The following is a 58207-nucleotide window of genomic DNA, read 5'->3' as shown; positions in this document are numbered from 1 at the left end:
AAACTATACAGCTTAATTCACATGCATGACAGAAAACTAGTTTTAGCAGGGGTTTTTGTATGGTATAAAGTTACAACTACATTTATGCTTTCAGATTTATGTTTAACTTGTTTAGAAAAGTTTTACAGCAGAAGCCAATTTAGATAAGGCACATTTGTCTGAGATCATTACCAATTGATCAGAGGCAAATACGAAAAAGATACCATAACTTGCGATTGGTATTATTTTTTTTACAATGAATACTTTGTTAAGTAAACCTGCAAATGGTAAGAACACTTTAATTCCAAGAGACACCACAAAATCAGTTTTATTTTGTCCAAGCCAAAGTTTTATTCTGTACAGCAGGATAACATTTGACGTGGTAAAACAGATGGGTGGTGATCATGTTTCTCCTTCAGGGCGATGGAGCACTTAGGAGTTGGCGTTGGGTCCCTTCTTCTTTCCGAAGGTGGGCACCACGTTCACAAAGCGCCTGTTGTACTGGATGCGACGCTTAGCGCGGCCAGTCCTCTTCTTCTTCTTCTCCTGCTTTTCAACCTGGACGACATGACATGAAGAGGCCCCCGTTATTTCGCCAAGATCATAATGTATGCTTCTTAAATCCAAAACATGGAAAAGACATTTCATTAAATAGTAAAAGGCTGATTGTTTTATTCTGAACACAATATGTTTGGGGGGGGGGGAGGGGCATAAACTCTTACCTTGGGTGTCTGTCCCCTCACTTTTCCGGCACGGGCCAGAGATCCATGAACCTTACCTTGAAGGTAAAAGGAAAGTCTTAATTATGATATTTCCCAGACAAACTAAAGCTTCTCCAATTGTTCAGATTGTCACCATTGCCTTAAGCAAATAAGCCATTTATGTATTTATCTTTTATTATTATCTTTTTGAGCCGATGTGAGGTCCCGGGACAGGGATGTTATGTGTACAGATTGTAAAGCCCTCGAGGCAAACTTGTATTTGTGCTATACAAAATAAACTGAATACAACCAGCAGTATACCCAGAAATCTAAATGTATGCGAGAAACACCGTTTTTTGTTATCCATCCCCACGGTGTCTTTAGTAGGTCAAATAATCCCAATTTGAGTACAAAACAGATTAGACAACACATACAGAGTTGTGTGCAGCATCTGTGTACTGACCTCCCAGCAGCCTGCCGGCTACATCCAGGGTGCAGTGCTCTGAGACACCGCAGGATGCAAGGGAGGCCTCATCCTCCAGTGGGCATCCAGCAAGCAACAGCACCTGATCCTCTACCAGGAGACCTTCAAGACCCTGGACATGAGCCTGAGAGACACACCGAAGAACAAGTGTTTTAGTCATTGCACCCCAGAGTATGCTGAGGGACTCACAGCGGGGGAAAGTAGAAAGGAAATTACAGTTTCAGGTGAAAAATATATATTTTCACATTTTTCCAAAAGAAAAGGAAGGTTAACAACATATAAGCTATGGTTTATTATATGAAATACAATATGAAGTTACAATGTACTTCTAACCAAGTGGAAGTACTAGCATCAACATATATTTTATGTAAGCTACTTAAAGTAGAAAGGCCCAGTTTAGAAGAATATACATTATACGGTTATGATCATTGGCACAATAATGGGCTTTATTAACATTAATCAGCACCGATTTTCATTTATTATTAGTATCTGAATCTGCAAAGTAACCAAGTACATCAAAATTGTAGCTCACATAAGCACAATACTCAAGTAAATGTACACATCAACTTAATTACATTCAATAACAGCTTTTCCAGCACTAGTCAATACAGTTGCCACGTATTAAGTAGAAAGTAGAAAATAAAAATCACAGTTCATAATGAAGCTGGAAAGTAAGCAGTAACCGTTTCTGTGTTGTTTTCTGTGCATCCAAATGAAGCTTGTGACACAATATATGGTGATTTCTCTCCAACTTGTACACATAATTACCTTGATCTGTCCAACAGTCTCATGTCCGGTCACCTCAAGGGTGTGTGTGTTCTGGGCACGCAAGAAGAGCTGCATCTTGATGCTGGAAGGGGGAAACAACAAAAGGGCACAAACCACTTCAGTTACTATCAGTGTTGCTCCTGCGGAAATCAACTTGTGGCGTTAGAATTGTGTGTGGAAGCTAACATTAGCCACCAAGCTAAGCGATAGTTGACCAACTTCAACGTGGGGATACATTAAGAAAGTATTGCCAGTCACAAAACGAGCAGGTAGAAAGAAGAAACGGTGCAGAGCAACATGCCGGGAGCTGGGACTCGTCTCTCTCGTTGCCTTGCTAATGCTACGTTAGCTTGACTAGCCGCATGGGACACGCGCTTCATAAAGTCGCTTAAAAATCCACGATATGTAGGTTTAGTGTTCAAATAAAGTACAACGTAAGAATAATGATTATATATGTGCTACATTCGGGTACCAAAAACATGCATGTGTTTCACTTAACTAGCGTTTTTCAGTTAAATCGCACAGGCCTTACCTCGTTTGATGCTAGTCGTTCAACGCTAGGCATAGAAAGGGCTTTTCGAGGGTCGACACTGCGCATGTGTGGATTTACGTAGGCAATGGCGGAAGCCGTGGCCACGCCTGCCACGCGTTGGAGGCTGCTACAATGACTTAAGTATGAATTATCTATAGTATGAACGTTGATTTTTTTAAATCAGTAACAACTCGTGTTATGCATTAAAATATCACCAAGCTCCAAAGCCCATCATGTCAGGAAACAATCATGTATTATTAGGTCGAAACAGGTCAAGCGAGCTGTGGCTTGAGCAGGAAAGTTTATTTTAAATGACAGATTCGTTTCTTCACGTGGCTCAATCCGTAGAAAAATAAGGCGTCAGCTCGTTAAACTTTTCAATACAGGTGAAATACGGTCTTGCCTAATTAGCCATTAGGCAAGACCAGGCAAGTTTATTTGTATAGCACATTTCAACAACAAGGCGATTCAAAGTCCTTCACATAAAACCATTAAAAGCATCAACGGGTAAAGTAACAGGATAATGAGCGCTTGAGACCGAATATGAAAAATTATAAAATGTATTCTGGAAACATATGGAAGAAATGGGTTGTGCCTGTAAATAATTTCTACATTAATGTTTTGTCTTTAAGAAATTGAATAACGGAACAGGGACACTTCAGGATATCAATCTCTTTATTATGAAATCAAGTCAAAATAAAAAAAAGGAGGAACTCTTTGTTTTCGTTATGTAAACATAACCATGACACATTAAAAATCGTTGAGTTTGGGTGGGTGGACGCGACTCAGAGGAACAGCAATGAATGCCTCCTTTATCAGTTTAAGTTTTAAAACACAAAAGAAAGAGACCAAACTAAATCATCCAATCTAAGAATTAAAAAGATGTAATCACACAAGAAAAAAATAGATCTGCCTTCACAAATAACATGCATTAAAGAACAAAAAAAAAAAGCCAGAGTTGGAGATGAATGTAGCAATTAATGGGTTATTTTGTTTAATTAAACATGACTGATCAACATGACTGTCAGGGAGGCCTGTGTGTTGTATTCCAACCAATTGGCTACAGTTTTATTAGCACACATTAAAGCAGAAAGAAGGAACAAATCAGCTTCTGTGGTCGGATTGAAACCCCCATGACACCATGTTAAGGAGCCCTGTTTAGACGTGTAGGCAGGTCAGAAAAGATGCTTTCCTCTGAGTCTCCATCTTAATGTCGGGATTCTGTCCATCATGTTGGGGGAGGGGGGTAGTACTGGTTATACTGGGCATATTGGTTGTACTGTCCCCAAGAGTTTTGTCCCCAACCGCCATATTGTTGCTAAAAAGGAGGGAAAGAGAAAACAACTTTTTAGAAATTTACCATGATCACGGAAATTTCCAACAGGCTTAAACAAAACATTAACTTATCTCTGCTCCTTTTGATCAAAATATCCTTATATAACTGTAAATGTCCATACATGCTTGGTTTTACACAAACTAAATGTAAATAACACTTTTTCAGTGCATCAACTGCTCAGATAAGAAACCCACCTGGTACCAGCTGTTGTATGCAGAGTTGTTTGCCTGAGCGTCGGTCGCTGCGTTGGGGTCACCCGATGCGTCGTCGTCCACACGCTGTCTCTTGGCATCGGGCTCCTGAGAGCTGGAGACAAATAGTTTCAAGTTAATAAAATCCCTTGTTAAGAAGTTCACCAAGAAAGGAAGATCGTTACATCCCTAAATGTAGTGCCAGTCACTGTGATTTAGTGACCAACTGCAAATAATCTTATCCTTAATTTGAGAGTTACACAAAGACAACTATGAAGCAAGGATTTTCCATCCATTAGTCTATTACAGATTATATAAATGGTTCATTTAATCTCTTCACATTTGGGTGGTCAAATTGCTGGGGATCCAAGGGAGTGCCGACTCAAATATGGGGCAATTTGCAGAAGAGGGGTGGGGCTTCAGGTCTTACTGGACTGAGTCCAGCATGTCCTCTTGCTGCCACATGCTGGACAAAGCCTGCTAATGTCACATGGATGCTTGATGAAACGTTGCAACCAGAATTGTATTCACTTCCTTGGTCATAATTTCCCTGTGAGTAGGGCTGCACTTCCTCAGAGTATTACTTGATACTACTAACTTGTAACAATCACCAGCCAAAGATGTGGTTTTAAAGGGTGGCTTTAACGAATAACTTCCTGGCATTCAAATTCACGAGGGGAGAAAAAGGTGACAAAGATGCAAAGTGTGAAATGTACGAGTGGTTTTTGAGAAAGCTGCAAGCAGCAACACTACCCGGGGCCAAACATTTGGCCTGTTCTGAGCAGGTACTGAACTAGTGAAAATAATGTGTTGATGTGACCCAAGCCCTGTTCCATTATCCACCTGTCATACCCGTTCTCGGCCTTCCTCTTTGAGGTTTCGCTTTCTTTCTGTAGCTTCTGGTGTTCCTCATATGCGGCCACAAGCCTATAAAATTAAATAAATAAAAACATGTCAAACATGACAAAAGGAATGAAGCACAACTTCTGCCATTACTACGTCTCTAAAAGTAACAAGAAAACTCACACATTGATGTCACTGCCAAAGTCCTCGAGGAACTCAACCTTGCGCTGGCAGAACAGGAGGCGGGATTCAAGGGGCATCTGGCTCTTCAGGGCTCGGTCGAAACAAGCCAAGATCTCCACCTCGTTCTGTATCACGTCCCCGCTGTATTCCAGCTCAAGCAGGTTAAGAAAGAGTTTCGGACTAGTCTGTAAAGCCACAAAAATATTAGTGTGCAACTAGTGTAATACGGCCATCGTGGAAAGTGGTACAAATCACAATATAAACCATACATGAAAGTTGAGTGGAGACCACCCAAATGTACCATATAGGGAAGCAAAACATTTTCATTTATGTGAAGACGCCCATTTCTTGCAGGAGTTATTCAGATAAGAGGTGATTTAATGATTTTGTTAGTGTGTAGACACTGAGCCAAATGGCAAAGCATTCCAATTTAATAAGGACTTGCTGACGGAATTCTCTGACGACCATTGAAGCATGCATCAGTTCTCACCTGATCTTTCTCGATGGCATCCAGCAGCACTTTCCTGGCCTTGCTCAGACTTCTCTGCACCTTCATCATCTGCCTGGCTAGCTTCACAGCATAGAACGATGTCTCAGTAGCACTCTTCGCAGAGTCCATGGCCTCCCGTAACAGGGCCTCCGCCTCCTCTAAGTTACCATGACGACGCTCAAGACTGACCCTCCGGAGACGCACCATGGCCAGACCCGGGACGGATTCCTCCAGGGACTTCAGGATGCTACGAGCCTCCTCCACATTCCCTTGACAAAGAAAAGCAGAATACTGTCAGCATGGCATAACACAAGTCAAATTATATTAGTCCGTTATCATTATGTTCACATATAGTCGCACACTCAGAGGTAATTTATTCATAACCATAGACATCCCATCAAAATTTCCTTGGTAATTGAACTGTATTCAATTTGCATGCTGGTTTTAGTTACACTCACCTTGCTGCTCCTCAAAAGCAGCCCACAGCAGATGGATGGTTGGTTTCTTGGGCATATGGATGGTGCACGCCTTCTTGTAGACATGTCTAACACCATCAATGCTGTAGCCCTCTAGATATTTTGCATACTTTATAGAGTGAAAAACAGAGAGCGAGTAGGAAGAAATGTAGGAGAAAAAGACCAGAGGAGAACAGAGGAGAAGAATAGAGGAGAAAGGCAAAAGAGACAATACATTTTAAACCTACATTTTCAGTTAACAGATACTGAATTTCTTCATTGACAAGATCGTTTTTAGAAATTTTCTGTGTAAACCCATCAGCACCTTCATGGAACCAATTAGATAAGTTTCTGTAAGGTAGTGGGAGACGAAGAAGATGCAACGTAGTAGTTGGCAAATGCTGCAGTCAAATCTTGTGTGGCAAGCTGGCCATCCCCTAATACAACAGATACAGTCAAATATCAACGTTACACGCAAAGAGAGTGCAGGACGATTTACTGTGTCGATCTGATATCATCGTTGGTGGGGGAAGTGCAGGGTAGTAGCGGGAGCGAAAAAGAGGTTAAAGGCCACGTTACCTTGGTCCAGAACTCTTCGTAGAGTGCACAAGCGATGAGGCATCGTTCAAAAAGAACAACCACGCGCTCAGGGATCCCATTTTCAATTTCAAAGTCCAAGTACTCCTTCCAGTTGTTGAGCTGGGTCTTCTCTAAGGCCTTGACATGGAAGTATGGTCTCTTAATCTAAAAAGATAGAAATATAAATGTTTAACATCGTCAAAGGATAGAAAAGGCTAAACATTTTCAACAATGGTGGAGAAAACGAGACACATACCCCTTCTTCAAAGGCCCAGCGCTTGCTGACTTCATGTTCGTTGTGGTTGAACACTTCCTGCCGCACCTCGATCACCTTGTGGCGCATGTTCTCGATCTCGGTCACCCTCTACATAAAGACACACAAAAAATAACATGGTCAACACCAACGTGTATTCTTGACCGATCACATTCTCCACTTTATGTAGAAACTGCAAGTCCTGCAGCCGAGGATTTACATCACCATGAGCTTGCCACAGACAAGAAGCCTGGGGAGGGGGGAGGAATGTATGCACCCTGCATATCAGCCACTGGGTGCAGGTGCCGGGCCTCAGTTGATCCTTTTAGTTTTAGGGCGATTCCCTGAGTGGATGCCAACTTGAATCCCCCCTTGGCATTCATTGGCTTGGCTGCTGACATAAAGACACCTCTTCACACCTGAACAAAGCTTTCCATCTCATGGAGAACAGGCAGGCTCCTGCAAACCCCTGAAAGCAGTGCTTTTGTAAATGTGTCTTCCCTGCAAGTGGATGCATACCTTTGCAGGGTCCACAAGATCATCTGTACCAGGTGGCAACTCGTCCTGCGCTGTAACAGGGGTCTCCTCAACTTCGCCAATCATCGCCAATAGGCTGGCTTTAGAGAGCTCGAGCCTCAGCTGAACAAACTCCTCTTCCGACAAGTAGTGCTTGGGGTTGTTGTTCTGCACATGATCTTTGAACCTGCAGAAATTTAAAACAGGTATATAAGATCACACTCAAAGAATGGTTTAAAAAAGTTTTACATGTTGGTGTTATTTGAGTCAAACTGGCTTAAGGGGAAAAAGATCAGGCAACAACTTTGACATGAATACATGTTGCAAATTATCTTTCGGGCTTCTTAATGTTCAGTATAGTATAATAGAATATAAGGAATTGGTGAGGCTTAGAATACTCAATATTACAAAGATTCAGAACCCAAGAAAATGTATTTGTAGTAAAGCTGTCGGATAGATATCTTTCTCGGACAAAGGACAAGCGTCTCTGGACTATAAAAAGGAGCGGATAGAAATGGACAACATTACTGCAACCCAAGTTTTATACAGTTTTTCCTCTACCTCTGGAAGTGCTGAGAATACAGCTGGGTTGGGATGCCCAAGACTCGGTCATAGATGGCAGTGACATTAGCCAATTTCTCTTGCTCTGTTTCCCATGTGATATAGGACTCCCACAGACGGTCTGAGCGAAAGTCCGTGCCTGCTGCAAGCACCGAGTGTTCAAAGGCCCTGATGGTAGAAAATAACAGGAAAGATTGTGAACTTTTTGTAGTCTCAAATATTTTGTTAAATCTAATCACTTACAGAAATAGGGAGATTAACACATACTATTTGTAACACAAGGAGGAGGAATATATATATTTATTTATTTATTTATTAAGTAAGAGTGTTTTACTTACGCTCTAATGCGTCCCTCGGTCTCTGGGTCAGTCAGGTCTGAGTTCTCTTTGATGTAGGTCAGGTAATGCAGCCAAAGATCCACACTGAGAGGGATGGCCTGCAAGCCTCTTCTGTATACCTTGACAGAGACAAAAACAACCTGTCAATGGCTTCATTTTACTGTATTCATATTTCATGCCTAATTAATAACAGTTGCTGTTTGAACAACTACATGGTCTTGAGTCATGTAGCCTCACCGAAGACTAAACTATAGAAAATATTTAATGTCCATAAGATTTTTATATTTACCTCTTCTGCGACCTGTATATTCTCGTGCTTTTTCTCAATATCAGCATACTTCTTCCAGTAGCCATAGCAGTAAGGATAACGTAGGAAGAATGCATCAAATGAGCTTCTCACAGTTGTAAGGTCATTCTGCAAGAGAGGCAACAACAAAAAGATGAGTTACTATTTTGTATAATAATCCTACTGTTCAATCTCAGCAATATACAAAGATATCTAAATAATATGCATGTTTTCTCTTACCTCTTGTTCCACAAACTGCAACAAGTAGACCCAGCCATTGAAGTCTTCTGGGTTGTCTTCACATCCTTTGAAGAGTTTTTCAAACTCACTTGGCTCTGGCTCTAAAGGTACAGTTGATTCTGGTGTGATCTCTGTGGGTGCTTCTTCCAGCTCCATGCCATCCTCTGTCACATGTGGTGCCTCAGTTCCATCTGGAGAAGTAAACAAGAAATCCCAAAGGTTTAATACGTGGAAGAGTAAGCAAGGCATTGGTAATAAAATCAGTTTAGTTAGTAGGCTTACATTTATGCTGTAAATCATCTAGTCATGGTCCATCCAACATCTTCCACATAGATACATATCTATTGTTGCCATGTAAGGAGAGCAATTTTGCCCTATTTATTGATATATATATATATATATATATATATATATATATATATATATATATATATAATACAAAGCAACAACTACACAACCATTTAGATTACTTTGGACTACTTGATTGTTTTTACCATGTGTCACTATTGTGTGCAAAGTTGCTGTAATCCTGCAATTTCCCCACTGCGGGACTAATAAAAGATTCTCTTATTTTATTACCTTGACTGAAATCCTGAACCGCAGCTTCTGGCTCTACGGTCATCTTCGGGCCTTCTAGCTCAGATTCTTGAGACTCTGTTTTGTGTTCAGCCGGCTGTTCTGGCTGTTCTTCTTCTTCCGTAGGCTGTGGTGGAGGTGGTGGCTGCTGCTCAACTTGGAATAGCTGAGCACTGGCAATCTGAAACTGTTCCACAGCTTTCTCCACAGATCTCAGCTCTGTGGAATCCATCTCCTCATTTGGAGACTGCTGATTCACTGGAGCATCCTGGGACGCATCCGAATCCTCAGGCAAGATGTTGGTCATTGGTTCTGGAGTAACCTGGTCAGGGGACCAGTCAGCAGTTTGGCCTATAACAGGAAGGTCAGGAAGAAAGGCATCCCCATTGCTCTCCATGGCTGGGGACTCAGTGTCCAGCATTCCAGTAATGGTGTCGTCGGAAAGTTGCAGATCTGTTGAAAAGCAGGATGGATTATTACAACTGTCAATAAACAGAAATATCAGCAAAACATTTTAAATAATTATTTTTTGGGGAAAAAGCAGTGGGCATGGAGGATTTGTAAATGGCATGGTTTCAATATTTGTTAACAAAAAAGAAAGTATGTTTAATTAATTAAATGTCAGATTTAAGTTTTAAACCAAAAAAAAAAAAAAAAAAAAAAAAAAAAAAGTCAGCTCGCTAGAAGCCGCGGCTGTTGCAACAGAGCATTTCCGTGTTCAAACATTAGCTTTAGCTTCGACGTCAGCTTACAAAACAAAAACAATAATGTAACGTTATGTTGTCCGCGTGGCCTTAAATCCAAAACTTAAACAGCAAACGTTAACCAACGTTCGTGTTGGTGACGTCGTTTCCGCCGGAATCGAAACGTTAGCGGCCATGCGAGGCCATGTTGCACCCGGTAGAATGTTTGCACAGTCAAAGTTCAACCAGAAGTTGGGCCCTGACTGCCGTCTAATTGCTGAAACGCCTCTCAAGCGACCACAGGTTTTACCGTTGGTCGTGAACTGGATTATGATTAGTTAACTAGTCCATCTTACCTAACGTTACTAATTTACTTTTACACGACAGCGTATGTCGTGGTATTTACAAAGTTCACCCAACAACGATCGATTAACTCACAATTTCGTTCACCTTAAACCAACTAGATCAACCACAACGTGCTACGTAGTTGCCTCCGTCTCCAGTTGATAGTCGGCACCCTGCAGTCTCCACGCTAGCTCGCTCCTAAATTGCCCCGATAGTCGTCGCGCGCATCAATTAATTGATAAATATACGTTTTAGGGTCTTACCTGTGTCTTCCATGGAATTTCGGTCAACCTTGCAAACTTGTGTGCAGCTTTCGAAGTCACTTAATTTAACCTACAATGGCCAGGCGCGCTTCGCCCACCATACTTATCTTAGAGGAAGAACCTAAAAAGGGTGTGCGCATGCGCGACGTAGGGCCCCGCCCACGTGTGACTGCGGCGAGAACGTTAGAAATAAAGTTTCAAAGACGCCTCACAAGATTATGAATGCGGAACAATTAGGGACGTATACTGGTGAACTAAGGAATTCAGTGTATATTATGGCAGTTCATATTTTGATACTCTTCGTGAGAATGACGTTTAAAGTCAACGGTTATGAAGGATGTGTAGACTCATTTATAAAGACTTGCATTCATAAATCTGCACAGGATGGCACGCATAATTTAACATATTCCACATGGTAATAATTGTACAATTACACATTACATTATTAAAGTCTTTTCACAGTGGTGATGGGAAGCATCTCTCTAGTCAAACCAGTGATTTTATTTTTATTTATCATGATATATTATCTGACTGAAATCAGTATTTTATGGATTTTGTTATTGCTCACATTGTTCACATTGTTATTGATCCTGCCTCAATGCGACATACGGGTCAGGCTATGTCCTTTTAATTGTATTTTTGAGTCAAGTTTCAATAAGCATGTCTCAAACAATAGGCTGCTCGCTGCAGTGTGTAACACTGTGGTTCCCAGAGACTGGTTATAAGAAGGTGGTTCCTCCTGGCTGCCCTTCTGCTCACAACCTCCACGTAATCACACTGGAACCGGTTTTGAATGAACATCAGACATGTCGGAAAGACCCGGCTGTAAATCCCCCTTTTGAGATCACTAGGCCCACTAAACCGTGGAATCTGTTTCATAAGCACAGCTCTTTATCTAAACAATGTGGCAGACGCAGTATTAGAGGCGATTTAATTCATAAAGAAAGCTCAAATGGCGTCACCGCTACAGCTACTAGGCCAGCCTGCAGTTCAGTTGCTTTCAAGCGCGCATGCGAAATGGCGTATGGTGCATTTAAGTACAGTCGCAAATCTTGAAATTTGAGTGCCTACCCTTGACTTTAGATGTTCACTGTGTTTAATTATTGTAAATTGATATATATATATATATATATCAATTTATATATATATAATATATATAATGTATTTATTGAATTACATTTATATTATGAATTATTAAGGTAACAAAAAGCCAACTAAAAATTGTGTCTGATTCTTTGATTATCAGCCAGCTCTCGTAGAACTGTTGTAGATAGATAGATAGATAGATAGATAGATAGATAGATAGATAGATAGATAGATAGATAGATGCTTTATTCACCCCCAGGTAGCAATTTGTTTGTGGCAGCAGCAAACAAAGTTACATAGGAGACATACACATATTAAGTATGAAAAATACTCAATATGTCCTACTCCTTAACCAAGGATGGGTCAAATGCAGAGAAGAATTTCCCCAAGGGGATTAATAAAGGATAAGTTATTCTTCTTCTTAAGAGATGGAAGTAAATCGGCTGGAGTTGTTATCTTGATGTTCATGAGTTCCTCTCTCTAAGACACTCACAAAGCAACTGCAGCAAACAATGTGTTTACGCTGTGGCTTAACCTCCTGTTGCTGCCTTTTTTGGCCATGGGTCATCATTGCAAAAGACTCAACTAGTTAAATAAAGATAAAATAAATAAAACGTATCACCTTGATGATGTAGAAGTGTACTCCAGGTTAGTGGCATCCCTGCTGGGTCCGGTCAAAGGTTAAGAAAGATACAACAATATATTCAACTCAAAAACTCAGCTAATCTACCTCATCGGGACTGTTTGGATGTGGTTTGATTTACAAGAGAGGATCTTCGAAAAGTAAAGAAATACAAAATATCTTAAATGTGAATTAACCAAGCCTTTTTAAAACTCACTTGTATATTGTGTTCATAGGATATCATCACACTGATTGAGAAAATAAGTTGTATTAGTTTTTTTAATAAATGTTCTGTTGACCAGTACCAAAACATATGTCCAATCAAAACACCTAGAAACCTATAAAATAAAAAAGTTATACGTTAATTAATACGTGTGATAGTTAACATATATTATTATAATATAGCCTACTATAATCACGAGGATTTAATGATTACAACATATATAACACGAAGAACCAAAACAGATCAAATATAACCATGTAAGAGCAGATTATAGTCGGATGTTTTTTTGTTTTTTTTGGCGTCTTCGGATCGCCGAGCTCATGAGGAGCCCCTGAACGCAGCACCAATGTGTGTGAGCAGTGTAGAGGAAGTGGCGGCTGATCTGGGTCCGCACCTTTTCCGGTAACACAGCACCGCCAGCGCCGTGACTGAACGGCTGAGGAAGAGAGAGAGAGAGCGAGAGAGAGAGAGGGAGGGAGGGAGGAAGGAAGAGAGAGACAGACAGAGAGCGGCAAGAGAGGGGAGAAACGGCCGGGGGACTGGGGGATGACTGCCGCAGACGTGAGGTATGTATCCCACATCTCTGTCTTCTTTGCTTTTGTTCAGCCTTTCCGTCCTCGGAGAGAATCTTTTAGTCGGATCCAAAGTTGTCCTCTGTACGTTACTAACACCCCTCCCTTCTCTGAACCGCTCTTGTGTCACAGGGGGTAGAGAAGAAAGTCGGATGAATCAATGACCTTTTGAAAAGCGCTTCCTTCTGGATGTCCCGCCGCAGAAACGAACCCGGGATCTTACGTTAGGGTGTGTTTTGATCAGAAAGAAAAAAAAGAAAAAAACACCACCGTGCTTTTGAAATCCATCGACTGGGATTGGCTCAGGGCAAGTGTGGACAGCCGGCAGCCAAGGAGGAAGTGGGAACCCCGGGCTCGGACAGGGCCTGATTTGTAAAGCGGGGTTTTCGTAGAAAGGAAGAAGAAAGAAAGAAAAAAAGCTACTGTATCAAGTCCACGCTGGAGAGTAAGCGGATTTTTGACGGCGGAGAAAGATTTAAAATGTGGATTTTTTAAGGAAGTCCGTGCTCAACGTGCTAGTTTTGAAACCAGAGGGGGATGTGATATTTTCTTCCTGCATCGGAGGGCAGTGGATCATGAAAATATATCCCCACCCAATACTACGAGGACTCGCACTGCTCCCATTGAATGCTCGGGTTCAGATTATCCTACACCAGCTAATTGCAGTGGTCCGTTATCCAACTGCACAAACGTGAAAGTCACCGCCTTTTGAGTGAGTGTTGACACTTGCGTGTCGTCACGTGGAGGGTTCTCACCCACCCACCAGCACTGAAGCTGTAACTTCTCAAGTTGTGTCAAAAAACAACTTTCTTTTCTCATAAGAGAAGCCTTTTTTCCCCCCTCCCTCTTCCAAAGTATTTATGCACATCAAACAAGATGGGCAAAGTGATCTCAAAGATCTTTGGCAACAAGGAGATGAGAATATTGATGCTTGGACTTGATGCCGCCGGTAAAACGACCGTCCTGTACAAGCTGAAGCTGGGACAGTCGGTCACCACCATCCCCACCGTTGGCTTCAACGTGGAGACCGTCACCTACAAGAATGTGAAGTTCAACGTGTGGGACGTCGGGGGACAGGACAAGATCCGGCCCCTTTGGAGACATTACTACACGGGCACCCAGGGCCTCATTTTCGTGGTGGACTGTGCCGACAGGGACCGGATCGACGAGGCGAAGCAGGAGCTCCACCGGATCATCAACGACCGGGAGATGAGGGACGCCATCATCCTGATCTTCGCCAACAAACAAGACCTCCCAGATGCCATGAAACCCCACGAAATCCAGGAGAAGCTGGGCCTGACCCGGATCAGAGATAGGAATTGGTACGTTCAGCCCTCGTGTGCGACAACAGGGGATGGACTATACGAGGGCCTGACCTGGCTCACCTCAAATTACAAATCTTAATGTTTCTCCCATCACTAGCCTGGACACTTTGATGCAAAAAAAGAAATTAAAAAAAAGTAGCTGAGAATGAAAACATGAGTTTGAAGAAGAAGAAAAAATGCAATCTGAAGCAATTAATACCACGACCTCTCTGCTGAGTGTATATCAAAGAGAATAGCAATTATGTTTTGTTTAATTTTTCTTTTTAATAATGTCGATTTCAATATAACCCCAGACTTCATTTAAACAAAAGACAATTTATTTTTTGGGCTGGCTTTCTTTCTTTCTTTCCTTTCTTTTTTTTTGTTTGCTTTGGTTCACATCATGTATAATCAGCACTGTTAAAATATACAATACGCTTTTTTTTTCTTTTCATATAATTAGTTTTAGGGGTCTTTGGGACGCACATGTATACGTTTTGCCCCCGCTTAGCTCTTATGCAGTATTCATGACCCAGATGCATATTCAAAGGATGCAAAACTCCAGAAACCATGGCCTACATCAGCATATCACTTTGATGGCTCAAACTGCCCTGTCATTTGAACGAATGTGTATTATGGACGTGTTAAGGACCGTGAGAAGAAAACACACACAAAAAAAGTAAAGAAATGTATTGTATTGGAAAGGTTGAGGAAATGTGTTCGTACTTATTTCCTTATGTCCACTGTGGCGGTTTGTTTTGAAAGACACTATGTGGACGCTGGATACTCACACACACACGTGATATGGATATATATTTTTGTTGTTTCAGGGTCTGAATTTGTTACCACCAGTCTTATTACCGCCTCTTTTGTTTTCCCAGAGCTTCCATTACTGTTGAGTATTTGTAGTTTCAGCTGCCTTCGGAGGGACCCGGGTTACAGGTGCCCCCAAAATCAAGACCGTTACTGCGGCAGAAGGTATTCTCAACTGCTGAGTTTGCACTTTGGGAGAGGGAGTGGTTACCAACTAGCTGGCTGTGCACATTTAGATTTTCTGTGACTGACTTTTGGACCTCAGCAAATGTTTACGAAATTCCCCAACCGCCCACCATCTCCAATGTAGGTGCTCCAGTAACTGCAACCCTGCTCTTCTTCGTTTCTTTACCCATCATCATCATCATCATCATCATCATCATCATCTTCTGCTTGTTACAGTCCTACAGACACACATCAAATCTCTGTTTATAGTTCATAGATACTGCTCTGTTTTATTTTTTTGTTCCCTTTTTTATTTTATTTTTGTTGCTATGCTGATAATAAAAAAATATATCCAGATCAGAACGGAAGTAACGCCTTTTCAATAAGCAGCCGCAACCGTCCGAAGAGTCTCAAAAGTAACGCTTCACTTCTGAAAGAGTTGCAGAAGGAAGTGAGAGTTCAGGCTGTTGAAAGACGGACCAGTCGGAGTGTTTGCTTTCTGCACACGCATGTGTGAGTCATTTGGCTGTGAATAAATGATGAGATCTCTAGTTTCAGAGTCCTGATTGTCAGGTAAACCGCGCTTTGCTCTTAAAGTATCTCTAGCTCCTTAGGTGGCTTTTGACATTTTCTAAACAGAGAAAGCAAATTAAAGAGGTAATGTGAAGTTGGTCCAGATCTGGACCCACGAAGGGTTAAAGTAAAAAAGCTGTAACTTTTAAAATAGGAAATTATTGCAAAAACAAAAAAAATGTGTTCAGCAAGGGTGCCGTTTAATGGAAATGACACATTTCGAACAAAATTCCTATCATCATTGCGATAGAAATCTTACATTGTGGTGAGACTTACTTCATAAGGAGAGCAAATCTGGGTCACTGAGAAACTGATGAGTGTCTTACAGCTTGTGTAACTGCTGAGGTTAGGTTTGACAGCCTCACAAAAGTTCTCTGCTCGCCTGGCATTTTGGCATGAGTCGTCATGAGGGGCATACTTGAGATCAGGTCACAATTCTTTTATTTTATTTTTTAAAAGCCTTTCATGTTTAATTTGTTTTTGTCCCCTGCTGTGTATCGCTGCTTCGGGTTTCGCGTGTCCCTGAGCCACGAGGAGAAGGAAAATAGCTGCGTGTCTAAGGTCGGCTTCGCCTCTGCATGAGTCGAGATAGGCGGATGTGACATTGTGGGTAGTGACATCACTGTGTGGGGTCAGGAAACGCTTGAAAGAAGAAAATAGTTGTCATGGAAGTCATGGAAATCATGGTGTTAGGAGGAAGTGTCGGGTTGAACTGTAAAGATAAACAGGTGGAGTACTAATTCTAGTGCAGGTTTGTGTCTATTTCTGCATGAAGCAGCACCATAATCACTCAAATGTTTTGAAACTGTTACATTTTAAAGGTATTACTTTCTCTTTCCCCCCCTAATATGTAACTGTAGTAATGTTCAGGAGAGTCACAGTCCAGGAATGCTTGTTCTCCCTCTCTGTATTTGCTCAGTTTGCTCATGTGGTGTTTGTTCTGTCGCTGCTGATCTGAAGTTTGACCTGTTGCTGTGTTTGAAAGCAGCACCGTGCACGTGATGTGTCCAGTGTGAAGGACGGGGACATGCAGCTCAACTGAGATAAACGCACCAAGGCCACAGCCCTTTATCTCTCCTGGAACTGCTCACTTTCCACTGCATTTCTTTTTTTTTTTTAAGGAGGGAATAAAAAGCAACACTTTCAAATGGCACTATTGTAACAAACCCCACATTATTTGAACAGTTGAGGGCAGTGCCTCCGCTGTGTCAAGTACCATCTTGTTTACTTCTGATTTTCCATTCACGGCTTCCATTGTGGATGTGGAAATTAATGTGTAATCTACAAACGCCTTTTTTTTCTTCTTCTCTTGGGACAGAGAAACAGTTTTGAAACGGCTCCCGATGTTACGTCGGCGCCGGGCCGGTAAATCATGGTGCTCATGTCAGAGGCCTTTTGTACAGCAGAGCCACTGCACACTTTGGCTGGTGTCAAACGCTGTCAGGCTCAACCTGTGGCCCTTAGTTAAGGGACACAATTTAAGAGTTTTCGCAGTGTTGTCACTCCGACCGCGCCGAGTCCATGAACTCAACAGCGGTTTTCTTTTTGCCAAAGAAAAACCTGCTGCCAGCAGAGAAGTTGCAGTATGACTTACTCTGATGCTTGTTAAATGAGATATTTCTTTCAGTTCCTCTTCATCATCAACTTTGTACCCTCTCAGTGAAAGCTTACTACGGAAGTGTTGGATTTGAATGAAGGCCTGAGCAGACCTGCAGCATTTGTACGCCGCCATTGTATATTGCTCAGGGGGTGGGCTGGACTATTGTACGCCTTTTGAAGGGGGCGGTTTCAAACAATACTTTTAAATGGAGCTCATTGGCAGTTCCTGTGCCATGTGTTTGCTCAGGCGTTCCTCTTTGATTTTAATCTCACTTCAGTTCTTCAACAGAACCAGGAAACTGTCGCACACAGACCACGTGCATCTCCACAGGAAGGAGACGGCGGCTCATGAACTCATGTTTCAAGAAATACAACACACACAAACTAACGAACGGAAATGTTCACCTGTCTGCCCCGACATCATGCATCTTAGTCGACTAGCTTCCACGCAGCACTGACTGTGTTTCTGTTAACTACAACCACACCTACACTAACTGTCACATAGTGAGGTCTCGAGTCATCGCTCTCTACCCAGTTGTTTCCACTGAGCTGGGGAATTTATTTAGAATCGGTGCCACTTCACATCTTAAAGGCTCAGTCGGAGACCGTCAAACTTTTTCTCACCATCTTTGTACAAATGTGTGTGTAAAGGTTCAACTGGTGGGTGCAGATATGTACAGAATTAGTGCTGTATGTTAACTACAGTTACGTTTATTTTTTGCAGTTATGAATGTGCTGTTGGAATACAGTACTTAATCATTATATAATTACTATTTAATTATTTGGGATTGAAGGAATAGTTTATCATTTTGGTAAATACACTTCCTGGTGGATAGTTTGATGAAAAGATAACTGTAATTTTCACACTTTGTTTTTTATACAAATGAACAAGATGTAAGATTTGAATGTTGTAAATTATTGTATACATTAGCATTATATATATATATAGAGAGAGAGAGATGTTAATATGGAAAATTCAGAGGTGCTGTTTCAGGTCGGCAGATATTAGGCTCGTTCGAGATGCATGCCGGTTAGATTTGTGTCCAGCTTGGTCCCGACTTGCTCTGACGTCATGCACACGTGGTCAACGATACTCTCACGAGACCAAGCCGGCTGTCGATTTCAGAGTCAGGCGCCGCAGTTGCTCTCCAACGACTGCTTGGCCCAGTGCATGATGGGAAACGCCTGGTTGATAATACAAAATCGTATTTATATAACACATATCTAAATGAGTAGTAATGTATTTCACAGGCAGACATAAAAAGAGCAAAGGATGCAGCTACACATACATTTCTACATAAATATATATTTGCAAACACATATGAATAAATCCAAACGTGATCTGTAAACTACAAGTAGACAAAAGTTCGGAACTAACAGGAAGTCATTTTTTCTGTGACTTCCTGTGTATACTTTGAAGGCAGCCTAAAACTGTCCGACTTGATCACAGTTTATTGACAACGCTCCTGCTGCGGCCGCCTGCTCTCGTTTGGATTCCAGGCGAGGCGCCGCTCTAATGAACGAGCCTTTTGCAACCTTTGGACCGAGCTATAGTTGTCCCCCCCGTTTCCAGTCTTTATGCTAAGCTAACGGCCAAGGTAGCTGGCTGTAGCTTCATATTAGGGGCATCAAGCTTCTCATCTAACTTTTTCCTGCAAAATGAAAAGTGCATTTCTAAAAAAAATGAACTTTTCCTTTAAACACAATTAATTAGAGAAAACTATCATAATCTGAAGTCTCTGGGAGCTTTGGCTTTATCAGTGTTGGTATGCACATGATCTCTTATGGAAATATCATGTAAATTACACAAAGGCCATGACATGTGTCTCTCAAATCGAGGACTCGATCCATCACTGGATCACTGTTTGTTTTCCATACTTTTCATAAAAAACTCTGTCTTTTGATCGAATGATCATCTCACTGGCATTTCCTGTCGAACAACATCCACTATTGACACACACACAAAGGCACTTTGGCTGGATGGGCCATAGCCACGGCCCAGAAAGTGTCCCGGTTGTCATGGAGCCCGTTTTAAACAGTGTCGTAAAAAGCAACGTGCAGAATGACATTCAGCTCCCAGGCAATTGTAAGCTTCTCAGAATCCGTCGCACAGAGCGTTTCCCTTCGCCTCGGACAATGTGCTAATAATTACAGGGAGCCCCGAGGCCTGTGTTTGCATTTGGCGGAGAAGTTGTGCAGTGGGAGGAACGTGTAGCAGTAATGATTCAGTCTCACAGATGTAATTAATGGAGGCTCTGCATTGAAAGCGTTGGGGGTGTTTGCATAAAACATTGAAACCTGGTTCACAGATTTTCGCTTCGCTGCTGTCGTTCTCACTATGTATTTAATATACATGATAAATGTCATTGATTGGGTGCGATCAGTTTTGTTTTTATGGCAAGGCAAGTTTATTTGTATAGCACATTTCAACAACAAGGTGATTCAAAGTGCTTCACATAAAAGCATTAAAAGCATCAAAACATAATGCAGAGAAAACAGGAATTATGCATGACTTGTGTGCCAAAATGTTTCGGAACAATACATGCAGATCATGAACAGGAAGTAAGCACTAAGAATACTAAGACATACACACTGCCGTTAAAAGTTTGGAGTCATGGGTTGTATTGATGTTTTTCTTCCTTCTGTCAATAAGGATTTTAGCAGAGACAAGAAAAGTATAATTCAGACACAACATTTATTTTTTACATTTGCAATAGATTTGGAAGAATTAAATGATTAAAACTTTAGTCGAAGATATAAACTGATGTGTATATGTTTGGGTATGAGTTGTGCTTTCATTTCTGACAGGAAGTGACATATGTTGTAACTTTCCTGTGTAACACAGGACACACCCCAGCAACAGATGGACAAATTGAAATAACAAAATAAAAACTGAGATTAGCAGGATTGCAGAGAGAAGTACAATCAACGTGTCTTCTTCGGTCTGAATTAAATGAATGCAGGGTTAAAGTAAATGATGTGTCTGTTAAACAGCATTGTAATTACCTGGATTGACAAAACAGAGACATAATACAGTCTTGATGCAGCAAGCCTTTTAATTTGAATTTGGCCTAGAAGAGTGGAATGAACGTTATTTGTATCTCAGTAAATTCCCTTCCGGTACTTCATGTTGAGCAGTGAATCAACAAGTGTCACTATGCCTTTACACCTTCTTTAAAAGCTGCGGTAATCAAATCTTTTGGGCCCAGGTCAAATGCTGCCCTTCACACGTCGTGTAATTATTAATAGATCTGCCATGAAATATTGTCAGACTGAACGAGGAGCCAATTACTCTAAATGTCGCTCTCTCTTTTCTTTCTCTGGGGCCTGTTGGCAACCTCCCACTTACACAAACACAGAAATAGAGTCACCAACACAACTTTCATCCCTAAATAACACACAACACGAAATCCCCAAAATAGCCCCGTGGCACACAGCCTCCGCGCCGGCTCTCATTAATGACCCGTCTGAGGAGCCATCTGCTTTCGTGTGAGCCGCTTACGCCGGCAGCTGTGTGTGTAGCCCATGTGCTCGGGTCATGTACATGTATGGCAGGTTGCTGGCAGGTGCTCCGTGGTGATCAATGATTTGTGAAGGGACTCGGTTTGCTGAAGGCAATCAGAGAAGAACGTCCCAGCTCGCTAGTCAGTGTTTAAGGCGAGCTGCGGTCGGTTTTTAGTCGGCCGACCATAGTTTCATATCCCACGCTGGGAGTTTCTCTGAAGAGGACAGTTTGTGAGTGTTGGATTAAGCCGTAATGGTGGGTCGCCTCGCATAGTGCTGCATTTATTCAGTTATTTTAGTTTACTGCGATGGAACATAACCAACTTCAAATTGAAATAAATAAAGTGTTTTGCCTAAACCAATCAACTACAACGGTTGATCTTTCACACGTCTGACTGGGCTTTGGCTCAAAAGTTGTTTGGACGAGGTCAATGAAAGACGCCATTGTCTCCTGCTTCTCACATGATCTCACATGATCTCTGCTCTTCTTTCAAGCAACGTCATGATGTGCAATCGAAATGTAGTGTAAAAACTGTACCGTTTCAACTGAACTGCATATACTGTGTTCGACTGGCCGGCTGAAGCCATTATGTACACTGTATACAATCGTTTTATGATGCTGTTCATTTTCAGTGTTTTGCAACAAACCTGCTTGTGTGTGCAATTAGTCTTCCCTGTGGGGAGCCAAGCGGAGCCTGTTGTGTCCAGGAATGGAAATATGCTGAGCCATCTGCAGTATCATGCCTGCTCTGTGTCAGCGTCTGCCGCCTCCTCAAGTAGAGGGAGTATGGTGTCTCACACACACACCCAGCAGGCATATGTGCACTCATGCATTGCAGGTAGGACACTGCCTTTGTGTTTACACGCACAGCCTCATTCTAACATATAGGAGATCATGGCTTGATTTTACTCTTTGCATTAAGGGGATGTAAACAACTTGCGTTGCTCTGTTTGGTATCCAGGAGTTCAGTCCATCTGAGCTGCCACTTCAAACAGGGTAGACGGGGGTCGCTAAATGACAGAAATACCTTGTTCTTTGTTTGCTCTTGTCTCTATGGCAACATCGACAAAGACTCAGCAGCAGATGGTGATGCTGTGGCACATCGAAGCGGTCTGAGTTGACTGTCTTGTCTGCCATCCCTTCCTCATCGTACCTCGAATATCTGCTCCCACCTTTTTCAAAGCAGCGGCAAGCAGCAGCAGCGACCCCTTCTTCTATGTTTTGCTTGACCTGAGATGCAGCTTGCTGTAAACTGCATAATGACAGCAGAAGTAATGCATTCCACATGTTCACAATTAGACATACGATCCGATCTGTGATTTGCTCACCAAATATGGTTTCTAACCGACTTGTGTGATGCAACACGGTTGTTCGCTTCTATACAGCGAGGTACGAAGTGGACCACACATCCAATTTGGCTTTTTAGAGCCCTATGTTCATGGCGGCGACATATACGTAAAAGCAAGCTGCCATAAATGAAAAATGAATATTGCAATGTACTACTGAGACATTTTTTTTATGTCAGTATTGTGTTTTTTGTGAATATCAATACTAAGCAACAGTAGCAAGACGTGAATGCCGGTCCAGACCTTGCGCTGTGATCAACTCAATTTGTCTGGCTGATGAGGCCATCGTGGAACAAAGTGGCAATCAATCAAAACTGCCATGTCCAATTTTTCTTTCATTAATTACATCTGCTTCTCTTTATCACTTCAACTGCGAGGGGATCTAGATGAAAGGAGCTGATGACATCATGGACCGACTGCCTCTATATAAACAGTGTCCTTGCCTATTTATGGCGGTGAGTAAGAAAGACAGTTTATGAACAAAATGTCCAATCTGTAATTACAAACATCTTCCCCTTCTAGGTCTCCTTTCGCAGGTTGAGCAATCCATTCCAATGTTTTATGACCTGTTTGAAAAGCTCACAGAGAAATCCTCTTCTCTTTTTAAATTTATGGAGTGGATTTTATTCATTCAGTGCTTTTTTTTACGCTGTAAATTCCTGGTTTGACTGAGTAAATAATCCACGCAAATTAAGGGAAGCATTGAAGATTCCTCCTGCATGATGGAGGCCAAATATGTTCTACTTTAATGCTAGAATTAAGCCAAACATGGAAAGTCAGAAAGAAAAGACAGAGCAGAGGAGAGAGACAGAGAACATGGGAAGGGAGAGAGAAAGAAGGGTGTGACCTTAATCCCAGAGTGGGAAAGAAACTCACTGAAACATGCACACACATCTGGTCCATCCAGTTTCTACTTTGTATTTAAGAGGGAAAGTATGTGAGAGGTTAAATGTCTGTTCCACACAGTTGAAACTGGCATACTATACCCTCATGAGGTGAGTCAGCACTCCAGTTGGTTGATAAGTTACTCAGTGGGCTGGCATTCGTAGATCAAGGGTGTGGTTGTTTGGTTTATATGCTGAAGATCATTCATGAGTCATCACCCCTTCCAGTGTCATTAACAGTCTCTCTGTAGCTGCAGGAATGTGTGTGAGGGAGGGCTCTGGCCATTTCCATTTGGAATCTGATATCATATCACTCGAATAACGTCTGTGGATTTGCATAGGCAAATGTTTAAATGACACCGACATACCCGATAGCAAAGGGACAATGTCACCTCACGCTGGAGAGTCATGTGTAGAACACTGCATGGCGCCTCTGTGCTTTAACCTGCATGCAAGCCACTGCATGTTATTCCACCCCGCCAAGATCACAAGGTAGGCTACTTGCTGTTCCAGTTGAAGGTGGCCGACTGAACAGATTCTGTTACTGACACCCCAGCTCTATGTTCTGTCCAAAAGGACCCGCGGTGAAGGCTTTGCTTTCCATCTCATCAAATAACAATGAACAGCGAACCAGGATGCTGGGAGGAAAATGTTTCTCATGGTATGTGACAGGGCCTGCTGTATCTGACCCCATCTGTATAGATCTCCATCCCATTCATTCATAGTACTCTAAACATTTGAAGGCCAAAGTGTTACCCCAATAAATAAATAGAACCAGTGGGCGTTAATGGTTCAGTGAACAGGTAGAACTGATGTTTAGACATACAAATGAGCTAAAATAGTTACAGTTGACTAACTTCATAGACGAGAAAGTTTTACTTTGCAACTAAGGTGCACTGCCCTCATGTGGCCACAGTACTATGAGTATAAGTGCACAGATATTACACTATTCTGTGTGTGTGTGTGTGTGTGTGTGTGTGTGTGTGTGTGTGTGTGTGTGTGTGTGTGTGTGTGTGTGTGTGTGTGAAAGAGAGGGAGGGAGAGGAAGAGACAGACAGAGAGAAGGAAGTGTGGGATCCAGCCGGCCTATATATGTCTCCCCACTCCCACATGAAATGCAGACAGGGAGAAAATAAGGTATCTTGTCTGGGGCGCAGTGGTGACCCACATCCTAGCTACACCCGCACACCCACCCAAAGCATCTAATTACGTCAGACTCCATAATGACCCACGCGATCAGAGCTTTATAATTCTCACACATACCACCGAATGGCCTGGCATTTAATTTGAAATATGCCAGTACATCCTCTGCATGCCAGGGGACGTACGTGGGCAGTTTCTCTGGATTTCGAAATGCCTCATTTTATTTGATCAGTGGGAGCCTGATTCTTCGTCAGGGCCGCGTCCATTTCTTGTTCCGTGGGAGGGTCCGCGCTGAAGTGGATTTTGTAAATGAAATTATGAATAATTTGTATTATCCCAGCCGATAGTACGGTATTCTCTGACTTTTAAACATTTCCCCTTTTGCATCGCTAATCTCGCCAACATTTTTTTTTTTTAAAGATACATTTTTGACCGACCACCCCTACAAAATATGGTACGGCCCACTCCCTGCCGTTAGCCGTTGTTGTATCCAATGCTAGTGAACAGATATGTGGCGATACCAACTAGCTACACTCTCTGGCATTAAAGCCACGAAAAGATGCGCCTTCACGGGATTATAACAATAAAACAAACAGCAAGAAGTCTGGAAAAACTTTGCCCAACTGTGCCCAAACTTTGGTAGACTACAACCCAAATCACTTCCCGTCAGTTTCGCGTGTGTTAGCCTTGTTTTATTCTCGCCACTATTGCCGCCGGACGCGTTTTTTCTTCTCCTGGAGCTTCTCCAGTCTGATGAATTCACCGAAAAGAGACGGAGACGATGATGTGCCCGTTAAAGACCCGGTAAAATACGGAGAATTGGTCATTTTGGGGTAAGTCTCTTAAAAAAAGAAAGAAAAAATAACCTAAAACCCAATAGTACAAATTGTGTCGGACGGCAAACATGAACGTTTAATATGTAGCGACACAATAAACCAACAGACGTGGGTTCACGTTTAATCCACTGCTCTTATTAAAGATTCCCTCTTCATCTTATTTCGGAGAGTAAACCCATCACAGTAAGACCTTTTTTTCGCCTTATTTATTGCACAATACCGCCGCACACCACCCGTCTGTGACTGTGGTTGTGTTACAAACTAACTTTGTGTCACAAATGGCTGCATTATTCTCTGAGGCTACGCCGCCGTATTGTTTCCACATCAAGCGTGGTGCGTTTGAGTGTTAAAGGTGCAACAAAATAATAATCTAGATATCTATATCTGGTGTGGCAATAGCACAGGCTACTACGGATGTAGCCGCTTTTTCATCAATGGTTGTAGTGGGGGTAAGCAGCGGTGGATTGTTCAGGCTGAAAATCCCAATGATGTCATACTATGCTGGATCCTGGGGTTGCTAAAAGTAGGGCTGGCGATGATATCACTGTCTGAAAAATGCACGAATCCTGCTCATATTTGTTTAGTCATAAAGTATCTTATATATATATATATATATATATATATATATATATATATATATATATATATATATTAATGAATAAATAAACGTCACTGCCAGATGACCAAGAAAAAGGAGGAGGTGGAGAAAAGCCCCTCTACATCACCAGCACACAGTGGGCAGGATGTGCTGATGACAGCCACCAGCTTCCACAGCATTAGTACAGGGGTGTACAGCGTCACACTGTGCAGGGTCTGCAGGGAGCAGAAATGCCACAACACACACAGTCATATCCAGGCTTACATAGGCCTCTCTCTTGCCCCACAGAGCTTCCTGTGTATGCCAAAGATAACTGACCTAATGGCCTATCTCTTCCCCTCCGGCTGAACATGGAGTGAGGAGGCTGTAGACCCGCCTGCATCAGAATACTGATTAGTTGTCCTCATCGTCGTCTGACCGTTTGAACAGAGTGGTCCTTTTACATCCTCCAGACTGGAGTGAGGAATTGGTCGTTTAATACCCATTCTGAGGTTTTGGGCATGCCTAAAGTGTCTCATTGAGAGGTTTAAAAATAAGCATTCGTATTAGCTCTTTTTTTAAACTAGCGATTGTTGAGGTTTGGCGTTATCTTGTGTGATGGCCACGAGCTTGCAGGCTTTGATCGGTATCATCTCTGCGGTTTTAAACAAGGCTTGAGGGCTATATTTTGACCAGTTTGACACATTGACCAGTTTGCTTGTCCCCAAACATGCAGCTAGTAACTTTGACAGCAGACACCCGTAGTCAGAACCGGCAGTTCTTTCGACTGCTTCCTGTCGCACATCTTTTTTTTTCTGGCCTGTTTTGTGCGAGTGTGGTTTGACTTTGCATCTGTCAGGCTTGATGATCCCATGCCCCGTGTGGTCGATGCCTGCTTCACTGCAGGCCGTGTGATCTTTGCAGTGGCTGCCTGCCATCGTTCATTACCTTGGTTAGCCTGTGCAGCAATGCCCCCGTCCAGCAGCCCGGTGCGATGCAAACACCCTCCCATTCTCTGCATTTATCACCCCCCTTGCACACCTTCTTTTTGATCTCACCCGTAACCCATCTTAACGTTGTCTCTGTCGCATTCCCCCCCTCTCTCGCCCAGTCCCTTCCCTGTAAGCCTCCCAGGTTTTGCTGAGTGCTGACTTTTCACAGAGGCGGGCCCCCTCAGTGGCTTGCCCTCAACGAAAATAAACTCTGTGTCGAGGGGCAGAAGGAGTAAATATTTCATATTGTGCTTTATGATGTGCGCACATGCGTGATGCAGGCTAGAACTGCCCTGGCAGATCTTGTGGAGCTGCTCGTCCTCTGGCCTTTACCCTCACCCTCTCGTCTCTCGGCACCCTGCCCTTCATTTAGCTTTCACTTTCCGTCTCCGCTGCTCATGATGAGACTTATTATTTCAGACTTATTCTCTGTCAAAGCGTTGACTACCTTTTTCTCCTCCGATAAGCTGATTTTCTCTCCTGTGCCCTCTTATCCGTGGTCCCATTTCATAGCGTCTGCCTTTTTAAACCAGGCCCCTCAGAAGCCCGTCCTCATGTTTCTTCTTTTTCTGACCCAGACTGTTTCTTGTCAGCTGGGGTTCAGTTTTAAACTGTCAGGCCGGCTCATGGAGGGAGCAAGTAGCACTGTCTTCTGTGATTATCGCACGGACATCTGGCTTGTTTGAAGGGTTTTTCAAGCTAACGCACCCGATTCTCTTATGCCAACATGCTGCTGACTGCCTGCCCTGATCTGGCCTCAGGGTTGCTCCCCACAGAAAAATTATTTTTCTCTCTCTTTGTAAAGGGTAGTGTTATGTTTGTTGTTATACACTGTTATTCTACACTCAAAATAAACTCACGCATAAGTTATAATTTACCAAAATCACAGTTTTAAATAGTTGTCAATAGTTACATTTATTCATGTTCAGAATAGACCTACAACTTACTTTCACTATTGATTTAGCTGCAGGTTATTTGTGCAATTAATCACAAATAAAACGTCTTTTTTGTCTGATTACCAGTCCATAACCCAAAGATATTTAGTTTACTATCATAAAAGGCAAACAATTATTTTGCATAACAAATGACTTAAGAATTGTTGGCAATTAATGTTCTGCTGATCGATTAATTGACTGATTGCTTCAGCTTTAGTTCAGATGAATAATTCAGCTACTGTTTTGTTTATAGTAGGGCTGCAGCGAAGGATTAATAAAGTTAATTTTGTTGTCAGATATTCTATGTCAAAGTGATGTCTTAAAACTGTTGAGGAAGTCTGACCAGCAGCACACACAAAAAACTAAAATTATTCAATTTGTAATGATATAAAATAAAGAAATCCAAGGACATGTTATACATTTCAAAATCTGTGATGAGCAGCATATTGGCATTTCCATGTTATGCATTAACTCAATTTTTAAAATGATCAACAATTCATCTTCTTTTGAGCGACTGCTTGATGAATCAATCATAGTTTCAGCTTTTTTTTTGTCCTAAACACTGAAAGCAGGTTATGGTTTCTTCAGCCACTGTGGGGCCGATCAGAACAGATCTCTCTGATCTGATCCAGTCTGAAGGCCATTATGGACCGCTGTTGTCCCTCAAAGTCTTCCTGCCCGCTGGTTATCCCCTAAATATGTTTTAATAAGGTTCATGCTCTGCTGATTAGTGAAACCTAAAATCAGCAAACTACCTTCTGTGTGAAATCAAACTGATGTTCCACTCGGCTTCCCAAAAAAAAAAAAATTGGGCCAAAGTCAGTATTTTAGTCAGTTTTAACATCATACCTCGTTAATTTCCATTCAAACCTGAAATGGGACATAAAGGGTTTGACATTTAATCATAAAACTCTTTAGAATAGTTTCTACTGCTCTCAAAAGAATAATCTGAACTTTCATGTCCGTTTCTATTAATGAATGCAAACCATTTTTGGTGTCATGAAACTTAATCTGTTCTGCTGAAAATGCTTTTTATTGTAAAACAAAAGAGATTAGATGAGGAGTGAGCTCCGCTTCAGTAAGTGTGAGCATCAAGTACAAGCTGAATGAGTGAGATCAAGTGGTCGTTAACCAGTGGCCCGAGTGCGCTGCTTTTCTAAAAGAATCTATGATAACGTCGCCCTAAAGATGCACAAAGAAATCACTGGAGCTTGAATTCTTAATTGCAGTTATTTCTTCAGACATCTTGGCATCGTGGCATTTTATTTACAGCTTTAGTTTCCCCAGAAGTAAAGACCGATCATAAATACAGTATGCAAACAAGATATCTGTGTTTTTACCATCATTAGGCTTTCTCAATGAACACGTGTGAGCTTGTCGTCTCTTCGCCTGAGTTGTATTCTATTCTATTGCGCTCACATTTTACTCTTGCTTCTCCAGGTACAATGGCTCTCTTCCGAGTGGAGACCGCGGGCGCAGAAAGAGCCGCTTCGCTCTGTACCGAAGGGCCAAGGCCAACGGGGTCAAACCCAGCGCTGTGCACATCCTCAACACACCGCAGGACAGCAAGGTACGTGTGCGTGTCCTGCTCTATCTGTGTGTAACTGTTGGTTTCCTTCCTGTGACTGAGACTCCCTGTTGCCCTTTATTAATGAGCTAGAGGAAGAATGACTAAGCATGACAGCTATCAGAATATCATATCTTATCTTATTCTACATATATATGTGTGTGTGTCTGCCTCCATACGGATGGATGATAATGATGATTAATGGTGGTACATCTGATGGATTTTTGATTAGCATTCACTCTGATGTCTGTTCTGTCAAGAAAATAAAAGACTTGTCTAAAAGAGTGTGTCAACTGTGCTTGTCTGACGTTGTTGTTGCAGGCCGTCCACAGCAGGGGGCAGCACAGCATCTCCTTCACTCTGTCTCGCAACCAGACGGTGGTGGTGGAGTACTGCCATGACAATAGCACAGACATGTTCCAGGTAACCACCGAGGAAATCAAGAGTGCCGGGTCAACGGCGGCTCGTTTTACAAGACAAATAATCCCAGATTTGTCATCACGTGCACAGTTTCTCCCAAAAATATGCCGTTATATAATGCCATCAAAGGAATTTCAGTAGGTTGATTATTTTGGTTCTCTTGTGACCGTTGAGTATTAGGAGTGAAGACTTGTGTGGAAAATCTCCAAGGAAGTCTATTTTTATATACTCAAAGTTCTGGTCTTATAATAGCATCGCATATTTATTTAATTTCCTGCAAGTGATGACGCATCTTTTACCCATGGTGATAAAAACCACAATCATGGGGGGGAAATAGTCTTTAAGCTAGGGCTGCATCTAAAACTATTAATAATAGTGTACTTATTGGACCAACACTAATCTCATTTTAAAAGACATTTGTTTTGATGAAATGTATCCAGGAATGTCAATGAACCACAGTGAACGCCTCTCTGTGCTGTATTTGGCAGATCGGACGCTCCACAGAGAGTCCCATTGACTTCGTGGTGACCGACACCTCCGGAGGGGGGAAGGAGGGGGAGGACCCCTCCATTGCTCCGAGCACCATCTCGCGTTTTGCCTGCAGAGTGGTGTGTGAACGCAGCCCACCGTACACTGCACGCATCTACGCCGCTGGCTTTGACTCCTCCAAAAACATCTTCTTAGGGGTGAGTAGACTGACACAGATTAGCATAGTTTATGGTATCCGTATTGATGTGATTTTAAATACTTATGAATCTCGTGTCTTGGCCACCGCAGGAGAAAGCAACCAAATGGAAAAACCCAGACGGGCACATGGATGGCCTGACCACCAACGGGGTGCTGGTGATGCACCCGGAGGGGTTCCCAGAGGACCCCAAGCAGGGTCTGTGGAGGGAGATCTCCGTCTGTGGGGATGTTTACGCCCTGCGCGAGACGCGCTCCGGACCCACTCGGGGCAAACTGGTGAGTCACCAGTGTCCACGTTAACGCCACATCAAGGCCGTGAGTTTTATTTTTTGTGGGGTTTGATTGTTAGTAATGTGATTTATCTGTGTCCACCTTTTCAGGCGGAGGGTGAGAGCAGTGCACTGCGCGACGGTTCCTTAGTCGACCTATGCGGGGCCACCCTGCTGTGGCGTACAGGTGAGGGGCTTATGCGCGCCCCCACCCTGCGCCACCTGGAAGCACTTCGCCAGGAGCTCAATGCGTCCCGGCCCCAGTGTCCTGTAGGCCTCAGCACGCTGGCCTTCCCCAGCCTGCCACGCAGCCACAGGTGGGAGTATGTTTCAAAAATACTTTTCTATCAGGATGTTCAACTTGTTTCTGCCTAGAAATGTTCACAGTTTAAAAAAACAGAAAATGAAATACTGATGCCGTCGATGTGTCACTTCAGCCTTGAAGAGCGCCAGCCTTGGGTCTACCTCACATGCGGCCACGTCCACGGACGCCACGAATGGGGCCAGAGGTCCGAGGGAGTGTCGGAGCCACGAGAGGGCGAGGGCTCGACGACCCGCCGAGAATGTCCCCTGTGCCGGAGCGTGGGCCCCTATGTGCCCCTGTGGCTGGGCTGCGAGCCGGCCGTGTACGTGGATGCTGGAGCTCCCACTCACGCTTTTGTGCCATGCGGCCACGTCTGCTCAGAGAGGACAACCAGGTATTGGGCTGAGACCCCGCTTCCTCACGGGACGCACGCCTTCAGAGCCGTCTGCCCCTTCTGCTCCGCCGCCCTCAGCACCCCCGGCTGGACGCGGCTCATCTTCCAGGGCCCCATCGACTAGCCTGCGACCCCTCAGCAACCACTATCGCAGTAACGGCACGATGCCGGAGCTTCATTCGCGTCGCAATCGTCGGTCAGTGTTCAGTACGGATAGCTCATTGATTAGGAGTGCTTGTCTTTTTTTAACATTATAGCAGGTGTGTACGACAAACACTGTCCCACGTTGTGACTGGATGGAGCCCAAAGCTGAATCCTTGCCCTCATTTATCCCTCAGTGCTTGTTGATCGGTAGAAGATCTGGAGAATAATCAATGCTGTCACGTGGGCGGTATTTCCTCTAAATGATCCTCGTCAGGGAAGATTCTGCTGTTTTTCATTCCAACGAAACACTAGCTGATTTCACTCGTGACCTTCAACGAGAGAGGGTCCTCTCAAGTAACATGATTCACACGCAGGAGCTCCACTGATGCTGATCGACCCCTTTTTTAAATACGATTACTTTCACTCCATCGTCAAATGACAAACCGATCTTAACACAGATAATTTGTGTGTCTCAGAAGCCATGTCTGAAATGACAAGTAACTTTTTGCACAAAAGAAAAGGAAAAGGCCCTTTTACTCAGTTCATCTGCAGCGCCTCACTTGCCTGCAGCGCCTGTGTGTCCTTAACTCAGTGAAACGCCACCTCTTGCACTTCTCGGCCTGATACCGAACCACTTCTTACTTTCTCATGTCATGTCACTGTAGCTGTTGTAAAAATGCTGCCACTCATCAAACAGAATAACCCATCTGGTCTCAGCTTTTATACCTAGTCTCTTTATAGAGTTGCACCCTGACCTCCCTGTCTTCCCTCCTGAATGACCGGCTGACTTCTATTCATAGCCATGTTCCCAGCAGGCAGTTTAAACTACTTATGGTGAACGTGTGGGAGGTTACAAGGTGAATCACAGGTTTTTCTTTACATATAAGCATAAGACGTTGTCACCTTTGTGTCTTCATGCGTCAGACCCCATAAATGAGACTCCTTGTGTCGTATACGGTTGGAATGAAAACCTGCAGACTCTTTGACGGCCTCTGAAGCACTCGAGGGAGCACTACACTACACGCTGTGTCAAATGGTTCGCCTCTTTCAGGCCAAATCTTGTGCCGATTACCAAGCAGACGGAGAATAAGCAACGGGCTGGGAAGGAAACCGGGTGAAATCCACTTCATAACTCTCTACAGCAATAATAGCAGTCCCATACTTAAGCTCGATGCCGTGCTGCGTTCAGCCAGGCGGTGGGTCGTCAGTCGCTTTGAACATGGCCGAACTGGTTTCCAGGTTAAGGGCTCAACCAGAGGCATGTTCAATATCATGGTTTATTTTGTGTGTGATGTAATCAAAGCATTAGAATTTAAAGATGATAAAGAACTGAATCAGTGATGAAACACCCAACATTTATTTAAATACTCAGAAACGAGCGCGTTTGCGCCGCCGTAAAACAAAAAAACGGACACATTGCATCGCTACTGTTATTTTGAACACACTTCTGGTTGCTGAATTATGCTAAACAGGGTCCGTGTTCGTATGGTGGAGTGTTTCAAAAAGGTTTGACCTTGCATAACCTCAAAAGATAACCTTTTTCTTTTTTGTCGTTTCAAAGAAAAACTATTTTGTTAGGGAATGGGGAGGGATTTATTGGGGGGAAGCGGGAGGAATTATTTTCGATGTTCAGTGTTAAAAAAAAAAAAAACTATTTTTCTAACTGATAATTGGTTTTAGTTAACTATTGTTACTCAGTGTAAGCAAGTTCTGTATGTTTCCGAAGTATTCTCGTGTGGTAGATCTAGGAGAGCTTGTGAGTGAGAAAACATTGCCAACAGTGTGTCTGACAAACACACTTAACACACCGCTACCGTAAAACATTGCCCAGACAATGAATGTAGCCAAATACTTAGGCTATATTTAGCCTTCCCTGGTGCTCATATTGAATGGTCTATATTGTGATACTATTTTTGTAACTGAATATTATGGTGTTGCTTGGTGTTGAAAAAGTCAGATAATTTTCAATAATAGCCTCAAGTGTGGAAGACGTATAATTGATTTAAAAAAACAAAAACAAAAAACACTCACATGGGAATTGTGTCTAGCTTGCATGTGCTGAACGTACACATACACGTACACTACACGTACACGTACTCGAAAACTTTGCACGGTTGCCTGTTCATGCTGAGAGCGTTTGTCACAGACCAAGATGTCTTCCAAGCCCTCAGCTGGTAAAAACTGCAGCATTTCAGTTTTTTTGTTTTATTTTTGGAAGACCTCTCTAAAAGAAAAAGGAAAAAATAGAGAGCCTAAAAATAAAAAATCCTCATACTTGATAGATGCGTGACATTTGTGAATGAGACCTGTCGAATCCCACTTTGTACTACTATGCTAATGTTTTCCACCAAAACCAATTCACTGCACAAAGGAGTCCACATTTGATTTTGTATTTAGACTGATCGTGGAACATTTAAAGTGCCAGCCTGCTGTTTTAAAAAAAAAAAATCAAAGTCTAAATACAAGATTTGAACTCCCTATAGCGCGGTGGATCATTGGCGTTGCGTTGATAATTACTGTAGCTCAGGATTAGTGAGTTAAGATTCCTAGCTAGAGACACGGCGGGAGCCTGGGAGGAGATGCGTTCAGTCTAAAAGTTTTCACAACTGCAAAAAACCCAAACTAGGTGTGAGAGTAATGATTTAATGTAAATGCCAAACTGTGGAGGACATACTGGAGGGTGATCGCCACAGGTCTAGGATCAGTCACATACGGGTCTTAAAGGGGCACAAACAGGCTATGAAAACATCTCTGATCAGCTGCACGCCAAAGCCAGTGAATCTTGCTTTTTGAAGACCACTTATACAACAGTTTATGTAACACCCTTGGCATGTGGATGGAAGATTCGCTGCAGCACCCTCATTGGCTTCTAGTTTATAAGATGATATATTTATTTTAGCTAATTTTCCTTTACTTTTATTTTATTCTTCGTTTAAACCCCCTTCGGGTTATAGGTGTCCATATGCAATTTTCTCTTCATTGTTTTTAGATTTCAGTGTTGGTGATTTATTCAGATACAGTATTTTAGGTTGTTTTAAACTACTAGTTACGTCATTAGCAGTTTCTCTAACTTTTTTATTTTTATTATGTTTCAATTGAGCTTCACTTCAGATGGCAAAACCTCAACCTCCTCAACTAATTAACTCATCTTTCTACAGGTGAGCGAGTAGCTGACACGTATACAGCGTAAAACCTCACAGTTGACAATGCATTCCTTTTTTTAATACATCTCTGTTATGTACAGTCATTTTGTATTATTTTATATCATATTCTTCTGTAATCGTCCGGTGCACAGACAATCGCTATACACATGTCAATAAACCTGTTAAAAAAAAATTGAATTTGCTCTGTTCCTCTAGCTCACTTCTGAGTACTTCTCCAGGAAATAGATCTGCATAAAGTCAAGAATGTATTCTGTATTGTATTTATTAAGCAGAAAAGTAAATAAATGCATGTCATATGTGCTGCTAGCAGCAGAGGGCGCTGGCTACAAGCTCTGAAGCTGACAGCAGGGCACACACACACACACACACACACACACACACACACACACACACACACACACACACACACACACACACACACACACACACACACACACACACACACACACTGAAGAGGTTACTCTGAGTTGCATCACCTCTTTAGCAGTTTTGGCAGTCATGTTGATCACCACGCAAATGTGATAAGACGCTTCAGAATCACAGAACGCTTGATTTGAAACAGCAATTGAAACGATTTAAGTTTGTTTCTTTGAAAAGTATTCAGGATTTCTGCTGAAAGACTCCTGAAGAGACCCACTGAGAGTGGCGTTACTTCGAAGTTTGTTCAGACATTATTACCCTGTTGAACCTTGCGGAAGAAGCTTTTTTGTCTTGTCTTTTCTTTCAAAGATTATGAAACCTATTTCATGGGTATGTCAGTGACAGTTAATTCATTCCAAAGAGGTGGTGAGAGAAAAGCATAAGCTGAAACTCTATGGAACATACAGTTTGAACAGAAGTACATAAGTTGTAATAAGTGATGCATGTCCTTAACACATTTGGTAGCATTTTGTTATACTGTTTGCCTAAATGCCCCAATAATAGTTCCAACCTTTTTCCAACTCAAAAGGTTAAACTTTTCTCTGGAGGGTTTATTTAGCTCGGCACAGAAAACTGCCAGACTGATGGTAGCGACCTTTCAATCACAGTAAGCCCGCCCGAAAGCATCCCCTGCTTTATGGTCTGTTCGTCTTTAAATGGACAATCATTTACTAAACGAACATCATGCTGTATTGAAGAAGACTTGAAACTAGAGATTGAGACCATAAACCCATGTTTACAATGTTTACTGAGGGAATAAATCAAGTAAGAAGTGGAGTCATTTTCTCATAGACTTCTACACGATCTGACTTCTTTTTGCAACCAGAGGCGTTGTCCCCTGCTGGCTAGTAGAGAGAATGAAACACTTCAGCTTTCAGACCCCGAGGTTGCTGCCTGGTACAGACAAGGGAACAGGGTAAGTCCTTGTCTTGAAGAGGCCCCTGTCCAAATCCAACTGTTATTTTTTTTAAATAATAGAAGATATTGGTCTTAAATGTATATTCCTACATTAATTTGGTTTGAATCATATTACCATGTTAGGAAATAGTGTACATGCTGCACAGAGTAGAGGGGGATCTCAGGGGTTAATGGGGGCCCAGCAGCGCCTTCCTGCCCCGAGGCACCCTTGCAGGTTGGTCCGGTCATGCTCAGTGTGTGTATGTGTATATATATATATATATGTGTGTGTGTGTGTGTGTGTGTGTGTGTCATGGGACCTAGCATAGATGATGGAGGCAGGGTTTAGCAATACAGTTCAATTCTCAGCGGAGGGATTTGTAGGTTTTGATCCCAGCTAATTAATGTGAAACCCTCAATGGGGAGTAACGGGTATCTGGTTGGGAAGTTTGAAGGGGACTGTGTGTGTGTGTGTGTGTGTGTGTGTGTGTGTGTGTGTGTGTGTGTGTGTGTGTGTGTGTGTGTGTGTGTGTGTGTGTGTGTGTGTGTGTGTGTGTGTGTGTGTGTGTGTGTACATGCATATGTCTCTGTGCGTGCATGCATACAGACACAGCCTGTGAGGAGCATGTGAAGGCATGAGTCGTGTGTGAGTGTTAATCAACGACTCCGATATCTTGCTCTCTGCGGACTCACTCTGGAGGTAACTGCGACGTTTGTGCCATTGTTTCATCAATCCACCCATTAACTACAAACACTGGGAAACTTTAATTAAGCTGGGGGGCCACAGACGATTAATTAACTTTAAGACTTTCACTTCTTTTTCTTCCCTTCTACACATTTCACTAAGTCAGTGAGCCGTAGAAAGTGTTAATTTAGCCACATAATTTACAAATCCAATTAAAGCCAATATTAAGGCATCACAAGCTGCTGTTCTGTGTTCTCTCGTCTTATAAGACTATTCTCTTTTGTGCCTCTACTCGCGGAGAATACCGGCACACGTAAGCTGAGCAGAATGTATTAAACAGGGGTTAAGAGTTGTAATAAGTTTGATTATTTTATGGAGTTTATTATGCTGTGTTATCCTGTTAGGGAGGTGATGTTGTGGCGGTGGGTTGATAATCCGGACCGTCTTGTGGTCTCCCACTCTGCCGCCGTGGAGGCTGTCGTCACCGTTTGGGAAGGCCCGACTTGGATGTTTCAACACCTGTCATATGGTGCTCATATATTTCCTTCACTTTTCACCTCCATCTCCTCCAATCAATGTTATCCAACCACAACCTCCATCCCACTTTTATATATACATAATTTAATTCAGCTTTAAATTTCACATACAGCATTAGAGCAAGGTGACGCTGAGGTCATGTCCTCTAATTTACATTAAATAGTCAAACACTTGCACATGGTGGGTATTAAAAAAGCTGATTCTTGTATTTCAGGCTATATTTCATTTTAATACGCTTTGGTGAATTATTTAGTATTTAGTATTTCTCCACTATATAAGATCTTATTCCTTATGCAGTGTGATGGAGGCAGAATTAAGGCACTCAGGTGGGAAGTATTACATAAAGTATGATTTAACAACTAACAATTATTAGATATAAAAAAATCCAAAGAATATAATACATTTAAATTTCTGGTAATTTCTGCATTGGGTGAAGCAGATCTCATGGCCTCAGTTTTATTTAAATGCTGTTTACCATCCTGGCTGTTAGAAACACAGATCACTGTATATATATATATATATATATATATATATATATATATATATATATATATATATATATATATATACATATATATATATATATATATATATATATATATATATATATATATATACGCAATAAAGTAAGAGAGGCAGTACTGTGTCTTGCAATAATGTACTGTTATTGAACTGTTATTAATGAACTGTACTGTTCAAGGGTGTTGTTAGGCCGGCAAACCCTTGAACTGTACATTATTGTAGACACAGTACTGCCTCGAGTACCTTATTGCTTTTATAATACGGGTACCTGCGACTTTATAAATAGTACTAGTAAGCTCCCTTTCAGCACAAAATAGTTGTAGCCACCAAACGTTGTGTATCGCATTTCAGCAACAGAGAAAACAGTCCCGGGACGCACATACGGGACTATAAAACTGACTGCCTGATTTAGGCCGGTTGAAAGCAGGGTGGAGTATGACACGCAGCCACCGATGTAAAGAAGTGCTCTCGCAGCTTCTGTCCGTCTTTTCTCCGTCATTTTTCCCCTCCATGATGTTTAGAGAACTTGCCTCGCGTCGGGAAATTACCGACGTAATTATCTCTCACTAGAAATTATCATGATTTTGTGGTCAAACCCTTTTCATTCCTCATCTCATTTTAGGGAGGACGTGACGTGTGTGTTGTCGTTCGTTATGCTAGCGTTATGCTACTGTGAACACTCAAGCAATACACCTGCAAGTTAAGGAAACCAACGTCTGCGAGTCGTTACTGCGGACGTTACAATATCAAAGTTTACACGAACATGTTTGGTAACTGTCAAGCTTGAAATGACAACTAACGGTCGCGCAATTTAAATCTAGCTGTTATTTTTAAGTGCGCACTGATATGGAACGCTCTAAATGTAAACAGGCTGTACAGTACTTTATGGCTGAATAAACTACACCTCGTGACTCACTCTCAACCAATCAGAATGCTTGATTTGATCTACCCATATTATAAATATACATATATATATATATATATATATATATATATATATATATATATAGGGAGAATTATCGGGGTCGGGTGCTATGCAGACCGGGCGGCGGGCCAGGCAGGAGACCTGGGCGAGCCGATCGCCGGCAGCATAGACTAGCTCTAGGGACGTGGAACGTCACCTCGCTAGCGGGGAAAGAGCCGGAGCTGGTGCAGGAGGTGGAGCGGTACCAGCTAGATTTAGTTGGGCTCACCTCCACGCACAGCATGGGCTCTGGAACCAAGCTCCTGGAGAAGGGTTGGACTTTGTCCTTTTCTGGAGTTGCCCAGGGTGAGAGGCGCCGGGCGGGAGTGGGGATACTCACGAGCCCCCGGCTGAGCGCCACTATGTTGGAGTTTTCCCCGGAGAACGAGAGGGTCGCCTCCCTGCGCCTACGGGTTGCAGGGAGTAAAGCTCTGACTGTTGTTTGTGCTTATGCACCGAACAGCAGTTCAAAGTATCCGGCCTTCTTGGAGTCGGTGGGAGGGGTCCTGGAAAGGGTGCCGCCTGCCGACTCCATAGTTCTCCTGGGAGACTTCAACGCTCACGTGGGCAATGACAGAGAAACCTGGCGGGGCATGATTGGGAGGAACGGCTTGCCCGATCTGAACCCGAATGGTGTTTTGTTGTTGGACTTCTGTGCTAGCCACAGTTTGTCCATAACGAACACCATGTTCGAGCATAAGGTGGCTCATAAGTGTACCTGGTACCAGAACACCTTAGGCCGGAGATCAATGATCGACTTTGTAGTCGTATCATCTGATCTGCGGCCGTATGTCTTGGACACTCGGGTGAAGAGAGGAGCAGAGCTGTCAACTGATCACCACCTGGTCGTGAGTTGGATCAGATGGCGGGGGAGTCGGCTAGAAAGACCTGGCAAGCCCAAACGTGTAGTGAGGGTGAACTGGGAACGTCTGGCGGAGGATCCTGTCCGGGAGGTCTTCAACTCCCACCTCCGGAAGAACTTCTCACAAATCCCGAGGGAGGCTGGGGACATGGAACCCGAGTGGACCATGTTCAAAGCCTCTATTGTGGACGCGGCTGCTCGGAGCTGTGGCCGGAAGGTCATCGGTGCCTGTCGTGGCGGCAACCCGAGAACCCGGTGGTGGACACCGGGGGTGAGGGAAGCCGTCAAACTGAAGAAGGAGGCCTTTCGGGCCTGGCTGGTCCAGGGGTCTCCTGAAGCAGCTGACGGGTACCGGCAGGCCAGAAGGGCTGTAGCTGCGATGGTCGCGGATGCTAAAACTCGGGCATGGGAGGAGTTCGGGAAGGCCATGGAGAAGGACTTTCGGTTGGCCTCAAGGAAGTTCTGGCAAACCATCCGACGGCTCAGGAAGGGAAAGCAGGGGCTACCCCAGGCTGTTCTCAGCAGGGGGGGGGGGGGAACTGCTGACCCGGACTGGGGACATCGTCGGGCGGTGGAAAGAGCACTTTGAGGAACTCCTAAACCTGGCTAACATGTCCCCTGGAGAGGGAGCAGCGCCAGAAGACTTTGGGGTGGTTTCTCCCATATCCCTGGCAGAGGTCGCTAAGGTAGTCAAAAAGCTCCTTGGTGGCAAGGCGCCAGGGGTGGACGAGATCCGCCCTGAGATGCTGAAAGCGCTGGACATTGTTGGGCTGTCTTGGTTGACACGCCTTTTCAGTGTCGCATGGGGTCGGGAACAGTGCCCATGGACTGGCAGACCAGGGTGGTGGTTCCCATCTTCAAGAAGGGGGACCGGAGAGTGTGCTCAAACTATCGTGGCATCACACTGCTCAGCCTCCCGGGAAAAGCTTATGCCAGGGTGCTGGAAAGGAGGCTCCGACCGCTTGTCGAACCTCAGATTCAAGACGAGCAGTGCGGATTCCGTCCCGGTCGTGGAACAGTGGACCAGCTCTTTACCCTTGCAAGACTACTGGAGGGGTCCTGGGAGTTTGCCCAACCAGTCTACATGTGCTTTGTGGACTTGGAGAAGGCTTTCGACCGGGTCCCTCGGGGGTTTTTGTGGGGGGTGCTGCGGAAGTATGGGGTGCCGGACCCGTTGGCACGGGCTATCCGGTCTCTGTACGCCTGCAGTAGGAGCTGTGTCCGTATCCACGGTAGTAAGTCAGACACGTTCCCGTTGGGTGTTGGCCTCCGCCAGGGCTGCCCTTTATCACCGGTCCTGTTCGTGACCTTCATGGACAGGATATCTAGGTGCAGCCAGGGGGCGGAGAGGATCCGGTTCGGGAGTCTCGGGATCGCCTCTCTGCTGTTCGCGGATGATGTGGTCCTGTTTGCCTCCTCGGACTGTGACCTCCAGCATTCACTGGGGCGTTTTGCAGCCGAGTGTGAAGCGGCAGGGATGAGAGTTAGCACCTCCAAATCTGAGGCCATGGTGCTCTGCCGGAAACCGGTGGATTGGTCCCTCCAGGTGGGGACAAACTGCCTACCCCAAGCGAAGGAGTTCAAGTATCTCGGGGTCTTGTTCACGAGTGAGGGTAAGGTGGAGCGGGAGATCGACAGACGGATCGGTGCGGCTGCAGCTGTAAAACAGGCGCTGTACCGGTCCGTCCTGGTGAAGAGGGAGCTGAGCCGGAAGGCGAAGCTCTCCATTTACTGGTCGGTCTATGTTCCAACCCTCACCTATGGTCACGAACTCTGGGTCGTGACCGAAAGAACGAGATCTCGGATACAAGCGGCCGAAATGAGCTTCCTCCGCAGGGTGGCCGGGCTCACCCTTAGAGATAGGGTAAGGAGCTCGGACATCAGGGGGGAGCTTGGAGTCGAGTTGCTGCTCCTTCGTGTCGAAAGGAGTCAGCTGAGGTGGTTCGGGCATCTAGTCAGGATGCCTTCTGGACGCCTCCCATTAGAGGTTTTCCAGGCATGCCCAACTGGTAGGAGACCCCGGGGAAGACCGAGGACACGCCTCGGGATTATATCTCCCGGCTGGCCTTGGAACGCCTCGGGATCCCCCAGAATGAGCTGGAAAGTGTTGCGGGTGAGAGGGAAGCCTGGGTCGGCCTGCTGAACCTGCTGCCACCGCGACCCGACCCCAGATAAGCGGCTGATAATGGATGGATGGATATATCTCTCTATATATATATATATATATATATATATATATATATATATATATATAGACAGAGACAATCAATGCATGTTGATGTTTAAATTACAAAATAAAAGCCCTTCAAAATCGCATTTTTGAAGTAAGCTCATGAAGGGGATTTTGAAGAGCTTTTATTTTGTAATTAAACATCAACATGCCTTGATTGTCTCTGGGTGACATCTTGAGGTAGTCTACTATTAAGTGGAATTTGTGGAATTTACTTTCAAATAGCTTTTATTTTGAAATTGCCTTCACCGGAAGTGTCCTCTTATTTTATCCGAAAATCTATGAGCGGGCTGGCCCGACTGTGTTTTTTGAAGTGAAGGCTGGCCTGACCGCAGTGTTTGGTCCAAGTTTACTTCCTGTCTGCTATACTGCATTATCAAACATTGCATTGCATTGTTCAGGATGTTTATGTTATGAAAGTTCGAAAAAGCCTAAGTTATGATATAACAAATATATACAAAATAACATGTAGCCTAACATCATCAAACGTGCAAGACAAAACTTCCAAATAACTTAATAGTTTAGTTTTTAGTTGAAATGATAACACTGGTGAAAACGGGCGCAGTTAAACGCCGCAGTGGGAAGCCCCATCCCCACACTGCGGTCAAGTTAGCCCACATCCGCCGAGTGAGCCGCAATTGCAATTCTAAATGCACCTCTATTCAAGGTGTTACGGTACGGGGGCCAGCTCAATGTCACAATATTCAAACAGCTCTAAAAACAGATCCATATACTTGTACATACATATTCCACTGCAGGCTTGTTCAGGGGGACCTAAGCTATGCCCATGTGCATGGCCTCCAAATATTACTGTACAGTTGTGGAGAAAATTGAATTCAAAGGCAGCTTGAATTTCATAATGATATTCATAATTTCACAATATTCAAACAGCTATAAAATCAGATCCATAGACTTGTACATAAATATTCCACTGTAGGCTTGTTCAGGGGGACCTCTGCTATGTCCATGTGCATGGCCTTTGGGACACAATTGGACAACATTGTTGAGGAACGACAAAACATGGCACTTGAATTACTCCACCATCAGATGTGTGACAGCTTTTCTTCATATTAATTTATATTGTGATATTGTACTACAAAAGATGTAACATTTCTATCAGTTCCATAGACTTTTACATAAATATTCCACTGCAGGCTTGTTCAGGGGGACCTCTGCTATGCCCATGTGCAAGGCCTCAAAATATTACTGTACAGTTTTGGAGAAAAGTGAATTCAAAGTCTGCTTGAATTTCATAATGATATTCACAATTTCACAATATCGCAATATTCAAACAGCTATAAAATCAGATCGTTAGGTTTGTATACAAAACGTCCAGTGCAGTCTTGTTTAGGGTGACCTCTGCTATGTCCATGTACATGGCCTCCAAATATTACTGTTCAGTTTTGGAGAAAATTGAATTCAAAGCTTGCTTAAATTTCATAATGATATTCATAATTCCCCAACATTCAAACAGCTATAGAAACTGATCCTTAGATTGTATATTGAAATTCCACTGCAGTACTGTTCAGGAGGACCTCTGCTATGCCCGTTAAGACGTCATATAATATTACGTAGACATTATCGAATTGATCGTCGAAATTGAGAATCGACACTTAATGGAAGCGTTTGTCTTTTTAGTCATTTTGTAAAAAGATACATTAATAGTTATATTGTTAGGGTTTGGCTTTGGCTGGGCCCAAGCCCCATTTTCTAAACAAATATTTAATTTTATTGTCATGTTCATCGCTTGTAAAATGTTATTTTGATTGACTGACAATCAACTATAGCACAGGTACTATTTGAATTTTACAGCTGCCATGGTACAAATGCAAATAAAATAGCAAGGCAGAGTACATGGACATATCCGAGTGGCTCGGATGGACAATAAAGTCTATTTGTCCAATTTAAAAAAAAATTTTTTAATACACACATTCCTCGAATTTTTTAACAAAATAAACCATTTTGTTTGCATTTCCAAGATTAAAACAAGGGGTGTCCCAATTGCGGAGGGGTGAACCGCGATTATTTATATGGCTCTGGATGGTGACTTTTGTTACATAACGTTCCAATTCTCTCTCTACCCCCTCATTTCCTGTCCACTGTCAATGAAATCTTCAAAATGCCAAAACTAAAACTTAGGTCCACAAATCAAATGAATTAAAACAACACATTACCCATTCAGTGACTGGAGGCCTCGGAGTGGGTGGCTTTTTTGCCGAACACATGGCACACTGTGTTTCGATGTCAAAAACTAATGAAAAGAATTATAGAAATGTTACATCTTTTGTAGTACAATATCACAATATAAATTAATATGAAGAAAAGCTGTCACACATCTGATGGTGGAGTAATTCAAGTGCCATGTTTTGTCGTTCCTCAACAATGTTGTCCAATTGTGTCCCAAAGGCCATGCACATGGACATAGCAGAGGTCCCCCTGAACAAGCCTACAGTGGAATATTTATGTACAAGTCTATGGATCTGATTTTATAGCTGTTTGAATATTGTGAAATTATGAATATCATTATGAAATTCAAGCTGACTTTGAATGCAATTTTCTCCGAAACTGTACAGTAATATTTTGAGGCCATGCACATGGACATAGCAGAGGTCATCCTGAACAGGGCTGCAGTGGAATATTTATGTACAAGTCTATGGAACTGTTTTTATAGCTGTTTGAATATTGTGACATTGAGCTGGCCCCCGTACCGTAACACCTTGAATAGAGGTGCATTTAGAATTGCAACTGCGGCTCACTCGGCGGATGTGGGCTCACTTGACCGCAGTGTCCCCACTTTGAGTTTTGCACACGGACGTATGACAGACCTGAATTCTTGCCATGGTAAGTTTCTCCTAATAATTTCGGTCTAATTTTTTAAATATATTTTGCGGTTCCATCCATAACATGTTAGTTTAAATGTATTTAGCTGTTTCTTGTAGACAATTTATGAAATTGCACGTGTATGCGAATACAGAATTATATGTAAAAAAAGTTTCTCCTACTGAGCAATTAAACCAATATTTTTGTCATTTCAGCATTTATATAATATGCATTAGTTATTATATTATAATTATATATTTGTGTATTTATATCATATTTAAATATAGTATAACTTTGTATACTCTCCATATACTTTTAGCAGGTTTTGCTTCTGAAACTAGTGAATTAAAACAGCTTATATAAACAAATGAACAAGTTAATTACTTACTTATTTGTCCTTGTTGAGCATATCTCTTCCATAAAGTCACATCCTGTGCATACCAAATTAATGGCCATGCTATAATTTGTGCATTTAGCTAGGTAGCTAATGTAGAGAGCTACATTGTTGTTGTGAGGCCTGTCGTCATGTTGTAAGCCTGATGGTTTGGGTTGCCTCAGCTGAGAAATGTGGGTATTTATCATTCAATCTAATGTGACTCACTTTTTCTGTGGTTTTTGTGATACCTCAAGTCTGCAGCTCTGATTTAATATTTTATGTGTTTATATATATATATATATATATATATATATATATATATATATATATATATATATATATATATATATATATATAATGCTTTGTCTTTCAGTTTCCTGTTTAAGATAAGAGATAAGATAATCCTTTATTAGTCCCTCAGTGGGGAAATTACAGGATTACAGCAGCACTGCTCACAAGTGAATAAAGAGTAAAGAATAATAAAATAAAATCAAGTAATATAAATAAGCAGTAAAACAGTAGAATATTAATATACAGACAGGATAGAAAAGCATATATAAAAAGTACTTAAACGTTAACGTATTGCACGTAATATTGCAGCAGGTGAATGATAAAGTGACCAAGTTCAGATCAAAGTGTTCAAAGTGTTCGATTGTCAAGTGGTCTACTGTGAGCTCAGTTGGTTGTGCAGCCTGACAGCAGCGGGAAGAAAATACTTTCGGTACCTCTCCCTCAGACACCGGGGATGAATCAGCCGGTGAATGAAGGAGCTGTGCAGCGCTGCCAGAGTGTCCTGCATGGGGTGGGAGGTGTGGTTCATCAGGGATGAGAGCTTAGCCATCATCCTCCTGTCCCCCACCACCTCCGCAGTATGCAGAGGACGTCCCAGCACGCTGTTGGCCTTCCAATTTGATGTATTTAGTTTGATGTATTTAGTATTTTGCTTTTGAACCTGAACCATTTGTCTTTCGTACTCCTCAGTTTTGCTCCCAATTGTTCCCTCTGCTGCTAAATTGATGTACAAATTGGTCTCACGCTCAACCGTTCAAATTGAAACATTGTATTGCCCGTTGGCATCTGATGCCGACATGCGGCGCTTTTGAGCACAAACAACAGTCTACACCAGGCGGCAGATGGGTCGAAAACAAACGTGAAATTTAAAGTACGTGTGATATTCTGTCCCGTCGGCTGTTTGGTACTCTCATTTAGCCGAGTTAACGTCAACCAGTCTCTTTTCCTGAACCCAACTAAGCGGTTTTGTTGGCCAACTTCCTGTGAAGACAGACGTTCATTCTGGAGAGAAACTCTGCGTGTAACGAGTGGAAACCGACACTAGAGGGGAACCTACAGGCGTGGACACCAGTGTGTTTGACGCGCGTTGGAATGTAGGCCAAGCGTTCCTCTGTTCCCACATCTTCCCAAACTTCCTTCTTTTCCTCCCCGAATCTCACTGCTCGCTCTCAGCGTGACCAATAACAGCCCCGAAGAGGAATCGTCGTAATTCCCCGTAAATGACAACTAATGAAGATGGTATTTCCCCTCATTACTTTGTGTCTTTGAAGGGGGTTGTGTGGGGGGGCGTAGGGCTTTCGGTGGAGCTTGGTTGATGCAAGTATGTTTATTTCACTCTCTGGTATCCACTCACGGAAAACTAAGTGTTCCTCTTTTCTTTTCCCCTCCACTCAGCACCTCCAACAGTCAAGGATGAGCACTCCCCTCTTATGGCTGTATCAAGCACACGCCCAATTAGCACCGCATGGTAGGTGAGAGCCATTTTGAAAACATTTCTCATTACACCTTATCACTGGGGCACAGAGGGGGGCGACATGAAGCAAATTAGAGGGGGTGAATGAGAGACGGAGAGCGGAGAGAGAGAGAGAGAAAAAGAAGGAGGGAGGGCTAGAGACATCAAAGCGTTCCCGCTCTATTTAAATTGAGTGATCTTCTGTGAAAGATCCCCACTACATAAAGATTAACCCCATCCTCTCTCCCTCCCACTCTCACACAGCTAATATCACACACCCACATACCCTTGGATTTATGTGTCAAGGGTTAATAACTATGAGGATAAGGACACTGGAGGTGCTGTGGGGGGTAGGGGGTCAAGTGGGGTATTCCTGCAAAATGCACACGTGTGCATGGGCATGTGTATGTAGAATAGGTCTGCATGCATGTGAGGATGTTTGTGTGTGTGTGAGCACACAAGAGAGGGAGAGAGACAGTCTACATTTATTCAGATATTTTCCTCTCCGTTGTAAAATACAATTATGTCTTCGTTTTTACAAAATGTCTGCGTCCACATCAGAACGCATAAATGACTCCAAACTGATCAGCCGGGCCAGTAGGTGGCGATGAAGGCTACGTCAACGATGCGTCAAAGGGAAAAAAAACAGAGAAAAGGTTCTGAGCATGCGCAGTGAGCTTGTTCTCCTTTGGCGGTGTTAACAAATAATAAGCCATAGTAAAGCAATAGGTCATAATTTGTAAATATTTATTTGATAGTTGGTGCAATGGCAAAAATTAAAATTGAGAGTAGCTGCGTCACCGTACAATATAAGGCCCAAAACGCTGATTGGGCGTCTTGCATCTCGGTGGCATCTTTCGGGAACAGCATCTTGACAAAGGAAGACTCTGAGGAGGTTTCGAGTGTCCACATGCCACGGACATGGCAGAGTGGTGTTTCTGTGGTTTGAGCTCTATAAGAAGAACAGCAGGATTTGCATTTCCTTCTGGTCCGTTTTAAACCGTCTTAGCTGGTTGTCGTCTAAGTGGAATCATCCGTTATGTTGAGACGTCATCGTTTCCCAAAACGCTCAGTTCTACATGTCCACACGCAGACAAAGTAACCAGTTTTTTTTGATCGTTTTAAAGAAATATCCGTGACCTAAAACTCTTGTGTGTACGAGAGGCCAACACATGGAGGGAAATATCTGTTAAAAAAACAACTACAAAACATCTGTATACATGTACACGGGGCCTGAGAGCCCTGAGAGCCCACATGCAGGGAGGTAGAGATCACACAGCACGTGAGAGGGGCTCAGTTTCATCTCCAACCGACGGACTGACATGTTACAAATCCCACCAGCAGCAGCACTGAACAGACCTGCCAGCTCTCACACACACACACACACACACACACACACACACACACACACACACACACACACACACACACAGGCTGTGTGACAGTTGAGCCGTTTCCTGTTTTCCACCAGTTTCATCATGTCTTTTTGGCAAAATGCAAATCTTGCTTCCTTTTCACTACATTCTAGAATGGGAGAGTTGCGTTTGTGCCATATGTACGTGTGTGTGTGTGTGTGTGTGTGTGTGTGTGTGTGTGTGTTTATTAGCCTTTTCATTTGCAGTTGGTATGTAGGTATCTATCCGTTTTCCCCTGTTGTCTTCAGTATATGAAAGAGTGTATTCATGTGTGTGTATGTGTGTGTGCATTCTGCGCCTAAGTTGCCTTTCTCTGTCTGTGTGCGCTCAATCCCGCCCGGTGGATTAGTGACGTCGGTGGAACTCACCCTCTCCCTCTGATAAGGCCACGCGCCGCTGCCTCCCGCTCTCTGCTCCCCGCGCTCAATTTCAGATAGTGCTAATGGAATCTGTCCTGCGCGATTGTAATGCAAGCGAGACTCATTTTCCACGGAGCTTGGAGCTGTCAGCTTGGCAGGACTGTTTGGGAGGGGGTGGGGGTGTAACGAAGAAAGGGTTGATGGGAGGACGAGGAAGCAGAGGAGGAGGAAGAAGGGGTGTGAGAGTGTGTGTTTGTGTGTCTTGACGTGTGTTATGGTCGGCCTCCTCCCTCTTGTCAGGAAGCTGTAGAGTGGCTTCTCACACGTAGTCCAACACACACACACACACACACACACACACACACACACACACACACACACACACACACACACACACACACACACATTCCCAGGTGCATACAGTACAGGTTGCCACTAATAGTTTGAGTATTGTTGGTAGAAAGATAATTTGCTGTTGATTTTTATAAATGTTTTGATGCTGTGAGCGCCACAAAACAGATGCCAGTTTACCAACATTGTACAGGAGTAGACGCACACGCACACACGCATGCGCACACACGCACGCGTATACCCAGACAAATCAAACCACAACTATTTGCATGGCTACACAAACACCATCTTTTTGGGTAAATTTGGTATTTGGGCCCTTTTTAAATTTGAGTCGGGATCAGTAGAAAGGATAAAACTGAGTTTGACGGTTCATTAGTAATTGTCATTATTTTGTCAGTAAAGTCTCAGATACAGTCAAACCTTTTCACAGCAGACAAAGCTGTGTTGTCATACTGGGAACAGGTGTCGTCTGCTGAGTGTCCCAGTAAGCCGTGACAGTGAGCCAGCGTGCAAAATGGAGTTCAGCCTTCATTACAGTCATTATGTACACCTGCATTGCTATACTTAGACATTGTTAAAATGTCTTCCACAAAAAATGTACTGTAATTTCAATAGATGACATGTCTTGAGTTTATCCAGAAACTGATAATACATATAACCTGACTATATTCAAAATGTTAGATGGATACATTTATTATTTGTGTTCTACCGAAAAAAGTTTTAACATCTGAAAATATGGTCCAGTCCATCATTGCTGAAACCAGGGTCCAGCTTGGGCAAGCATTGTGACTAGATTCAACCAATACTAATATATACTTATTTATATACATATTTATTTATATATGTTTTATATTTGTAAAAAAATAAAACGATCTTATATGTATTTCACAAATGTAATCCATTAATGTTATGTCGTCTAAGGATTTTTTGAAATCATGAAAAACAATATTGATTCAGATCCATGAGTTTATTTTTAATAGGCTTGGAAGGAACATTTTAAAGTTGAAAAATATTTTTCTCCATTGTATTGAAAGGGACACTTTAAAAAAAGTTACCACCAACCTAGTTTGGCATTTCTGTACTGCAACTTCTTGTTTCTTATTACCCGCCAGTTACACTGATACCAAGATATCATCAATAAACTAATATTGGCTGATATCTTGATCTGGAAGATTGGTCTCTAATTGTAAATAACACGTAATAGTTGGTAGGTGCTTCTGTCCTGGTTTGTGCAATAAGGACTTCAACCGATTTGGGGAAAGCGCTCTCGCCGAGTTATCACGAGCTTCAGTGTGGATTACGTGTGGATTATTTTGTTTTTGTTTTGTTATTACATTTTATGTTAAGTTACATTTTTCATTGCAAGAATTGCCGCCTAAATCATGATGCAATATTCCCTCAAAATGTATTAATGGCTTACATTATATCCATTACGCTGTGCATACAACATTTGTATTACATTCTTGGCTGTTTTTATTTAATTTTTGTGTTCAATTACCAGCAGTTATTACGTCAGATTACAGCGTACTGATGCATTTTAAAAGGACAATTAAAATTAAAATAAACTTTTAAAGAAAGACTCCCCTACAGACAAAACAACAATTCTGTCATAATTTGTGATTTTGTGTGTGTGCTTTGAACGTGTGTGATTTGTGTCAAATGTTATGAAGCAGCTGTATTTTTAAGAGCAGCCTGCAGCTGGCAGTGTTTGCATTATAAACTAAGAGAATGGTTGCTGACCAATGAGCTACTTTCCATTCTTGCATTTTTATCTATCTGATAATTTACTGTATTTTGTCCCTTTTATATTCATCCTTTCTATCTATTACCCACTTATTATTATTATTATTATTATTATTATTATTAGTTTTCAAAAATGCATCCATGACTCTTTACTAGAGACATGATACTTTTTTTTCCTTTCGTGAGCACCGACTGAACTAATTCCTGAGGCTAATTCCTCATAACAATTGTTGGCATAAACTATGTTTCTGCAGAAGAATTTAGAGAGAAATTCAGTCCCCTCCAACCAACCACAGGGCCGGGGAGTTCAGTCGGATAAGTCCTCACAAGTCGCTCTGCGATGCTCATTCTCTTCCTGTCTCGGTCTCTGCTCATTCAGTGCTGCTCAGCTCAGGCAAAGGAAGGAAATACCAATTTGGCCGCGCTTCAGGGATTACAGCGGTAGTGGGCATTTTTAATCTGGGACAGACTGTGGCATTTGTCTGCACTTAAAGCTGTCATCAGTCCTGCCCCATCTATCGGCCTGTCACCCCCATCCCATCCCATTAAGAGAGAGGAAAAAAAAAAACATGAAACACGGCTGGAGCTGATTAGCCTCTTTTAAAATAAATAAATAAACAGTAACCTAAATCTCACAGCCAGGGCTTTACACAGCCAGAGCCCCCCATTACTGGTACTATGCCCCCTGGGAAGAGTTTCGCGTCAACAGACCCTCCTCCTGCCGGGGTGGAAGACGGTCCCCATCACAGACATTAAATGAAACGTCCAAAAGAGGGAGGAGTGTATTGATATGTACAAATAATGTGTAGAAGTCCAGGCCGTGGGTCAGACCGGTGCCGTTTACCCTGATGCAGCTGAAGAAAACTTCTAGGGAAGAGCAAACAACCTCTAATGGCCTCAAATCGAGCATTATGCAAAGAGCGTGAGGACACGTAGAAATGCTCCTGCACACACACACAAACACAACCACACACACACACACACACACACACACACACAGAGGTGCACACATGCAAAAGAGCATATGCTTAATCACCACTGGAGTTTCCCAGGAAACACATTTAAAAAAGCGTGGAATAAATCCTCTCGAGCTGAACATTAGAGAAGTGCAGAGTTCAGCTCTTACAGAAAAAAGAGGCAAATCATTATCAGAGAGAGAGAGAGAGAGAGAGGGAATCAGAGGTTGAAGGCGGCGAGATGTGATACTGAGGAAGAAAGGCGTCACGTTGAGAGGAACAGACTGATAAAAGAAGGAAGCCATCAGCGGAGGAAGAGAGAAAGGGCCCCACAAATTGGCAAAGGGAAGTCAGGGTCTCTCTGCTTTGCATTTCATTTACATGGCTGGCCGTATCGACCAATCGGATTGGGAGCGCAGCCCGTGGCTTAGGAAGGCGAATAAAGACTCCAAATGCCTTCACTGCTCTCATCCCTCTCTCTCATAATACCCTGTCTGCCCTTCTTTTCTCTCGCTCTCTCTCTTTTCTCTTCTCACTGTCATAATACCCTTTCTCTCCCCATTCTCTGCTCTCTGACGTGGTACTATAAGTAGACCCTGTCCGATGTGATAGTGGGATGAGGAGGAGGGAGGGGGGGTGGGGGGGGAGGGGAGGAGGAGGAAGAAGAGGGGAGCTTGCAGGGATGACTTTGCTGCCACCCACAAAAAAAAAAAAATTAAGATGTGTGTGTGTTTGCGTTTGTGGGCGCATGTGCACACATGTTTGTTTGTTTTCTTCATTTTTTTGCTGATATAAACCAGACACAAGCAGAAACACTTTCATCCCTTGTTTGTTGTTGTTGTTTGGAGGGTTCCTGCGGCGCTTACCTGCATGACACAAGCGATGTAACTGCAGCAGAACATTTTGTTTACCTGCCAAATCCATTGCCGCAGAGAACACGCAAAAAAGAGACGCACCAAAGGGAAACATAATACATGCTAATTAATTTATAAACGCTCTATAATTAATGGTAGTAATGTCTGTGTAATTACATATTACACATGGTAGATGATGATTAACACTGATGGCTATCATGTGACTTTTTTGACTTGAAATCGATGGTGCATTTCCTCAAAGGAATGTATTAGTGTGCGCACACACACACACACACACACACACACACACACACACACACACACACACACACACACACACACACACATAATTATACACTTGAATTCATTTGAATAATGTAGACAGACGCATTAAAAAAATGACCCCGGGCATTTCTCACAGAAGATATGCAACCACTTAACGCTTAAACACATACTCACACACTCACACACTTACACTCTCACAGAGACCTTGAAGATATCATTTTGTGCCATATTACGAGTCTAATAGTTAACCTTCCAGGCCAAATCCTCCTCATAACCTTCCGTCCGATGAGACTGGATTGTATTTGCTCCTGTCATTTAGATTCATTTTTTTAAATAGCAGTACACTATATAAATGTAAAAATAATAAATCACAACTACAAATCCTGTATTCATACATTCTCTGAAGTAGAAGCACAGAAAAATTATCTGGAAAACTGTTCTGATAGTCTTTATTGGGAGCTACAATATTCTTATATTTTAAGCCCACTCGGCATCAGGAAGACACAAGTGTCCCACCAGAAATCACTGCTCTTCCCCCTGTAATCCAGTGACGGGCCGTGGTTTTGGACGTACGCCTGCTGTCTAACCGGCCCCCCCCCCCCCCCCCCACACACACCACCGCTGTAATCCACATTGACGATACCAATCTCAAACGTGCGGGCCACTTTCCTTTTCCGCATCAACTAAGAAATACGTCGTCATATCAGCCGTCCCAGCAGGGTCTCTGTAAAACTCAAGAGGAGTTTTTGTGTGGACGAAGGCGTACAAGTGAAGACCAAACTGCTCGGTTATGAGACAGCTGAGAGAGGCATCTTTAGAATCAGCTGGAGAGGCAAAGACACACCACCATCATTTAACACCAACTCCGACGGACTGACCACATGTGAAGAAAGCCGGTCTCACCTTTACCGAGACTTAATCTCAGATCCAGCGGGGACTTGGAGGTCAGAAAAAGAGGTGTAACACAGACATCAAGATCAGCCTTTTCCAAAAGTTCGATCGATGGCAGCAGCTGTGAGGATTTTGCTTAAACCAGAAACACATTGAATAAACAGAATAAAAGTCCCTGCAGGAGCTGCGGATTATGAAGAGGATGACTGTGCTACTAAAGACAAGTGTCAGCAAAGAAAGGAGAGACTCCCCACCAAGACAGCCTTCAACAAGACACCTTCAACCACCAGCAGCACCAAGCATCCAAAGCCTCATTGCAAGTCGGGTGTGTGTGTGTGTGTGTGTGTGTGTGTGTGTGTGTGTGTGCGTGTGTGCGTGTGTGTGTGTGCGTGTGTTACATTACATAAAATATGAATCTGCAAAGTGACAGTCCAGCTCTCAAATAAATGAAGAAGAAAAAAAAAAGCAAGATTACCTGTGAAATGAAGTGGAGTATAAATAAGTGCAGAACATAGAAGTGCTCAAGTAAAACCTCTGACTTTTTAATGCTAATATAACACAAATATAATCACCTACTGTATGCACCTTTTCCACATTAGATTGTACAATGTTTCCCCAAGAAGAAAAAAATAAACAAATTTTAACCATAGACTGATATAAGAAGTGGAAGTAAGTACATTGACGTCACCCATTAGTTTGTGTATTGTTGTTTTGAAGCCTCAAGTTTGGCTTTTTTGTCCGTCGCCATCTTGGATTTTGGCCGTCGCTATGTTGGCTTTTTGCAACCAGAAGAGACACGAGAGGGTGGAAATAAAGTGAGAAGTAGAGTCATTTTCTCATAGACTTCAACACAATAAAACAATAAGGAAACCTGGATCATTACGTGTTTAGTAGCCACAGGACACATGGCCACTCAAGGCTCAGTGCCTTGCTCAATGGCACTTCAGCAACTGAAGATGTGAAGAGTCTCATCATTAACACTGGCATATAATTTACTGTCATCATCAGTTATCTTCATTACCGCTACTTCCCTCCATGTCAAGGCTAATCTGTTTGAACACCTCACTTGTCATCATCATTCATCAACTACATCATCCTCATTATCCTTTTTTCTACACACACACACACACACACACACACACACACACACACACACACACACACACAGTGCCCCTCATTGCTGTTAATCATCAATAACAATACCTTAATTGTCAGGGAGGAATGTTTACAAAGAGATAGCGCCCCCCCCCACCTCCTTTACCCTGGCATGTGAGCCCCTCCCCCAACACCGCAGTGTGTCAGTGTGCCACCAATTACTGAGCGCAATCTCAATGAGGTCATAACGGGATGTGGTCATTAGCAAAACAAACCCGCCGACCCCATGGGGCAAAAGGAGGTGAGGAAGAAGAGGGGGAAGACAGTGGTAGAAGATCTTCACCCCCCCTCCTCTCCCCCCGATATCCCACCATGACTGTTTCTAAACACTCAAGCATTGGCCCCGAAGGCCTCTGACACAGCAAGTGTAAAACGTCAAATGTTTTTTATGAATGTCCCTGAAAACAAATAGAGCTCGTAGTTCTTTTTTTTCCATTCATCATTTGTCTGTCCATCATGATCACCCCACTATAATATCTGGAGAAAAATGTCATTAAGATTTATTTGTATGACACTGAAAGCCCTAAATTACATCATCCAGACAAATGTCACAGTGATGACTAACATCCCAAAAACTACTACTCTCAAGCCTCTGGATGTTGCTCGATGTAATTCTTTTGTTTTATCACTAGTGACATGTTGTGGTTTCATGTCCTTGAAATTACACCCCATTTACTTTATATGGAAAACGCAGAATGTATTTATTCATGAAGCTGAAATTAGCCATATACGTACTTGTTTTTGCAGTCAAATCAATCACTTTGATTGATTTGTTAATGAAAAGTCTGTCTTCTGAAGTTTAACATTATAATTATTATATATATTGTTTCTGTTTATTCCATTGTGTTGTGGGATTAGATTTTGTTTTTATTGAACGCATAAAGTCAGGGGAGCTTGTAAAACAGATCTGCAAAGATGGGCAGACGTCAAGATATCCTGATTTGAGTCATATTTAGAGATCCCTGATTTTCATAGAGGTGTTTTTAGAGGCCGTCTGTGTCTCACTGTGACGAAATGCCCCTTTAAATTATTTTTGGGGAAGTGAGTCGAAGCTCTCAGCAGGTTTACCTGTTCACAATAATATTAAAGAGAGAAGCACCAGACTTTCATGTATCTAACGGGTTTGAATTCCCAACGTTAACCACGTGTACCGTGCGATGGGAAACACAGTGTGTTAGAAAGTAGACAGAGACTTGCTTGGTCTACGCCCACATTAATACGTTGGACACATTACTTGTTTGAATTAAAACAGGGTTTTAAAATGAAAACGATCTACGTTTCAGAAATTATTTCTATTACTATTTTTACTATTACTATTCACATACACGGCGGGTAATGTTAACGAGGATTTACAGAGTTTGCTCAAAAGAATGGGCTGATCAATGAAAGCTTATTGTTCAGCTGTGAATGTATTTTAAGGATTTTGGAACTTCTTGTATTGCTAGTCAAGAATAATATACCAATATTGACTCTTTTCTTTATTGTTTTTCAATATAATCAAAAAGAGTATAGAAAGAGCCTATCAGAGTTTTAATAAAAGTATTAGCGTTGATCAAATACACCCTGTGAAGAAGAATTATTATTGTTTGTGTTGACGCCGCTATGCTGTTGTTGTTGTTATGTATTGTTCTGTTTTGAGGACCTTTCTAGGTTTCTGCGTGTTGACGTCACAGTGTTTTTATAGTTGAAAAGTAGGACAGCAGATCTGTTGTGGGTCTCTCTCACACACACACACACACACACACACACACACACACACACACACACACACACACACACACACACACACACACACACACACACACACACAGATAACTCACTGAAACAACAAGTCCAGAGAACGGTGCCATAATCCTAAATAAACACATACCATAATGAATCCACAGAAAAGGTCTACAGTCCACAATCTCAATCTAAAAGCATCAGTCAACACAACCGTAAACATAATCTGCCGTCTTGTGCTTTGCGTCCAGCGTCATTGTTACCCAAACTATGAAAATATTGAAGATGCTAAAAGCGATTAGCGACACTGCGTGTGCGTCTGCGTGTGTGTGTGTGTGTGTGTGTGTGTCCTTTGTTGGCCGAGGGCATATTTGTGTTTGTGTATCTCCATTGTGACGCGTGTAATCCGCATGCTCTCTAATCCCAGAACAGGTGGCCAGGCGTGTGGCGGCTGTGGGGGTGCAAAGAGGGCACACTCCTCCTGCTCTCCTAATCACACACACACACACAAACACAATCACACACATATGATTGATCAACAAACCCCCAAAACACAACACACCGTTTCGTGACGAGACTTGTAACGCGTGCCGGCCTTTCCAGGTCGCCGCCTCACGCCGTGCGTCCGCAACAGACACGCTTGCCTTTCAGGAACTCACCGCCGCCCTTAACAGGTGGGCGGAGGGAGGCGGGGCAGGGATAGGAGAGACATCTGTCAACAAACTCTGCCTCCATCCTCCTCCTACTGTACGACCTCTCCATCTGCCCAGATAGAGGCATGGTGGGCAGGAAGGTAAACGATGCGTTGGAAGTTAGGAAACTGTACTCATCAGGCCTGTCGTGTAGCATGCAGTTTAACTTTTGATTCGTCTTTAGAAATTGTGTCCTACTTGTCTGTAATTGCAGTAAAGATGGAGGCCCCTTGACCTCTTTATTGTAACTGCAGTAGAGGAGAGGTTTGGCAGTTGAGGTCGACATGTGTGTTTAATAAGTTATGCACTTAGTTAGCTGTTACTGATTTGACTGTATTATCAGGAATTCTCAGTTTTCATTATATTTATTTAAGATATTTTAAAATGTTACGTATCCTCTCGCTGTGTCGCATCGGGAACAGCCCTTGTCTAATTTATCGTTTTGTCAAAGTTAACGACAACAGTGGCATCGAAAAAGAAGACGTTTATCGTCACTCTGCACACCAAATCTTTAGTTTAACCTGCTCAGATCAAACATTGCCCAACGAGGTGTGTTTTTGATTTCATTATTTGTCATTTGCCCACTCTGCCGCCTCACAGCTTCCTAAACGAAGCATCGCTCAATCGTCTGTTTGCGTCAAATGCTTTTATCTTCAGCTTATGGATGTAAATTTGGCCATTACAGTAAATGCACGTAATCTGTTATTACAACATCTCCCTTTTGCTCTTATAAGGAGATTTATGTGTGTTTTTCTCTCTCTCCGTGCTAATGGTCTGTTCTCATGAGGGCAGGAGTGCTTTGTTGGCTGGATGTCCACTGTCCACATAATCCAGGGTCGTGAGGTCCGGAAACTAAAAGGATTCTTTGGGGTCAAAAAAAGAGAGAAAGAAACATTAACTAGGCATTAATTTTATGTAAAGCATTAATTCTATGATGGCAATTCTTTTTTTTCAATATATATATTTTTTTTATACATATGCTGGGATTTTCTCTAAACCTG

General features: G+C 42.8%; 4 protein-coding genes across 5 annotated transcripts; 2 read left to right on the top strand and 2 right to left on the bottom strand.

Annotated features, from left to right (window-relative positions):
- Positions 1–301: 301 nt before the first annotated feature.
- On the bottom strand, positions 302–2526 carry faua (FAU ubiquitin like and ribosomal protein S30 fusion a). Its single transcript, XM_079216091.1, has 5 exons — positions 2465–2526; positions 1933–2014; positions 1144–1288; positions 702–757; positions 302–537 (listed from the first exon to the last, which is right to left on the bottom strand). Exons 2-5 carry the CDS (start codon positions 2005–2007, stop codon positions 412–414), a joined length of 402 nt encoding a protein of 133 aa, XP_079072217.1. The 5' UTR covers positions 2008–2014; positions 2465–2526; the 3' UTR covers positions 302–411.
- A 599-nt stretch (positions 2527–3125) lies between these two features.
- On the bottom strand, positions 3126–10708 carry prpf39 (PRP39 pre-mRNA processing factor 39 homolog (yeast)). Of its 2 annotated transcripts, none has more exons than XM_079216125.1 (15): positions 10603–10708; positions 9315–9764; positions 8736–8926; positions 8499–8624; positions 8210–8328; positions 7872–8039; positions 7314–7497; positions 6798–6905; positions 6542–6706; positions 5966–6092; positions 5508–5776; positions 5018–5202; positions 4835–4918; positions 3995–4106; positions 3126–3782 (listed from the first exon to the last, which is right to left on the bottom strand). In XM_079216125.1, exons 1-15 carry the CDS (start codon positions 10613–10615, stop codon positions 3693–3695), a joined length of 2391 nt encoding a protein of 796 aa, XP_079072251.1. In that variant the 5' UTR covers positions 10616–10708; the 3' UTR covers positions 3126–3692. The 2 variants fall into 2 exon arrangements, with proteins under 2 accessions (XP_079072251.1, XP_079072252.1); XM_079216126.1 differs by having other exon boundaries at positions 4844–4918.
- A 2271-nt stretch (positions 10709–12979) lies between these two features.
- Positions 12980–15756, top strand: arf6a (ADP-ribosylation factor 6a). The gene is made up of 2 exons (XM_079214977.1): positions 12980–13099; positions 13238–15756. The coding sequence occupies exon 2, from the start codon at positions 13982–13984 to the stop codon at positions 14507–14509; it is 528 nt and encodes a 175-aa protein (XP_079071103.1). The 5' UTR covers positions 12980–13099; positions 13238–13981; the 3' UTR covers positions 14510–15756.
- A 9434-nt stretch (positions 15757–25190) lies between these two features.
- On the top strand, positions 25191–31542 carry LOC306733984 (E3 ubiquitin-protein ligase pellino homolog 2; the record flags this gene model as incomplete). Its single annotated transcript, XM_079215302.1, has 7 exons — positions 25191–25270; positions 29218–29347; positions 29666–29767; positions 30253–30450; positions 30542–30727; positions 30832–31037; positions 31158–31542. The coding sequence occupies 7 exons, from the start codon at positions 25191–25193 to the stop codon at positions 31540–31542; spliced, it is 1287 nt and encodes a 428-aa protein (XP_079071428.1).
- Positions 31543–58207: the final 26665 nt, after the last annotated feature.

This window comes from Taurulus bubalis (assembly GCF_910589615.1).
Source record: "Taurulus bubalis genome assembly, chromosome: 3".
Lineage (NCBI taxonomy): Eukaryota > Metazoa > Chordata > Actinopteri > Perciformes > Cottidae > Taurulus > Taurulus bubalis.
This window is presented reverse-complemented; position numbering and strand designations above follow the sequence as displayed.

Coding starts and splice junctions, on each gene's coding strand:
- faua (XM_079216091.1), bottom strand. CDS start 2,007: ATGCAGCTCTTCTTGCGTGCCCAGAACACACACACCCTTGAGGTGACC. Junction 1,289..1,932: donor AGACTGTTGGACAGATCAAG/GTAATTATGTGT, acceptor TGTGTCTCTCAG/GCTCATGTCCAGGGTCTTGA. Junction 758..1,143: donor AGCCGGCAGGCTGCTGGGAG/GTCAGTACACAG, acceptor TTTACCTTCAAG/GTAAGGTTCATGGATCTCTG.
- prpf39 (XM_079216125.1), bottom strand. Junction 8,927..9,314: donor GGTTCAGGATTTCAGTCAAG/GTAATAAAATAA, acceptor TTACTTCTCCAG/ATGGAACTGAGGCACCACAT. Junction 6,093..6,541: donor ACGAAGAGTTCTGGACCAAG/GTAACGTGGCCT, acceptor CACTCTATAAAG/TATGCAAAATATCTAGAGGG.
- arf6a (XM_079214977.1), top strand. CDS start 13,982: ATGGGCAAAGTGATCTCAAAGATCTTTGGCAACAAGGAGATGAGAATA.